The sequence below is a fragment of the Sminthopsis crassicaudata genome, chromosome 1 (genome assembly GCF_048593235.1).
Source record: "Sminthopsis crassicaudata isolate SCR6 chromosome 1, ASM4859323v1, whole genome shotgun sequence".
Taxonomy (NCBI): Eukaryota; Metazoa; Chordata; class Mammalia; order Dasyuromorphia; family Dasyuridae; genus Sminthopsis; species Sminthopsis crassicaudata.
In genome coordinates, this window is record NC_133617.1 from 703,578,121 (window position 1) to 703,650,209 (window position 72,089).

Sequence of the window (72,089 nt, forward strand, 5' to 3'; positions counted from 1 at the left end):
TAACAATTAGAGGAGTGGAAATTAGAGCAATCTTCTACCCCAAAATATCAAACTGTCAAAGCTGACCAAAGAGAAAAACAACAAATGTTGGAAGCACTGTGGGGGTTAGGGGGAAGGCACATTTCTGCAATGTGAAGCTATGAATTGTTCCAGCCCTTGAGTTTGGACCTATGGCCCCAAAATTACTTAAGCATCCCCTTTGCACCAGAAATATTGTCACTACGCACATGCACTAACAATTAGTAGCAACTTTTTTGTGTGCTAGCAAAGAACTGGAAACTAAGAAGACGGCCTTCAATTTGGAATGCTTTACAAAGTATAATCTATGAATTAAGGGGACATTATTATGCTCAAAGAAATCCTGAAATAAAACCTGGGAACACTTATATGAACTAATATAGAGCAAAATGAGAAAATCTTGAGAACAATTTATGACATAATAAAAAAACAAACTTTGAAAAACACAACTAAGATTGGTAAAATGACCAACCATGACTGCAAAGAACTGATGGAGAATGCTCCCCATTTTCTAATATATGGATGGTGGACTTAGTGTGTAGAATGAGACATTTTTCTGGACATGGCCAACATGTAAATTTGTTCAACTTGACTATACACATTTGTTTCAAGGGTTTTGCTTTTCTTTTGTGGGGGGAGGGGGGAAATAAATATTTGTTCATTGAAAAAAGATAAAATTTTAATTTAAAGATCTCAGTTTAAATCTTACTTTAAATGCTAGCCATGTAATTCTGGATGAGTCATGCAATCTGTCACACTTTCCCTGTCTCTAAAATATGATGAATAAGGAAAACTACAAGATTGTTGTGAAGCTCAAATATATGTGTGTGTGATATTATATATGTATATGTATGTGTGTATATATATATATATGCTTACATAATTATGTAATGTATGACTGTATTCATGCAATATATACCTATATATAAATATATATAATACATAAAATGTTTTACAAATCTTAAAGCATTATATAAATATTAGCTATTATAATTGCACAAATAGTAAATTACATTACGTATTAAGCACTCTTTTACTCCCCTCCTTTGGGGAGATCTAGCTTTAAGCCAAAATCTAAAGTTTAAAGACTTTGTCCTCAAGCCAGGTACTTTTCCCTTGAGAAGGCAGGCTACTGTAATGCCCAGGTTTAGAGCTGAGAAAGGGCTTCTTAATGGCAATGAAAGGGGAACAAAATACTACCATGCCTCAAGAAGCACTGGACTGCTGAGTTAACTGCAAACAAACTTGTTTAATGTAGCATTGATCAAAGGAGTTCCTACCGTTGGTGAGGAAGGAGTGAAGTCCAGAAGGTTGGGTTTTTAACTGGGAGGGACACTTTGGGGGAAAGGAGGGAGCCAGTCCTGTGACCTTCCCCAAAGTCTGGCACAGGAAGCCCAGGCCTTTTGCAAGAGGTTTTTCAACTCTTCTCCTACCCCCTATCCCTAGTACCACCATTTTCCTTTGGTCCCAAAGAGATTTCACTTTTGTCTCCTTGTTTTAATGTAAAGTTGCCAGAAGTTCCCATATGTGTGTGTATACATATATGTGCATATGCATAAAATGTAAAAGAATCAATTAGTGAGTCAAGAAGCACTCATTAAAACTCCTAAAGGGGTCAAGCCCTCTCAATGCTAGGTGCTGAGAGACACAGTCCTTGCTCACTCTCAACTTTTATTCTTGAATAATTATCATTTGGATAGGTTTGCAAAGTGCTTTACAAAATTAAAAATAGTATTTATTTGTTATTAATTTTCAGTACATTGAATTTTATTTTTAAAACTATTTCAATTAGTTAATATATACAATATGGTATAATTGGAGTTAACCATCAAATAATTTAATTAATTAAATTAGTGAGCTCATTTTATTCCCACATCCACTCTGGAAGATGGGTACTTTTATTTATCCCCATTTTACGGATGAGAAAAATAAGGCAGACAGAGGGTAAATGAAGTAACTTGTCCCACGTCACACGCAAGTTATGTTGGGTTTGAATTTATATAATTTTTAAAGTACATAGAACTGTCTCCAGCAGTTCTATGTACTTTAAAAACTATATTTATAAATATAATTTTCTTCCATAAATATAAATTTCTTCCATTGGAGCAAAACCCATGGGGAGGGTGGGGAAATGGAAGTCCATTAGATATAAAACTTTGGAAAATAGACAATCACTGGTGAACTCATGGCATATTAAAAAGAAAATCTTAATAGCAACATATGCTAATTTATTGTTTAATTTTTAATGTGTATATTTTAATTTAGTGAATATTTACAAGAAATTGTAAGTTTCACCTCCACTATACTACAAAAAAGGAAACTATCCCCATTTTACAGATGAGAAAAATAAGGCAAACCATTTAAAGGAAATGGTTTGTCCCGACATCCACAACTAATGTTCGTGGTCCATTTATAAGTGTACTTATTTGATGTATTGTGCTTATTTTTAATGAGTTTGTTGCTGATCGGTCCCACTCTTTGTTCTCCTATATGGGGGGTTTCCTTGATTTTCCTTCTCCAGCCCATTTTACAGACCAAGAAACTAAGGCAAAGAAAGTGACGTGATTCGCTGAGGTGAGGTCGTATATGAACCGAGGACCTCCAGGACCCGTGCTCTCCCCACCGCGCCACCAAGCGGGAGAGAAAGGGAAGGGAGCGGGGTGAAGGGCCCGCGCCGACAAGATCCTCCGGCCGCCAGGTGGCGGGGCAGGCCGAGGCTGCTTCTCTTCTCGGCCGCCGCCCCTCTCTCTGTCTCCCCGCCCCACTGCTGGCGGAGGAAGCCAGCCCCGCGCCTGCTCAGTGGGCGCACGTTTTCGTCTCCAGCCGGTCCCGGCCGCGGCTCCGGCCGCCCGCCAGTTCGCCCCATGCCATGTCGCCCCAGTCTGTCTCGGCGGTGACGTTCCGCCGGATCCTGGCGAACTTCCCCGAGAACCTGAGCCTGGCCTTCGCCTACGGCTCCGGGGTGTACCGCCAGGCGGGTCCCAACGGTGGTCGCGAGGTGAGCCGCACCGGCCCTGCCCCGCTGGGAGGACTCGGCGCGCGCCCTCCTGCTCCGAGCGAGGCTGGGGGAGCGGCCCTGCCAGCCCCGCTCCGCGCTCACGTGCGCCTGCCCCACGCTCCGGGGGGTCCTGGGCCGTCCGATCCCCCCCAGGGTCCCCCGCGGCCGAGGCGCGCGCTCCTCCCCGGGGTCCCAGCAAATACAGCCCCCTTAGGAGTAAAGGAACACGTTGGTTGTGCTGGGGGCGGGGGCGCCGGGGGAGTGAGGACCCTGCCCGCCTCAGCCTCCGAGGGGAACTTCCCTTATGGCCTTGGAAGGAAGGGGAACCCCCAGTATTACAAAATAGGTCGTCCTTACAAATGAGGAAGTCGGCCGTGGAGTGAAGGTGGCGCCTCCAAAGCCGCGAGACAGTGTCCCCGGCAGGATTTGAATCCAGGGCACGCTTCGGGTCCCTGGCAGGATTTGAATCCAGGGCCGCCCGAGCCCGCGAGGGTCTAGGACACCCCCGACCATGCTCATGTTTAACGCGCGCCCCTTCTTTCTCCTCCAACAGAACGTCATGCTGGACTTTGTGTTCACAGTAGATGACCCCGTAACGTGGCATTCAAAGAATTTGCAAAAAAACCGCCATCACTATTCATTCTTAAGATTTTTTGGCCCAAAAATTATCGCTAAAGTCCAGAATAACTATGGAGCGGGAATCTACTACAACACCATGATAAGGTGTGCTGACAAGGTGAGTGCCCCGGGCGCCCCTGCTGGGAGCTCTGGCTATCGGCCAATTCATCATAAAGTCTGAAATTGATCCTAGGCTCCGGTTGCGGTTTGGCCTGACTGAGGGCAGGGACTGCTTTGTCCTCCTGCCAGACTGAGAAGGTAATTGAAAGAAACAAAGCCTTTGTCTTCAGGACAAATCCGTCTTCCTTCTTCTTTGCAGGTGGGCTGGACAGCACCCAGGTCCCCGCAAAGCCAGAGGAGGCCTGCCTGGGCCTTTGCTATGTCAATGACCAATCCTGTGAGCAGAGGCAGCTGCGCTCTAGGACAGCTTGTGAGAGGAGGGGATTGAGCCCTAAGTAAGAGCGCCTCTGCTGGTGGCGGCCAACTGGAACAGAGAGTTAGCACCAGCGGGCCCCTGATCCAACCCCTTGTTATAAGCGATGAGGAAACCTAGACACAGAAAGGGGGTCCCATCGAGAGTAGATACAGAAGCAGAATTCGAACCCAGACCCTTTCTCAACCTAGCTCTCTTCTTTTTGCCACATTGCACTGATCGTCTCCCATGTGTAGGTGGCAAGTGTAAGGCTTGTGGTTAAGACAGAGGAAGCCTCAGTACTGTCCTTTCAGGAAAGTGGGTGTCCCCGGGGGAGCCAGGACACACCTAAACCAAGCCGGACAGACAGGAGCCAGTGGGAGCACAGGATGCAAGGGGTCAAGGGCACAGCAGCACATCTTTCAGTCGTAGCTGACGTTGACAGAGTGCTTTAAGATTTTCAGAACGTTTTGGACTTTTATTTCATTTGAACCCTGGGAAGATGCAGGTGTTACAAATATCCCCATTTTACAGAAGAGGAAGTTGAAGTGCAGAGTCATAAGGTGATGTTAGAAGTAGGATACCAAGGACTGAATGAATGAAAAGGCATTTTTTAAATGTTTGCTGTTCGTAAAACACAGGAGATAGAAAAGCAAAGCAGTCCTTCTGCCCTCGTGGAGCTCAGGCTCTAACAGGAGAGACAGAAGGTCTGCCTCAGACAGACAGCTGGAGCTGCAAGTCAGGGCTCTTTCACACTTGGCATCCTGCATTAAATTGAACTATTCACATAGAATACACTTCAGGGACTAAGAGGCCTCAAGATTGAGAAATTAGACCAAGATTTCAGCAGAGAGAGACTGGAATTCTTAGGGGTCTTTTTGACAATTGGAACATAAGGTGAACAAAAATGAGAAAAGAGCTGGGTACAAAGCCATCTGTTTGGCTTCAGAGCTTTTATAACGTTTTATAGAGGGACTCACTAGAGATAAAGTTCTTTTCTCTTAACTGTGAGGCAAGTATGATCTCCATTCTACACGTGAGAGGACTAGGCCTGAGAAGGTTAAATAATTTTTGCCCATTGCTGCACAGCTAAGCAGCAGAACTGTGACTGGAGGCCAGGATTTTCTAATCTAAAGCAGTGGTCCTCAAACTTTTTAAATAGAGGCCAGTTCACTGCCCCTCAGACTGTGGGAGGGCCGGACTCTAGTAAAAACAAAAGCTCACACTCTGTGTCTGCCCCTGAGCCTATGTGCCATAACCCAGCGGGCCACATAAATGTCCTCAGCGGGCGCATCTGGCCCACGGGCTGCAGTTTGAGAACCCCTGATCTAAATCCAGGATTTTGTATATTTTTTCTCCTGCCTCAAGTCTGCCTTCAAAGGCAGGAATCCTTACAGGGAAAGTGAAGAGGTTTGGTAGTCAGTGAAAGCAGAGTAGTCCCTGCTGAGCAAAGGCCACCACTAACGATATGAGAAGTAGTTCATCAGTGGGATTAAATGACTGCAGATAAATTAAATTCTAAAAGTCACTTCAGTGTAAAGAAATATTCTTGGTGTCTGCTGTTCCTCTTCGCCATCAGAATTTATTTTAAAAGTCCTTATTTGTTAGTCAACTTGTAACTATTAAAATGTATCTATAATAGTAAGACTTTAAGAACTGGGAGGCAGCTTAGAGATCATTTCATCCAGTGCCATAATTTTACAGATAAGAACCTTGTTTGAAGGGCATGCCCAAGGCTATGGAACTGCTTAATGGGAGAGACACAAGCAGCACCCAGATCGTAGGGCTCTCAACTTGAGATTCTTCCTTCTGCACCACCAGCTTGTTTGGAGGTGGGAGGATTGGGCTCAGCATTGTCAGGTCCTTTCTGGGTTTTTACAGATTGCCCTAAGTCTGTGATTTGAAAGAGAAATTGTGCGTTTTCAAAATGAAGAGGTCAGGTTCAATTTAGAAGATGACAAATAAGACTTTACAATTCCTTGGAAACAGCAGAAGCCAGTGGGAGGGCACTAAACCTGACTCAACTTCCAGCTCTCCTTTTGCTTCTGAGACCATGGACAAGCCCCTTTACCTCGTGGGCCTCAGCTCCCTCCTCTGTTAGGTGACGTCCTAAGCCCCTTGTATCTCTAGTCATCAATGTAGCTGCCATCTTGGTCAGAAGTGACTCCCACATAGCACTTCACCATCGCATAACAGTTGCCAACAGTTATGTCTGATTACTCTTGGTTTCTCATTATTTCCAGTGACCCATTGCAGGAGCCCTTCATTTACAGATCCCTTTAGCATTCCAGGATAATACTATAGAAGCCACTGAGTCACAGTAGTTAAACCAATGGTGGTTTCACAAGTGTCTCCAGCCTTACACCCTTGCAGAAAGCAATCATACCTCTATTTCCTGGTGATTTCCAGCACTAAGCAGAGACTGCTCTAGGTTGGCTTTCTGTAAATCCAGCAAGGCCATTCCCCTATCACCTCTCCTGCACTTCCCAGTGTCTGCTGTCTGCTTCTCCCACCATTGCTTAATATTGACAAGAAGCTAGGATGGTAAGGGGCCCACAGCCTGACCTGTGCTGAAGCCTGCACTGCTCTTTCTCTCACTCCCAAGGGGCTCCCTGGTTCCTGCTGCCCTTTAAGATTCCATGTTTCAGGGACACAAGCACTGGATTAGATCCAACCTTATCTATCTGTCGTTTCTCTTCTTTGGATCTCATTTTTTTCATCTGTAACATGAGTAGTTTTGATTAGATATTTTCAGTCTTGTGTTAAGTACTCCTCAGAATCATGTTTTTAAATACATAGAATTACAAAGAAAAACAATTATTAACATGGAGTTCACGGACCCCAGGTTGAGTGCCTAGACTAGAATGATCCACGTTTCCTTCCTGCTCTAAATCCTCAGATATGAGAAATGAGTATGTGTGTGTGTGTGTGTGTGTGTGTGTGTGTGTGTGTGTGTGCACGTGCCAATACAGATAAAGAATGAATCTATGATTTTGTTGGTATGCAGTCTCCTGTGTGAGGAAACTCCTACCAAAGTGAGCTGGCCTTTGCCAGAGGCCAGAAGTCTCGGAGATAAAGTGACAGGGTTTCATCACCAGTGTGTATTAGAGACAGAATTGGAACTCTCCGTTTTCCTGGCTTTGAATCTCCTCTTTCCGTTACATCAAAATGTCATGTGTCCAATTCTGGCTCCATCAATATCTTAATAGAAATTATTTTTGTATCTCCAGTATAGACCAGAGATAGTCTTGAAAAGCCAGCTTTCCAGTAGTTTTCGTATTTAGAAATTTATGAAAACATGAATACAATTTCAAAAATAAAAGTACATATTTTATGATCAACATAAACTATGGGCCAATCACATTATCTCCAGACCTTGGTTTTCTCATCTATAAAAGGGGGACACATGCTATGTGTCTCCCACATGGAACCAAAGAAGAAAGCTCTATATAAACTAGTTTATGATATGGTCTCTGAGCCTGTACTTTGACCATTTCCCTGTGTCCTTGGAACAGAGTGCTAAAAATGCCCTCAATCCGGCTGCTCCTTATGTTGGATATGCTGCTTTTATTCACTTCCACTACTCAATGGGTTAAAGAAGGTCCCTCCCTTAGATTGTGTTTCTCAGAATGTCATCTTCCCTTTTAGCCTTCCCCACTCCATGCCTGCCTGCCCACTGACCCAATACCCAATGAAGTATCCCACTCAACTAATCATTGAGAATGTAAGAATATCAGTGTGTCATTTGTCTCCAGTGTCAGTAAGCATGTGAGGAAGCTCATGACACACAAGAAGCCTCATTTTCCTCTGTGACTTTTGCATTTCAACCTCTATACTCGACTAGTGCCATTCTTTGTTAGTATCTCCACTGTCCCCCATTGGAGGTAGTAGAATCCTCTCTTAGTTAGGGTTCTCTCCCCAGACAAGTAGTCTCATTTGGGTTCTCCAGTGTCCAAATCTTTACAAACTAGCACCTCTCACTTCACGTGTACAGTAGGCTTATAATCATATTTATATAGACTTTAAAGTATATGAAACACTTTCCCCATAATAACTTGTCAGATGATTTCTGTCTATGACATAAAAGGGAAATCAATATTTGGGAAAAGGGCAATTAAAAGCTTATTTCTACTTTGTTGATGATTTATTTTCAAAGTATATATGCACAGAAAGCCTGTTTGTTTTCTTAATTAACATTATCTTCAACTTCCCTTTAATTTGAAAATATTTTCAGATAACAAACCCTAAAGAATACATCCATGTTTATATTCCTAGTACATATAATAATGAACCAGAAGAAATAGACTTCCTAATCAGAGGCGTGTGGCTATATTTTGGACTTAGGAAACCCAAGAAGAATGTTTTGGGTTATGAAGGTATAAGAATGCAACATGACAGTCTCTGAATATTTTTGGCTGAAAATAGGATTATATAAACTAGGAAGAATTACAGCCAGGGTTTATGCTCATTATCATTAAAATGAAGTTGGCCACAATTACCAGATGTTTTAGCATTGATAAAGGGAAAAGTTCATTCATTAGAAAAGTATTTAAAAATTCAGGGGTTTTGCAGAATATCTTTGAAAGTTTTAATGCATTGAGAATTGCTGTTGGCCACGCTTTGTAATCTGCGCTATCTGGCCTGAGCTATAAGACCATGTTCTAGGTCCAGCTTCATGACCCTCAGCAAATCACTGAATCTCCTTGGGCTTCCATGCCCACCGATCTAAAAAGTCTGATTGATTTGAGATTGGACTAGATCACCCACAAGCTCTAAGTAAACCAGCAGATGCTCCCAAAGGCTGCTCCTTTTACTGCTGATGCCTTCTGAGATGATTAGAATGAAGTCAGGCCTTATCTTGAAGAGTCACTTTGAGGGACCCAGGAAACTAACATGGATTCAATTTGTGCATTTTGTGTTTGAACAGGCTAATGGTATGTGTTGTTCTTTTTCCTCCTGCAGCTTATCAAATATGGAGTCATTAGCACTGAAATGCTAATTAAGGATTTGATTAATTGGAATACCTTATATGTTGCTGGACGCCTACAAAAGCCGGTGAGTGACTAAGCCGCTTTCTCCTGAAACATTAGCATTAGTTAATATAAATATAATTAGTAAATATAATATAGTTAGTATAAAACTTAGCAGTGAGATCCAGGTGACCCACCTAGCTTTGTCACACCTTTGTAAGTATTCTCTATTGGTTGAGAAAGGTGGGCTCTGTAATCAGTTCAGCAACCAATTCACAAAATATTTGTTAAGCATCAGCTTTGTGCCAGGCACTGCTAATTTCTGGAGATGAGTATACAAAAGAAGATTCCCTGCTCTTAGCATTTATTTATATGCTCACTTCGGTCCATCCTCTTCCCACCAGAATGTAGTTGCCAGAAAACCTGTTCCTCTGGGAGCACTGCATCACAAAGGGAGAAGGAGGGATGTATCGTCTCCTGAGATCATTTTGTTTCTTTTTGTCTCTATATCCTCGGTACTCAGCACTGACCATGACATAACAGGCACTTGGTAACTGCTTGTTGGATTGGATTAGATTGGATGTAAGGGACAGTGGCAGGGTTGTTATGGATGGTAAGCAAAGAAATAGGATAAAAGCTATAGGATGTTTTAAAGGCTAAGGAGAAAATATGGAGCTTGTGAAAATGGAAGGGACAGAAGACATTCCAAATGGTTAGGGGCCCTGACTTGGAAAACTGTTGTAATGCTGCTATAGTCCCCTGTCTGCCCTATGTATTCCATGAAAATGGCACACCTCTATCTCAGGGAAATCAGCAGATTTGCCACTGTAACTTATTGTTTGTGTCAATGGTTTCTATCATTTAGGTTCAATAACTTGTAAAGCACATTTAGGACTGAATAACAAGGATAGCCATGACTGATGAAGCAAGAAGGCCCCCCCTCCCCCGGGGAGGAGCTCCAACCACACAACTGCTGGTAGAGCAGGTGTAGCTGGGCTTCCTGGCACCCCTTGGGAGGCTCCCAGAGTGGAGGAGGTGGAGAAGACTGAGAAATTGACTGTATTTCAACTATTAGTGAGTGACCTGGGTTTTTTTCTCCTGTCTTCCTATGTGATGTAGTGCCCCCACGGGAACATTCATGAGCTTATTTGATATCTCTTGTGTTCTCCTGGATATCTCCTATGATCCTGTCTGGCCTGTGCTTCTCTCCAGTCACATCATAGGATCCATCCAAGAAGGGGCCTGAGCATTGACAATGTGTCCTACCTGAAGTTGCATATTCAATTCCACGGTTAAGCCCAGTTTCCAATTATTTTGGAAGATTGATCAGTAAGAGACATCTTCCTGTTACAAGCTCTTTGACGCATACATTAAAAATATAAATCCAAACTAGTAAAAGCAGCTAGTTTTTAGTAATAAAAATGAAGTGTAAAAGTAAGTATTCTGTCTTTTGAACGGAATTTATCTCTTTTCAAAGAAGAAAAGGATAGTAAGCAATCTCAAAAGTGTAGAAAAATAGCTGAGTCTCTGAATATGAGTTCTGTCCCTAGGTGGCGGTAGATGGGGCTCCAGCCAGCTGGCATCCTCCACCCAGAAGTGATTGACACCCTCCCACTCTGTCCTAGTGGAAGTAAAACCTGCTGAGGGCATGGCTGGTCGTGAAAGCAGAGGCTTGCTTGCAGTTCTTTGCCTCTGAAAGGAGGAGATTAAATTCGGTTGTTTTGGCGAACATGATTTCGCTCTCTTCAGGAGATTTTTGAGTTAGAGCCTGTTGAATAGTTAGGAGGGTTGGTAGCTTTTGAAAATGTAAAAAATAAAAAGGCATGTTTGGAGATCTGGTTGGACAGAATCAGATGTTTTCAAAAAAGAAAATTTGAATTGGATTTTGTTGCTTAAAACACCTTTTGTTCTTTGACTAGTTTCAAAGACAATTTTAACTTTTGCTTGGTCTTTCTTTGGCAAAGGTTCCTTATACTACCCTGAAATTTCTCTGCCTCCTCAGCTTTTTGTCAAGCAAAACTATATAAGCAAATTTAAATATTCAAAAAGATGTGTTGAATCTTTTTGTAAATCAATCCTTTACTAATGTGAAGAGTCCTCACCTAATTTGTCTGGTTTTTAAGTTTACTAAGGGAATTTCCATAATAGGAAATTCCCCTCCCCCTCCCAGATAATTTTCTTTGATGGATTAGGCTTCACTCAATTGTGATAAAAGAATTTTTTTTCAAGAACTATATATTTCATAGAATCAAAATTTGGGGGCTACAGAGAAGACTTTAGAAATCAACTAGTCTAATTATTCTAAGATACAGAGAAATAAAGGAGCATTGCCATTGAAGACTCCAACCCAGTCAACTTCACTCATTCCAGTTGTGTATCTCTGGAGTTCTCTTTTCCTTCTTTTACCTGATGCTATGTAGTTTTGGGGATTTTCCTTATTTAGGTAGAAAAGTCTCAGTAATAACTTTGGAGAGCACTAGCCCCAAGAATGGTAACAGATAGAAAGTGAAGGGACCAGGACTCTGGGTCCTGGTTCTGCCCCCATCCAACAATGGGACCTTAACCAAGTTACTTCTTTTCTCTCTTCCTCAAGTATTCCCATCTTTGAAATGAGAATATTGAGCAAGTGATCTCTGAGATCCCATCTAGTCCTAAAATTTTCCCTTACCTAAAGCTTTCCAGCCTTCACAGTGGGAATCTTCAGCAATTTTGCTCTTGGTCTAAATGGAAACGTCCTAAGCACTAAAATTGTTTGCTTAGTGGTTAAGGACTAGAACAGTCACTGGGGCTAGGGCTTCAGTGGTCTCAGTGTTGACAGCGTTTTTGCTCTTTGAGTTGAGCTCTTCAGGTAACAAAATTGAAGTGGAAACCACACGTGGATTTTCCCTTTTCCTGTATTCAAACATGCACACCCATCTTAGTTCCTTTTTTAAAAATAGCTCCAAGCATAGTAGTCCCACCTTCTCTCAAAGATTTGCTTTATGGCACTAGGGCTAACATTACCCAGGCAGTTCAGGTCAGGACATCTCTGGTGAGATACAAACAGCTATTCACAAATAGGAGCAAGTAGGGTTTTTCCCAGGCCTCTTGGGCATCGCCTCAAGAGGTCACTGGCTTTTCACTCTGAACACCACACAGCTGTGTTTGGAAGCCAAGTTTCTATTTCACCTAACATTGAAAAACTAGATCAACATAATGGCAGAGTCGTCTAAATTTGGCTCCTTAAGTACAGAGACTTTATTTTTCACAATCTTAGCCTATAAAAACATTTATAATTACCCCAATTCAAAAAAAAAAAAAAAAAAAAAAAAAAAAAACTTAGAGAACAAACTGATGGATTGTTGAATATCAACCAAAAAAAAAAATTTGTCTTCCCAAAAGTGCTACTTCATTTTGTTTATCTCAGGTTAACAAACTATCTCAGTGTCATTGAATTTGTAGAGGAAGCAAGCAAAAGAGAAATCAAGAAAGATAACATGCTTTGGTGAGAAATTAACAGGATTACAAATCCAGGGTCTGAGTTCTAGGATCTTCCTACCAGCCATGAGCTGTGTAGCTTAGGGCCAGCTTCCCCAGCACTGGATTCAAATGGGGCTCATCTGTAAGGTAAAGGGGTTAGGTTTTACCTATAAGGAACCCTCCAGCTCTAACTCTGTGAACCTGAACCTGATTTGGAAACAGGCTGTTATTCTGACTTTTCCAACTGATTCATGTGTCCTTAGGCAAATGGCACTTTGAGTCTGTGACTTGGTTTTGCTATTTGTTTAATGGTTGCTTTTAAATCCTTGTAATTGCATAAGTATCTATTAAAATTGTTTCATTGTGGCCTGGAGGTGACAGCATTTTTGCCAAGAAAACACAAGTTCTGGCAGGCCCCATTAAATTGGGAAAGCTTGAACATGAGCCTGGCAGTTGACTCTAGCTTGTGTCAGAGTCTCAGTTCAGCTAAAAGTTTAGAGAAGTTCTTCATAAGAAGGTCATCCTCCTTTGAGTTGAATTTTTTCAAACATACTAACTCCTGTAAACTATTTCTTAAGATATTGAGAGAAGTTGTAATTTAAATTAATGAAGGGAGCAGTGAAATCCCAAGTTCCCAAAGTTTGAAGTAATTACATGAAAGGCACAAAGAAAGGGCAAGGTAATATCATGATAATAATTGCTAACATATCAACTTTAAGGTTTATAAAGCACTTTACAAAATATTCTCACAACTTTAGGAGATAACTGTGTTATCATCATTTCATTCTGTGAGGAAATTGAGGCAGGCAGAGGTTAGGTTACTTGCCTAGGTCACACAGTTGTTTGAGTCAGAATTGGAACTCCAGATCCAGCATTATCCTCTCTACCAATTACCAATAGTTTATGATTGTGAAAGAATTTTTTTCTTTTCAAAAAAAATTTATAGACACATTTAAATTAAATTTTGTATCTGTGTTTTCTGCCTTCCCGTGTGAGACAAGTTCAAATAAAGTGAAGCTTTCTCCCCCATCCTTTCCTTTTTATTTATGTGGTCTTTTGCTTTTATAACCTCTTATGAAATTATAAATCCTATCCTCCCAACTCCAGTCCCTTCCTATTTTCTTCCCCCCTCAAAAACTTTTATCTCATTTCATTTCCTCTTTGATCCTTGTTGGCATTAAGGTTCTGAGTTAACTTTTGTTGCTTCTTCCTTATTAAAGTATAAACACTCCATCCTTATGTAGTCCCTTCTAATCTTGAAAACATTTTTTGGCCATTGTCTGAACTCCTTTGTTCACATTTCAAAGGTTTTACTCAGCTCTGATCTTTTATCAGAAATGTTAAAAATATATATATTGTAAGGTCCATATTCCCCTATAGGATTATTTTCACTTTTGCCCAGTAAGTTCTTCTTGGTGTAAGCCTATCTTTTGCCTTTTGAAATAGCTTATTCCAAGATCACCATTCCTTTTTTAGGGGTAGCTGCTAAATCCGTGTAATCCTAACTGGCTTGCCAGTATTTTAACTCATTCTAGCTGATCGCTGTATTTTTTATTTGATCTGAAAGGTCTGAATTTTGGCTATAACTTTCTGGGAGTTTTGTTTTGTGGTTTTTTTTTAAGTAGATGATTAAGGAATTGTTTCTATTCTACTTGCCCTCCTCTTCTGAAAGATCCTAGAAAGTTTTATTTTATGATTTCTTTAATCAAATCTAGATTTTTTTTTGTTGTTGTTGGCTTTTTGTTTTGTTTTGGCTCTCTGGTAGTCCAGTGTTTCTTAAATTGTCTATGTTTTCCATGTCAATCCAATATAAAGCACCTTATATTTTTTTCAATGTTGAAAAGTGAAAATCATTCTCATTAACATTGATATTAGGATCTTGTCTAATGATAGGATTGATCTATTGACCTTGAGTGGGGGGAATTTGACATCTTATCACAATCTTGGTCAGTTAATTGATTTTTCTTTACGGTAGCATTGGCAATCTTTAGCTTCAAAATGGAAAGTGTTTTTTTTAGAAAAATTAATTCAGTAAAAATTTTTAAATTGCTACTATATGCCATGCTAAATGCTGAGGATACAAAAAGATAGTCCTTGCCCTCAAGGAGTTTATAATCTAACAGAGGAGACTAGAAGCAAATAAACATATGCAAAGCAAGCTGTGTACTGGATAAAAAGGAAATAATTAACCGAAGAAAGGCACTGGAGTTAAGAGGGGTTGAGGAAAGCTTTCTGTAGAAGGTGAGATTTTTGTTGGGACTTAAAGGAAGAAGTGGGAACAGAGGAGGGAGAGCATTCCAGGCATGAGAATCAGCCGAGAGAATGCCTGGAGCCAGGGGATGGAGTGCCATTTATGAAGACAGCTTGTGGAAGAGGCTCCTCTCACTGAATGGAAAGAGTACATGTTGGGGTGTAAGAAGACAAAAAAGGCAAGAAAGGCTGGTCATGAAAGGCTTTCAAGGCTCATCAGAGCATTTTGTATTTGCAGTTACAGACAATAAGGAATTATTGGAGTTTATTGAGTGGGGAGATAACATGGAGGAGATATTTTGGAAAAATCACTTTGGTGGTTGAATGGAGGATGGATTGGAATGAGTAGAGTTGAGCCAGGCAGACCTGCCAGCAGACTACTGCAATAATCCAGGTGTAAGGTGATAAGGGCCTACATAAGAGTGGGGTTGGCGTCAGAGGAGAGAAGGGGATGATGCTGCGAAGGTGAAATTGACAGATTTTGGCAGTAGATTAGACATAGAAATTGAGAAATTGTGAGATAACTGGAGTCACTCCTAAATTGTGAATCCACAGGACTGGGATGATGGTGTTGCCCTCTGTAATAATAGAGGAGATAGGAAGGGTAGAGGGTTTATTGGAAGAGATAATGAATACAGTTTTGGACACATTGAGTTTAAGATGGACATCCTGTTTGAGATATTTGAAGGGCAGTTGGAAATTGGAGATTGGAGGTCAACAAAGAGATGGAGCAGGGAAGGCATATCTGGGAATCATTAGCATGGAGATGATTATTAAATCTATAGGAGCCAATGAGATCACCAAGGAAAGTAGTAGAGAGGGAGAAGAAAAGGGAATCCAGGACAGAATCCTGAGGGACATAGATGGTTTGAGGGTGTGATCTGGAGGAAGATTCAGCAAAGGAGACAAAGAAGGAACAGTCAGAGAGGTAGAAGAAGAACCAGGAAAGAGGGTGTCCTGGAAAAGTGGAGAGAAGAGAGGATCAAGGAGGGGAAGTGTCAGAGGCTGCAGAGAGGTCCAGGAGAATAAAGACTGAGCAAAAGTCATTGGATCTGGCAGCTAAGAGACAATGGGTCACTTTGGAGTGAGCACTTACAATGGAATGGCAGGAGCAGAAGCCAGACTATGAGGGGCTAAGAAAAGTGAGAGAAATGAAAGCAGAGCTCCTTCTATCCCCCTTCTTCTCCCCACCCCACCCATCTAGGCAGCCTTTTCAAATTTAGCAGGGATAGAAGGTCAAGGGAGGGTTTTTTAAAGTAACAACAGCACTTAGCACTTATTTGTTTGAACCTCACAACAGCCCTGGGAGGTTGGTGCTGTTATGATCCCAATTTTACAAATGAGGAAACTGAAAGAGATAGATTAGTGACTTGTCCATAATTACCCAGCTTTGAAGTGTCTGTGTGGCAGGATTTGCACTTGGGTCTCACTTCAGTCCATGCTGTCCAGTGAATTCAGAATTTTGGCCAATCCTATTCTGCTTTTTGTAAGAATGTAACTTGAGGGATGTCATACTGGTTATTTCTTACTGCTCTTTTAATATTTTATTTTGAATGCAAACACCAAAAAAAAATCATTCCCACGAAAATAATAGAATGCATAAAGAATACAATAAAGAAGAATAGAATGCACTGGTTGGCATACAAGTATAGCCAGGGAAGGGGGAGAGGGAACACAGATGATTTCAGGGGAAGAAAGAAACAAATTCTGGGTCCTGAAGATGGGGTGGAGAAAAGGAGAAACGCAACTGTATCCCATCTGCCTTTCTCCCCCTCAGGTGAGATTCTTGATCTTGAAGGAGAACGCCGTGCTCCGCGCAGCGCTCGAATCAAACCTGGAAAGTGCTGTCACCGCCGCTTTCCTCATGCTCCCAGAAAGCTTCTCGGAAGAAGACCTCTTTGTGCGGATTGCCGGTCTCTCCTACTCTGGTAAGTAGGGCCTGAGCCATACTTTGTGTCTTCTTTAAAGCAATGGAAATGTTTTTGAGTAAGATGAGACAATGCTTCAAGCTTTGCTAAAAACTCCAGTATAGATTGACTTTGTCCAGATGAGAATTAGTTTGCCATGCTAGCTTATGTTTTCCTGAAGTATTTTAGTTTTGAGTGATAGAAACACAGTATAATTATTGGACAAAAAAGAATAAACTCAAAACAAGTAGCCACTCATTTATTATCTATCATAACAGTGGAAAACTCTGACTTTTCTGCCCTCACCCAAGGCCTAAGCAGCCACTAATAGGGCAGTCACAAGGTAAGCTAAACATGAATATCTCTGAATGTAAAAGTATGAATGACTGCTGCTGAGAGCACGTCTCCGTGTATTCCCAAATCAAACATAATTAGGCTTTTAGATTGTAATGGGGTGGGTTTCCTAGTATGAATAGTGGAAGAGTTAATGTACAATTGAAGCATAAATACCAATTTTCGGTATTTCAATGATATGGCCTTTGAGTCTGGAAATGAAAGACTGCTGCTTAATGTTCACTGATGGTCAGCACTTTTAATAGGCTGCTTCATTTATTTGATTCAGAGAAGAGCTGAGCTTTCTTAATGACATTGGTTGGTAGCTGAGCTACACACATCTAAGCTTTTTCACTCTGCAGAAGTTTAGAGAAAGTGATTCCAATGCCTTCAAATATAAAATGTCTTCTACCTCTGCCTTCATTCACTCTTCCCCGGGGCATGAGTTATTTTGGTGTTGAATGTTGCTTTAAAAAAAAAATGTATTGTGAAATCTGAACTCTTTTTTTAATGAAAACGTTATGGTTATATATTGCAAACTAAAGAGGAGAGAACAAAAAGAATGCTTAGAATTCAGGCCTGTGAGATGGGCTGGAGGGTTTGGTCATCCCTTCCCTGATCTTTTCTTCCTATTCTCTTCACCCTCTTGCTGTACTGACCCTTCTTTCAGCCAGAGAAGTCAGGAATTGTTTTGGTTGGGAAGCTGTGGACCTAAAAATGCCCCCGAGCTTTGGGACACCCAGTCATGGGGTGTGGCCTTGGATTTGTGGATGCTCATCGGGGCTTTTTGCTTTTGCTATGACTAGGTGACTTCCGGATGCTGGTAGGAGAGGAGAAAGGGAAGGTGGTGAACATCGTGAAGCCCAACATCCCTCACTTCCGTGAGCTCTATAGTAAAATATTGATCAAGAACCCCCAAGTGGTGTACAAGCAGAACCAGGGCAGACTGGAGGTAATGTGTCTACATCTCTTTGTGTCAGTGTTTCAGGATTGACGTTGACGTTTAAGCTGGTGCTCCTTACTCAGGCAGATCACACCCCGTCTTTGACACACTCGATGGCCGTCAGGATTCACTGGGGCCCCAAAACATATCCCTTTTACTCAGCCTGGTCATAATGCTTTCCAGTTTGATAGAACTTAGCAGAACTTGAGAAGTCAAGCAATGTGATACCCATTTAAAAAAAAAAAAAGTGATACCCATAATTCATGTGAAATTATGCAAAACATTTTCATATTAACTGTGTTGCCAAAGGTGGGGGTGGGGCAAGAAAAATAAAGTCATTCTAAAAAGTCTGCTTTAGTCTTCATGCAGATTTCATCAGTTCTCTCCCTGCATGTAAATATGTAAATAGCATTTTCTATCTTGTAACAGCATAGTTCAAATGAAACTGATCTCACTGGTATGGGTACTCCTAGCCTTCTTATAGATAGTAATAAAATAATTAAATGTGTTTGTTTTTAAAGAAAATGGACTGCTGGTTAGCTAGTGAATCCCTATCATTAGAGATGTTCAGGGATTTATATCCATCTTTTCATGGATGATATAAAGAACTACTCTTCATTGCATTTTGAAGTTAGCCTCAATCACCATTTCTCAGATAGTTCTTGAATAAAAGAAGGATTTCTTTGAAGTTGTAATAGCAGATGAGCGTCTATAACAATTCTACCTGTTTTGCTGTCCATGTCATTTGTTGTGAATGTGTCCATTCAGGCAGTGTAGAAAACCCTTGGAAATTAGTTGAAATTCAACCCTGGCTGATTGATCTCTTGATTTCTGTTAGTTAAGAATCAGTTTTTATAAATATGTCTATTAATAAGTGACTCACAATTATTTAATGGTCTTTCTCAGCTTAGTGCAAGCAAATTAAGCATTATCCATTTATATTCACAGATATTATTGTGGCAGTGCAATTCATGGATAATTGAGTAAAACTTGGGGAATTTGGATAGTCAAAATAACCAAAGGATTATTAACCAAGGCTATGTAAGTGAAATTAGTAACTACAAATAGCTTTTGAATACAGAAGCCCAGATAATAGTACCTACCTTACAGGATTGTGTGGATAAAATGAACTATTTGTGAATCACTTTGCAAACTTTAAGGTGCTATAAGAATGCTAGTTATTATCTCTAATTTCAGTTTTACATGTGTTACACCACCAAAATATTTTGGGTTTTTTTATTTTGGTTTGGTTTGGTTTTCTGCTGAGGTAATTGGGGTCAAGTGACTTGCCCAGGGTCACACAGCTAGGAAGAGTTGAGGGCAGATTTGAACTCAGGTCCTGCTGACTTCAGAGCTGGTGTTCTAGCCACTACACTACCTAGTTGCGCCTCTACCACCAATTTTTTAAAAAACTTCCATGCTTCTAAGTTACAAAAGCATTTAAACACAAATAAAACTATAAATTCTTTAAAGCAAAATGTGAGGATCCTTAAACAGTGTTGCTAACTAAACTATAACCCATTGTCTTCTTCGTAAGAAGAGTACTATTAGTTCCTTTCTATCAATTCTTTATTTTTCTATGTGAAAAGATGACTTAAGTGGCCATATGTACTGTTAGAGGGAATGCTGCCTACGCCAGTAAGATCACAGATAAACTAAAGAGGGAGAATTCATAAAAGAGACCCAAGCACAGGGCGGGCCCGCAGGCTCTGCGCACCAGCTGTCTTGCTTCCCAAATCTCTCCTCTTGAGTAAACGTTCTCAAGCCCAGTACAGGCAAAAGCACATGTGGACTGGCGCTTAGGCAGTCCGGGCACTAGGCCCAGCTCTGCTCCTAACCAGTCATGCGTCTTTAGACAAAGCAGTCAGTGTCTCTGGACCTTTGCCTTCTCATCCAACAAATGAGGCCGACCAACTGACCATAAGCCTTCTGCCAACCCTGTCTTCAGTGGGTCCATGATTGCGTAAGAATAAGTTACATAACCATCCTCCTGGGGGGAAAATTCTGTCTCATTGTGATGTGAAACTGCTGCAGGGCTGCCACCACCACTGCGTGTATGAACTCCAGACAGACCTCGACCTCATTGTGACAGATTTCTCCTCCCTACCTCTTGAGTTTTCTCTGCCCACTGAGCACAGGGACCTGGCAAGACTGGAAAGGTTCAGATAGAGGCTTGGTGTTAAATAATGTGCCACTTGTCCTAGGACCACCCTAGCTTAGCTCAGAGAGGATGTAGGAGGATGACTGTTTTGGCCACAGCATCCCTTGTAGGTTTGGAGAGAGCCCATCCCATGAAATCCAGGCCTTCATGTATCAAAGTATTAAGTAGATCTGGTGTTGGTTCTTCGAGGATTCCTTCTTGTTAGGATTCTTACAAAGTACTTATGCATTGAGTTCACTCCTTTAAAGGAGTTCAAACCATTAAAGGAGTTTACACCTTTAAAGGAGCTCGCTCATTGGTCCTTTAAGGAGCTCCCACAAGCCCATTCTCTGGGAGGATATAAAAGCTCACTTTCAGAGAGTCTGGAGAGTCAAAGGGAAAACTTCAGGGAAGCTCGAGGAGATTCAGAGCCAGGATTCAGTAGATTCACAAGTCCAGGAGATTCACAAGTCTAAAGGAAAAGCCTGCTCATGGACTTCCTGGAGATTTACAACTAGGATTGAATTCTGGGAAACCCACAATCCCACATTCTTGGAAGCAGAGTCTGATTGGTTCCCATGTCTACCTTCGTGCTGGCTGGAGGCTTTGGATTCAGAGAGCTAGAGACTGAAGCTGGAGACATTCTGACAAGAGCTCATCGGGGAACCAAGGAAAGAGATAGGCCTCTATTAAAGCTAGCCGCACCCCAGGAAAAGATTCAGGACTTTGAAGGACACAATAGAGGATAAGGACTTTAACTCCTGGCTGCATTTTGGGATTATTGAATTGGAACTAAAGCCAAAGCTGTCTCCAGAAGCTCCCCAAGGGATCTGCTCCCAAACAACGACTACAATTTAGAGACGACAGAACTAACACCTTCTGGTGGCATGGAGGGGAGTTTCCTTTCCATAGGCCAGAGATGGGATGTGTGTCATATGCACCTATAGGCTCAGAGCATTAAAACCAGGAGGGACCTTGCAGATCTGAGAGTTCAAGCCCTTTACTCTGCACCTAGCAATACTGTAGCCCAGAATGAGGGAGAAGTTACTTTACAAGCAGTACCAAGCCCTGTCCGGCTCACCCTCTTACAACGGTATCTTAGAGTGTTTTCTGCTGAGGGGATGCTCAGGGAATGAGCGAAAGCAAATACTCATTTTTCAGTGCTTAGATTTTTGTCCTTTGAATGGTTCATATTGAAACTTATTTAAGCCAGATTTAATAGAAAGATTGCTTATTTAAGACAATTTTAATCAGGATTGATATTCTTAAATTTTAAACTCAGCAGTCTCTGTATTGAAGAATTGTTAAGACATATATAGTATAAATCTCTAATAAGACTAAAATTCAAATTATTTATATTTTTATTTTAACACTATTATATGTTATGAATTTGAACAAATAATAATCCATGTGTTCTGTTTCCCCTTATAGAATCCTTCTAAATATTTGTCAATGTCCATTGTTTTTATGGTATTTTTCTTTTTTAAGTTAATTGCTTGTAGTTATTGTGTGTGTGATAGTGTTCTGCTGGATTTTCTGTACATCTTTTTGCATCGATTTTTCATAGCTCTTTGTAGTCTTTCTATTCACCTCTTTTTGTAGCATAATAGTACTCCACTCTGTTAATATGCCATGATTTATTTAACCATTCCATAATCACTTCCATCTTTTCACTATTATACATAAAAATAACTGTGTTGATTTTCAACAAGGGCATAAAATTGAAGATTTTCACTAGCATTTGTCCTTTTTCTTTACTAACCCTATGATTTGATTCTATTTTATATGTGGAAAAGAAACAGTTTTAATTAGGACTCAGATAAATCTCTGTTATCAGTGGAGATTGCCACTTCAGGCCTGCCCATCCTCTCCAGGTTTGCCCCTTATGTTTCCATAAGTTGCAGGGTGATCTACTCAATATTTTTGATGGAGATTTTGCTCAATTTCTCTTAATTGAGCAAATTAATTTTCTTAATACTATAATGTAACATTGGTAAATTTGGGCTATGTAACAGTTGACCCTTGTTTTACTGTTTGAGTAGCTCATATTTCTAGTCAAACATTTCTCTCATAATATCTGTTACTCTGGTTTAATCAGTGAAATAAAAAATTCAGGAAGAATTAGAATATAATTATTTATCTTATATCTTTGAAGTCATGTCTCTTTGGAAACCTAGTTTTATTTATTCATTCAATAAATACTAAACACCTACTATTTATATGATCAGGTTATTCTCATTGATGTGGTAGTAATAAGTTAAACACTGTGAAGAGATTTATATGAACTGATACTGAGTGAAATGAGCAGAAACAGGAAATCTCTATACATGGTAACTACAAGATTATACTATGATCAATTCTGATGCACATAGCTTTTTTCAACAATGAGATGATTGAGGCCAGTTCCAATGATCTTGTGATAAAGAGAGTCATCTACACTCAGAGAGAGGACTGTGGGGACTGAGTGTGGATTATAACATTGTATTTTCACCCTTTTTGTTGTTTGTTTGCATTTTGTTTTCTTTCTCATTTTTTCTCTGTTTGATCTGATTTTTCTTGTGCAGCATGATAACTGTATAAATATGTATATTTATTTTGGATTTAATATATATTTTTACTATATTTAACATATATTGGATTACTTGCCATCTAAGAAAAGGTATGGGGAAAGGGAGGGAAATGTAGAACACAAGGTTTTACAAAGGTTAATGTTGAAAAATTATCCATGCATATGTTTCAAAAATAAAAAGCTTTAATAATAATTTTTAAAAATAAGTTTGGCACTGCCCATGTGCTACAGGAACTTGTGGTCTCTTCAGGAGCCTTACAGCCTAGTAAGTTTTGTGAAAGCTGAGAAGTGTAGTCATTGCTGTCCTGGCCTTTGCTCTGGTCTTTACCAAGCTGCACATGGTCATATTCCTCTTTGCTTTGAAACTGACCAGAGCTACTGTTCCATTTTGACCAGCCACCAGTGTTCCTTTCTGCCCTGGGACTGTGACCCAAAACTGTGTAGGGGCAATAGAATTGTCAGGGTTAGCTCTACCCTGTGCCAGCAAAGGGTTCCTTATAATCTCCCTTTGAGCATTTGTCAGATTCCCTCACTGAAACTGCTGCCACTGTCTGCCACCCACCGAGTGTATGAACTCCAGACAGACCTTGACTCCAGTGTTACAGATTTCTCCTATCTACCTCTGTAGTTTTCTAAGACTGGAAAAATATCGCACTCCAACTTTTTGTGGGTTTTGCCGCTCCAAAATTTGATTATTTTAAATTATTTTAAAGTTGTTTGGAGGGGAGTGCTGGGATAGTTTAGCTGGCTTGCTGTACCTAATTTGTCATCTTGTTTCCAACTCACCTGAAATATGGTATTTAAGAAAAGAAATTGAGTTACAAGTGCAAGATAAGCAAATCCATATGTCAGTTGTCTTAACCTTAAACCTAAAAAATAAAACAAAACCCAGCCTTTGAAAGCAAAATTTTTTTCTTCTATAGATATGAAACAATATGGAAAAACAACTTTATTCAAGGATCACATAATTCTCTATATTTCTGCCTGCTTTCTTTCAGAGGGGTGGTATTTGTATGTTTCACAGAATAGCTTCTATAGCTGTGGTTGATTACCTTCAAAACACTTCCCTGATCGACTTTTCCATTATTATTGTTATTGTTAACTCAGATAGATAAAAGCCCAGAAGCCCAATTCACTCAGCTAATGACTTTGCCAAAAACCCTGCAGCAAGAAATAAGTTATCTTATGGACACTCCGGGGAGAAACAGAGATGTAGAAGAAACTTTATTACAGGTGGCTCATGATCCTGATTGTGGGGATGTGGTACGGCAAGGTAGGTTTTTTTTAATCTGTTATCAAGAAAATGTTGACCCTGAAGAAGAAGACAGCTTATGAATTATATTTTTACTTGATCATCTAGAAGGGAAGCATTCTTATGAAATTATCTCTAAGGAAAGAAAGCACCAATAATTGGAAATTATTCTTCCACATATACATTTCTTCCTCAATTCTGCAAAGAAATGGAGGGAGATAATGTCTTAGGGCTTGTGATTGTTCCTAGAACATAATTTATTTTTATCAGGCAATCTGGGCTAGCAAATGGATACGTTTTTATAATAATAGATATATAACTTTGGCAAACTAATAGTATCTAAATTGTCAATAAAAATATCTAAGATTTCTACAGCACTTTATAAAATTATCTCATGAGAGCCTTACCCTAACTCTGTTAGGTGGAGCCTACTGTTCCCATTTTACAGATGAGGAAATTAAAACTGAGGGAGATAATTGATTAGCCAGGGTCATTTAGCTAGTAAGCCAAAGACAGGATTTGAGCCCAGGTTTTCCTACAGCCTTGAATGTATTTCATAAATTATGACATACTTCATATTAGCTTAATAGAGTAACAGTGTACGATAAGCTTTAGAAACCTGTTTTTTCCCCCAGGGTGTTCATTTTATTTCATAAGATAAGCTAGGAAAGAAACCAAAGCTGAAGATTTTCCTCTTTGGATAGATATCTTGTCATTCATAGTACTGGAAATAACGATTTAAATGCTATTGCCATTATCTCATGTATATTGTAACACATGAATGTTACCATAGTAAACATTGCCAAATTATTACAGTATATACTCAAATAAATGAGGACTTACTCCGAATTCATATTTTTTGAAACATTATTAAAAATCACTGAACAAATGGGTTTTTTGTGGGGTTGTTTTCCCGTTACATGACCCAGTTTGTAATTTAATAGTTGTTGTCTGCTTAAGTCAAGGAAAGGCTAAAAATATTGTTTTACCTTCAGGACTGTATGTTTGTCGAGGTTTTGTTATTTTGGGGGCAGGAACTGTTATTTGGCATCCAGCCCTGAAAGCATGTAACACATATTTGATAAAGATAATTGAATGAGAAGCCTTTAAACAGATATAAAATCTATATGACATCGAAACAGAAATCACTTTTGCTAATTTTATTGGGCTCAAGGCAAAATACCTACAAAATACAGTTCAGTCTTTAAAGCTTTTCAAATGACTAATATCTATATTTGATATTCTTCCTTGGTACAGGACTTTCAGGAATTGTGAGACCTTCTAGTGTAATGCAGAGCACCAAAGGAATCCTAACAGCAGGTAAGAAAGAACTTCTAGAGCCCTTGATTTCAGGGATAGCACAGTCATTGGTCAGATTCAGAGCATTACTCTTTTCTAAGACCTTTGCTAAATGCCTCATTAGTCATTCTTTGCACCAGTTGGGGAGAACCCAAAAAAAGAGGTCATCTTTGAGAAATTATAGTATCCCATGCCTCTGATCTGCTAGCCTGAGGAATCAAATGGTGAGAGGGGACATTTGAGCACCTGGCCTACCCATTACAAGTTTTACATAGCTTTCCAAAGAATTGATCTCCAAAGCAGGAGACATTCTAGGGCTCCAGAAAGTGTGTGATCAACTGGTCAGATGATGAGAAGTTCATAAGCATTTTTTAAGTGCCTTCTATGTACCAAACACTGTCCTAAGCAAAGAGGATACAAAGAAAGGGGGACAGGGAATCCTGTCACTGCTCTCAAAGAACTCACAAGAAATTTATGGGATCAGGGGGTAAAAGAATCAGCAGAGGGAGGGCATTAGTGTCAAATGGGGAAAGGTAAAGGTTTCCTGTGGAAGGTGGGATTTTATGTAAGACTTGAAGGAAGCCAGGAGGTGGAGGTGAGATGGGAGAGTATTCCAGCCATGGGAGACGGTCAGTCTGAATCAGGTGATAGTCTTAGGCAAGAACTCTCTGAGAGGCTGATATCACTGGGTTTCAGAGTACGCAAAGGGGGATGTAAGAGATCTGGAAAGAGAGCAGAGAGCCAGGTGGAAAAGGTGGGTTAAGAGGCAAACTGAAGGTTTTCTGTTTGATATATAAATAGGGCTAGGTGACATGGTTAGACATGTCCTTTAGGAGCATGGGTTCCTCCCTAAGAGACCCATCATATATTTCCCTCAGCACAAGTAACCATTTCTTTCAGCTGTTACGGCTTCTCAGTCCCATCAGCCTCCCCTGCTTGCTCCAGACATTGGCTCCTCAAGACAGTTAAAGCCCAAGGTCATAGCCTAGGCACAGGCTGCTCAACCTTAACACCCCCCTCTCTGTCCCCCAAATTCCAGGTCTGCATCACAGTTATAGCAGCTTCCCCTTGGATGCTGTACAGTAACCAGTGAGCAAGCTCCTTCCTTGTACCATCAGGGGAACAGAATAAGTCACATGGATAGGTTTTGATGGACATTGCCCACGTCATTACATTACCTCCTCACCCCTTTTTTGTACTTTCCCATTTTGGGTGAGGAGATCCTCCTCCTTCCACTTCTTCAGGTTTCTAGCCTTACTTCCACCTTGACTCATGTGACCCCTATGGCCAGTCAGCTGCCAAATCTTGTTTTTCTTCAGCTTCTCATACCCTCTCTATATGAACGTGGCCCCCACCCTCATTCTGTCCCTTTGCACCTCTCGGCTCAGCTGCTTCCGGTCTTCCCTATTTCATTCCATCCTCTGTATAATGGCCTCAAAAGCAGCATATGAGGAACTCCACAGATCACATAACAACTTGGTATTAATATATTTTTATCAATTTTGTTCCGTATTTGCCAATGACATTTTAGTCTGGCTTGGGCCACACTTGGGAGTATTGTGAGCCATGTTACAGGCTGAGCTTGACCTCTCTGCTCTATACACCTGCTAAGCTGATATTCCTAAAACTTAGATCTGACTGTGACAATTCATTTCCAGTGTCTCCCAAGTGACATTATGACAAAATATTGTTTCATCTTCATTTTCTCCTCTTTATTCTCTATTAAAATTATTAATACAGTATTACATGTGTATAGTTTAGAAAATAAGTAAATGTATCCACAGAGAGGTTCACAGTCAAATGACAGTGTGAGTGAGGGGCTGCTAGGTGGTGCAGTGGATAGGGCACCAGCCCTGAAGTCAGGAGGACGTGAGTTCAAATCTGGTCTCAGACACTTAACACTTCCTAGCTGTGTGACCCTGGGCAAGTCACTTAAACCCAGCCTCAGGGAAAAAAAAAAAATGATAGTCTGAGTGACCAAAAAAAGTTGGAAACTATTATGCTAAAATGTTCATTCTAAAATTCCTTTTTAAAAAATCTATTTTTGTAGTTTGCTATGATTCCCCTTTTCCCCCTGAGAGTGCAGTTAAATTTTGAGTATTCTAGGTTTTCCTCTTTCCCCATCCACTTTATTTTTTATACTGCCACATCCTTATGCATAGAATGCATATTCTGTACCACATGTGCTTATTCTAGTCCAGAAGTTATCAACCTAGGCTCCATTAACTTACTTCCTGTTTTTCTATTTTGATAATTATATTCCAATATAAATTATTTCTTTTGTAATCCTAACTTTTATGCATTTAAAAACATTCTGAGAAGTCTATAGACTTTACCCAACAAAGGGGTCCATAATACAAAGAGTATTACCAAAGTGGGCTCTTACATACCACATGACACATCCTGTGCTTTCATGTACAGAAGGTCATCCCTCCACCCATACAATTACTGCCTGTCCCTTAAAACGCAGTCCCTATGCCTTCTCTCTAAAGCTCTGTCTCCTTAGGCTGCATCCCTACCTTAGTCTCACAATAATACGTGTGAGCCCATCCACTCTGGGAGGACTTTGACTGTACATTTGCTCTCACCTCTCTCACCTACACTCCTGTAAAGCAAATACTTACTAATCTGGACTTGTTGAAGGGAAATAGAAGCAGCCATGACTAAGAGGCTGTTCTCTGAGCTTGGTCTTCTCGAACTTCGTCCTTTTATAGCTAAACAAAAGGGAAGCAAAGTTTTGTGAATAGTGAACACACTGCATCCCACTGCACCTGACATAGCCAGCACTGGAACCCAAGACGCCTTTTTTGTCCATTGTAGTAGCTACAGCATGCTTCCTCATGCTTAAGATGAGTAGCTGTTTATAAGGGGAGGTTTTTTATTTGGTTTTCTATATTTTCTGTTTGTCTGGGGGGATCTTTTGTTTGGTTTTTGAGGCAATCAGGGTTAAGTAACTTACCCAGAGTCATCCAGCTGGGAAGTGTTAAGTGTCCAAGAGTGGCTTTGAACTCAGATCCTCCAAAATTCAGGGCCAGTGCTCTATCCACGGCACCATTGAGCTGCCCCGTTGACTATATATTCTGAAACAGAAGTCAGACCACGTGGTTTGACAAAAGCTGAATCGTTTGCTAAGCCTCGTTATAGATTCTTTTCATGAAGTTAGGCTATGCCGAACCATCTAGAACTCTCCTCCACATTGTTTTTTTAATACCTCGTTAGAGCTGAATACTGCACTTGGTGCTGCCAGCACACAGTGAGCCGGTGGACTCACTCCTATTGCCATTGTAGCAGAGCTGTCTTTGCCAGCAGAGGGCAGCAGCCAGTGGGCACCTGCCAGAAACCTTGAGAGTGCCCAGGTGGGCTCTCGGATCATGGAGCCAGTGACCTCACCTTTTCCATGAAGAGGTTACATTGTTAGCATATCTCCAAACCACAGACATTTTCCCTAAATTTACTTGTAAAAGAGTTAGAGAAAATAAGAAAAGTCTCTAAAAAATCATTTCCACACATTCATTTTCTTTATCTTATCCTGTAGATGGATACTGTCTTTTTTCCAGTTTACATTTTCTGATGGATATTAGACAAGTACTGTCTCAATATACTATTTGAAGTTCATTCATTCTTCTTGACCCTTAAAAATTCCCTCTTTACACATCTGAATGATATTGATAAGCACTTTCATAGAGATCAAAAAGCTTGACTGTAATGAATTGGTGGTTTATTTATACCTTTTTCTTCCCTCCTTCTCTCCCCCCACCCCCCACCCAGTCACTCCCCTCTCCTCCACCTTCTGGCTTACCTGGCAACTTTCTTGGTAGGGAACTTTCCTCTTCCAATTTTCCCACCCTTGAAGTTATCCATGCAGCTGATTATCTTGCAACAAGTCTTTTCACTTTTTACTCATCCATTTTCAAGTGAATTAAGAAACCATGGAGCATCTGTTACTTTGTTTCTTTTTCTTTTGTGGACATTTTCAGTCCTTTTCCCTTATTTATTATAGTCTTTGAGTTTTAGAGCTAAAAGGGGCCTTAATTTATCCCTCTTATTTTAAATCTTTATCAATAAAATAATTTTCCTTTCATTTCTCTTGAAAACCAAAAGGGGGAAGGGACTTGCTTAAGATCATACAAATAATTAAGGAATTGAAAAAGGTTTATTTCCTCCCCATCTTCAGGCTTCCCTTAATTAACTTTCTTCCTCCTTAGGGCGGATGTAAGCAAGCTAAATAACTAGCTTAGGGAAAGAACATCGAAATTCAGAAAATCAAAATTCTCAACCTGGGAAGTGATACAATTCATCCCCCCAAAAAGAGAGTAGTGGAAGGTGGAAGAAACCATAAGCACATGGACTTGTAGAACAAGAAAGGACCTAGAAGGTCATAGAGTCCAAGATTTTCATGTTTAGATGAGGAAATAGTTCTCAACCTGCCTTGGTGCCTGTCAGAGCTGGACAGTGTTCTAAATCCTTCTGACTTTAGTCATCACTGTGCTTCTCCATTATTTTAATAATTATGTAATTTCCTAGGATATTTAGGATATATCCACATTCAAATGCAAGTTCAAAAATGTACTATAAAGATAAAACAGATGACTTCCAAATTATCTGTTCCAGTGCTTTCCATAGCCAGAGAGGGAAATGGTAGATAGTATGGAAGGTATCATTCCTATTTTATCCCTTCTATCACTGAAAGAAAGTGAATTGCAGGAAGACAGTTTGAGTCATAGAGTTTTGAGGCTAATTTTTGAGACCCTCTGAGAGCTTTTGCTTCAAGTATTGAGAGGATTGAGTCCAGAAAGTTAATGACTTGCCCACAGTCACTTCTAGCAGAAATGGGACTAGAGCCCTTCTTCTTCTCTCTCCCTTACCCCTCCTATCCCATCTCCATTCCCCCAGTTCACCAAGAGGGCTCCCTGCTTTGCCATTAGAGAGCTGGAATGAATCATGCTGTTAAATGATGCATAAAATTATAGAAAATCCAATTATCACTTATTGTTTGTTTGTTTGTTTTTTTAAACAAATTGGACCCCAGATTCAGAACTCCCGTCACAAAGATGTCTGAAGTGTCTTGTAACATGTATCGCAATATTTGGTGATGACCAATACTGTGCTCATTAAAGCATTCTGATACCTCTAGCATCTTGCTAATGGATGAGGTGGGTGGCAGGCAGGTTTTTCCCTCTCAGTGTAAGGACTGTTTCTCTCTCTCCCCACTAGATGGGATCCATTATAGCCCACCTGCATGTGTCTGTTCTTTGCCATCTGCCGGCATAAGAAGCTGCCCTCTGTCCTCTCCCAGCCAGGTTTCCTCAGTGAAAGCATGAGCTTCAGAATATGGCTTCTCTCTTCTTCTGGGCAGCTTTGGGAGAAGTTCCTGGATATTTTTTAGTCCAGAAAAAAGTACTCATATAAGGCGTGTTAAGGCTTGTACCGAACAGGTTTCTGGCATGCCCGAGTTGCTGTTTACCAGCTCTGCTTTGAAGGCAACAGAATGGCTCACTTATTAACCACAATTTGTGTTAGAAGCAAACAGGCAAGTGGACTGGCTGAAACTTTGCTGATTCCATATGACTGAATCCATTTCTTCTATTTATTTTGAGCATTACATATAAAAATAGCACAAGACAAGCTGGCATTATTAATAAAGACTAGAGAGATTTGCTTATCTTTTGGGTCTAATCCTTTGGGGTTTTGAGTGATTTACATATGATTTTTGTTTTGACTTGTTCCTTAGAAAAGATTTTCTTGATTGATATAGCTAGTTTGATTAGAAACTTAATTAGAAGAAACATCTGGTGTTTAATGTTATGAGAAAATATATTTTCCCTTCAGTCTATTTCTTTCATTTCTGACTTCATCATTAACCTGAGGGATTTTGAATTGATCCTTATGAATTACCAGGTGTTCATAGTTGATGAACCCACAAAAGTGAACTCTATGTGTTTAGTTACCAGAGTTTGAGTTTTAACAGTGTTGTCCTGGTGGTTGATCCTACATACTGTGTGCTAGGTACCAGAGTGACAAAAATGGGAAAATTATTATAAGATCCTTAGAAGAAATTAAACATCTGAGAAAGGGGATATAAATTTGGTTAGGAGCAATTAGAAGATTTCATGGAGGAAGTGACACTTGAAGAATTCAGCAATCTGAAGTAGAAAAAGGCAGGCATGTCTCAGACATGGTGAACAGTGTGTGCAAATACAAAGAAGTGGGAGAAAATAGTACATGGCTTAGTTTCACTGTATTTGAATTAAGTCTGGGCCCTTGAATGTCAGGTTAAGAAATTAAGCAGTGGAGAGTCCATACAGGCTTTTAAGCAGAGAAAGACAAGATCTGAATTATCTATATTGGAAAGACAAGCTTCACAGCAGTGAAAAAGCTGGATTGAAAAGGGAGCAAATATAAAAAGTGATGAGAATGTGAAATGAAGTTGATGGAGTACACCAGACCATGAATAAGGAAGTAGAAAGGGCCAAACCAAAGCAAGAGATATTCTGGAGATGATGTGAAGCTACCAACAGATTGAGATGTGGGGTGTCAGGAAGATTAAAAGTGTACTCAAATGCCCATAGAAACAAAATGGACTTTAGGAACCAACTAAGAGAGGCAGGACAGAACCTGAGCTCACAGTCAGTAGGCTTAGGTTCAATTCTGCCTGAGACACTAGCTGAGTGACCCTACCAAGTTACCTAATCTCTGTGATCCTCAGTCTTCATCTGCCAGAGGCATAAAACAATACCTTTGTACTGTTAGACTCAGATAAAATGGTGTGTACAAGGGCATAAGCACATTTTAAAGTGTTGGATGTGTGTTAGCTGTAGGTAAGATGTGTGGTATGATAGATTGAGTACCACTGGTGAAAGGGACCCCCGGATTTAGAAGTGGGGTTTTAACCTAGAATTGCAGCAGAGAACTGTCTAACAAAGTAATAATAAAAGTAGATTAGTGTTCTAAGCAAAGTCAGCCTGTTAGAGTCTAGCGTAGTCATAAAGAGCTAATTGACACAGCATTGTTAAATCACTGTGTGATGTAAGTCAAGGGAACAGAATTTGTATCCGTTTCAGTAACAGTAATAGAGGTAGCCTCCATCTGTGTGAGAATTAGAGTTTTTCATACTAGCATCTAAACCAATCCCCATACTTTTACAGATGAGGCAGTGAAGGCCCAAAGAGCATGAGACCTGTTCAAAGTCAAGTAGCTAGTAGGTGATCGAGCAGGAATTAGAATCCAGATCAGCTACCTGTGCAGCCCCTGTTCTTCTCAATGCATCCTACTATCTTATGTTCTTTAAAGAATATTTCCTACAAAACATAAGCCCCTTGAGGGCAGGATATATTTGTATACTTAGCATCTAGTACTGTCTGCTAAGTGTATTAAGTTGTCGTTGATTGATTACTGATTCTGGGATTTAAACTGAAGTATTATAAGATCTCCATTTTAAAAAGATGTCTCTTTTTAAGGAGGACATTGTACACAATAACAACCACATTTACAATAATCAACTGTGAATGACTTAGCTATTCTCAGCAATACTGTGATCCAAGACAATTCTAAAGGACTCATAGTAAAAAATGCTATTCATCTCCAGAGAAAGAACTGATGGATTCTGAGTGCATATTTAAGCATACTTTTTTAAAACTTTCTTTATTTCTCTTGGTGATTTTGGTGTTTTGTTTTGTTTTTAGTTTGTGTTTTTCCCTGCATGGCTAATATTGAAATGGTATTGTAAGACTGTAGTTGTGTAATTTAGATTGAGTTTTTTGCCTTTTTAAGAAAGAGAAAAGGGGAAAAAGGAGGAAAACTCAAAATTTTTAAAAACATATTAAAAATCATTTTACATATAAGTGAGAAAAAGTTAAATTTATGAAGAAATGCATGTTAAATGAAAAACATGTATACAGTAAGCAGAACAAATTCACATATTGGTCATATCCTCCTCCACAAAATATAATTTATTCTGGTAATTTGTAAAAATTACCCATGCATATGTTCTGTAAATAAAAAGCTATAATTCTATAATTTTTTAAATGAAAAAAAGATGTATAGATAACAAGAAAGGTAGGAGATTGAGAAAAGAAAGCTGCATATGTTATCAATTGCCTAACTACTTGTTTATCTTTCTAACAAGGAAGAGTCCAGTTGGTGAGGAAAGAGGGAGAATATATTTGGAGATGATTACCATAAAACAAGTCAGGCAAAAAATTTGTTTAAAAAAAGTTTCTTGAAGTAAATATGCCTTTCACTGAAATTAAAGACCATCATGATCTGTAAGATGATAATTTTTGGAGAGATAAGAAAACTAGTACATTGTAGATAAGAAATTTTTTTTTTCTGCTTAGAGGCTGCTATGTTATGGGAAGCAATGACAATGTTTTAAGGCAAGATATGGTAAAAATCTAGTATGATTCAGGAGGCTGATGAGATTTTAAACAGAAAAACACATTTGTGACTAACTTGTAGCATTTTCAGAAATGAAAATAAAGGTAAGATTTATCTGCTAAAAAAAAAAAAAAAAAAAGGTGCTTGTCTTTACAATAATTTTGTTGTTATCATATAAGTTGTTCTCCTTACTCCACTCTGCCTCTGATCACAAAAGCCCACATAGAGTTCTATTTTCACCTTGTTTAATGTGCCTGAGATCCAAAGAGGCAGTGACTAAATTTTCTAGAACTGAACTGGGTATATAATAGCCATGGCATCTTTTGTAGCTATGAAAGAACCAAGAACCTGAATTGGGTTTGAAAATTTGATTGGCTCAGATGGGAATGTAAAATCCTCTCCTGTAAGTTTCAGCCTTAGCGTATAAATAAGTGAGGTTTGCTGAGAGTGGTTACTTCACAGAGAACATTAAAAGGGATGTCCTGAGTCAGTGCAATATTGAGTCTTCATACTGGCTGTGAGAAGCCTTATAGTATTTCACTTGTCAAGGTCCATGACTGCTTATCTGTTTAGAGTTTATTTTGGAGGTAGTCCATTGGTAAGAATTATCACTCCATTTCCACTAAATAATCCTATTTTTTTTCTTTCTTTTTCTTTCAGGTGTGAGGAAATCGTTGCTTTATAGTTCACTGAAAGTGCAAAAAATGTGGATCGGACGGAAAAAGAGGAATTCCTAATGTTATTGCTTTTGTAAATGTTGTGTATAGTTGAATAAAGTGTCTGATCTTTTTGTCAAAACAGCATTAATTATTTTTACCTACTATTTAATTTCTTTGGAAACTTTGGGACAAATAGGAAAGGATTACATACATGTGGTTTGGAGTAGTTTTATGACAAGTAAGATTATTCTGTTCAGATAGATGTTTAACTGTGTGGATTCAGTTTTCATTAAGACTTGAACTGACATGTTTTCTAGGCTCATTAGTGTCAGAGATGAGTAAAGTGGCTCTCATTTGTGTGAAATATTTGGCTCCTGGATGATAGGTTTGGGAAGCTTTGCCTCTCTGCTCTGCCTCTCTTTGCTTCTCATAATCTTTTCTTCTTACTATCCTGCCTCCACACATTTTTTTTTTCCAGTCAGAGTTCTAAAGCATTAAATTGAAGTTTTACTGAGTTAAGGCTTTTATTTTTGATATCCTTTAAAATGCTCATGTGCTACCATCTTTGGGCCTCATAGTAGTGATGATCAAGTTCCATTTTGTTTTCTCCTTCTGGAGCCATATATTTTCTCTTGTCGTATACAAGTTGTTAAAAAACATGATGCCAGGCTAAAAACCTAGGGAAGCTGTGTCTCTAAAGCCAGATTGTCTCTTTCTTCCTCTGAATTAGCCATCAACTTTGTCCTAAAATCTCCATCCCTGCTGCCAATAACAGGATCAAGGTTCTTCTAATCTCATCATCAGTCTTTCTGTCCCACCTCCCAGCCACCCTGCTTCTTCAGTTCATCCGGACCGCTCTTAAATCAGTGGCTTCGTCCTGGGATTCTGCCTTCCAAACCTAGATGAGAGCTCCTCTTTAAGTCATCCTGACAAGTTCCCCTTCATCTCGCTGGTCCCATCTTACTCTGTATTTCCCTCTGGTATTCCTTAGCATACTACTTAAAACAAGTACCTAACAGATCTTCCTTTACTTAAAAGGACCATGAGTTCTTTGAAGCAGGTATTCCAAGAGATCCAGATTTCCATATCCTTCCGCACATCAGCAAATGATTTCATGTTGCTGTGCCCCAAATCCTTGTCACTTGCTGGCCAACTTTGTGCTCAGTTTCTCTGAACAAAACTGGTCCTCCTGAGATGGATGGGGAATCATCACTGGACTCCTCAAAGCCCTCCCAGCTCCCAGAACCTCCCGGGGTTAGCATACAATGGTTCACTTTGGAAAAGCACAGCAGCAGAAGCTCAATAATTAGAGTACAGCATTTTAAATCCTCAAGACTATTTAATCTGCCTTCATCTTTCAGGCAAGGAGAATCAGGCCCAGAAATTGATTTTCTAAGCACATGTGACTGGTTATTGAGAGAATTTGAACTTGAGCCCAGGAATCCTGACTCTTAGGTCTTTTTTCAGTTCATGATACTTTCCAATTATGATGCAACACAGCACAGCAAGCACTCATTAAGTACACAGTGTACAGGTGTTCAGTTTGGGTGTTTAACAGTTCACAAGACGTTTTAGGTGTTGCTGTAATCAATTGCTATTGGATCAAGAAGCTGACCAGGATCAATGATTAAAAATGACTACCCAAGCAAATCGATTAAACAGCCTCTGATTTACAACAAAGAGTAAAAAGTTTGCTCTTTTCCCCAATATATTGCAGCAGAAAGCAGAGTTTGGGAAGGGTTGGGAAGTGATGATTTAAAATGTTAAAAGAAGGCATTGGTCTTAGAATTTGAGTATTGGCTCTGCTATCTACCAGCTGTGAGGGGTTAAATCCTGTCACTTCTCTGACCCACACTAAGGGATTGTGGGAAAAGTGTAAACTCTGAAGGTCTCATTGTAAAGTTTTATTGCTGGTTTATAGAGAGAACTTCTAGCTTAGCCCTATGATCTGCATTTTGTAATATCACTTTTCATCCTTCCTGTTAAGTTGTGGGTAGGGGAACAGGGAAAGCTCTGTAGGATTGATTGAAGACTGTACACTTCATTTATAGCTGATACTTCTACTGTAGATTTTGATCAAGGGCTGATGAGCCATGGCCTCCCTCGGGAATCATGTAAATTCTGGCCCTCTGAAGTTATTTCTTGTCATGCATGTGTAGTTGAAACATCACTTAGTCAAGAGATCTCTGTTGAAGCTCCACAGCTATCACTCTTGGTTAACTTAATCCCCTCTCTGAACCTGCTCTAACTCTGCCCAAACTGGGCCAATAACAATTACCCAACCTACTTTGTCGTGAATTTGAATTTATTTAAGTTCTTTGTAGATTTTAGAGTAGCCTCTATAACTGTAGCACAAAAACAGCAAACACCCTGACCACATGCAGCCCACGCCACAAGAGTCCTAAGTGCCCAAATCAAATTAAAATTTAATTGGGAAATATTTAACAAAATAAATAAAACATGGATAAAAATACATTTTAAAACAAAAGGCAACATGCAGCCAACAGGGATCTTAGGGGGGGATAAGTGACCCCCCCCCCCATTTGAGCTTTACTGATACACAAGATCCAAAGTTAATGGCAATCATTGCTGGGAATTCTTTTGTGCCATTCATGGAAATGAATACTATTGTCTGACATTTGTAGGTTTTACATGAAAATCTTTGTCTATCTTTTGGGTCTTGTTTCATTTTGCATTTTTAGCCAGCAGCTCTCTGAAGGCAGGTGTTGGCCTTTATCAAAAAAAGTTCCCTACGTTATCATATTGCTAATTTATTTCTTTTTCATTATAGGGAAAGAGATGATTAATACCACAGAATCTAAGAATAATAAATGAGGACAATATGCTAGAAATGCCAGCTAATTATGTATTCTTGGGCAAGCCTCAGTTTCCTTATCTGTAATGTGTGGAGGGGAGGAATGATTTGAACAAGGCAAACTTTTAAGTTCATTTTTAGCTCTGAAATCCTGTGATGCATGCAGGATTTCAGGCAAGGGAAGTTTTGAAAAGACCATTTTGAACTAACAAAATGTATTCTGACTTGGGGGTAGCTTAGTGGTTAGTGCTCTGGACCTACAGCAAGAGAACCCATCTTCAGGAGTTCAAATCCAGCTTTACTAGCTGTGTGACCCTGAACAAGTCACTTAACCTCATGTTTACCTCAATTTCTTATCTATAAAATAAACTGGAGAAGAAAATGGCAAATCACACTGTGATTTGTGACCCAAATGGGGTCACAGAGTCAGATGTGACTGAAAAGTAAAAAACTGATTCAACAACATTCCAACTGATTCCTTTATCTCCCTTCTTAACTTTCACCATCTACCCAGACTTAATAAGAGAGCTGCTCTCTTGGAAAATGGGAATGTCCTGCTGTTGGTTCCACGACTGACTGAAGCATACGGTGGACACCTTCGTGGGTGGGGGATATTTGAACAGTCTGTGGCTCCTGCTGAATGACACCACGCTTGAAGCTATTAAGGGAACTGAATTACTTTAAGTTGAACTATATTCAGGAACCAACAAATCCATCTTAGTTTGTAGGATATCTCTTGGTTTGAAACAAACTTACATCCTGGATAAGGGTTTTATGTTTAATGATGTCAATGATGCGCATCATTCATTGATATTTTACAAATATTTTAAGACCAGAGCAAATCATTTTACTAGGAAGAGGGAAAAAAACCGTGTAGAAAGGATCCGAAGAATTTTCTAGTCTAATTTTACAGATAAGGAAACTGAGGACGCAGAGTAGAAGTGGTTGCATGAACTCACAAGGCCACAAAGCAACAAAATAGAATTTGTGGAAATGGATTGGTTAGAGACCAGTAACCACCTTGATTTGCTCAAGTTCCCTTAATGTCCAGAAGAGGCCAGGCTGACCTGGGAATCGGAATCAGCCAAGCAAGAGACAAACAGCCTTGGGCTGGGCCCAGCTCCTGGCAGTGTTCACATGTTGAACCCAGAATCCCCCCTGCTATGCTATAAAACCGATTCAGACCGGCTCAGGTCAACCCCCCGGGGTCTGAAAAACACCAGCCCAGAGACAACCTGATCAGACCACTAGTGCCCCCCCCACTTCCCTGGCTTGGACGTTTGCCTTTATAACCCCGGAAGCCTGCGTCCACCCCAACCTGGCTCCCATGCTTCGCGTCTTGTTGTCTGTCAGCTTCGGGAGGAACAAGAAACTACTGACAATCTAATAACTCTGTCTTCCTTAGACCCAACTTAGAAGGTTGTTACAACCCAGTTCTCCTGTCAGCCATCTGCCAGCTGCTCATTAAGGGCCATGCAGCTCCCATCTCTGCTCAACAAAGTCCCGTGGTCTAGAAGACTTTGTTTTACCTGGGTCCTGGCTTCTCCCTCTCTGTCTGTCTGTCTGTCTCTCTGTCTCTGTCTCTCTCTGTATCTCTTTCACCCTCTCTCTATTTCTCTCTCTGTCTCTCTCTCTCTCCCTCTCTTTCCCCCTTTTTAAGTGCCCAACCTCATCCCTGGAGGCCATGGAGCTTCACAGGAATTATCTTCCTTTTGGTAGGAATCCAATGAATGAGCCATGACTCACCGAGGGCTACGTGTGACTAACTCTGGTTCACATTAAAGGTACACCTTCCCACAGTAGTTCGCTTCATTGCCTGCCCCCTACAAACACACACACACATGCAAATTGCTCTATCTGGAGATGGGAGGAGGAAGAGAATCAGCAAATCATACATGAAACTACAAAATCAGAACTCGAAGAATTGTGCTGAATTAAACCCTTGCTCCTTAGAACCAGAGCTAAGTGAAGAAAGCTCCATCTAAAGGTTGGTGGCTGCCTGAGTCTGAGGGTTAAATGCTTAGCGTGGGGAGAGAACAAGCAGGTCCAGGCAGGAAGAGGTGTCTACACTTGTCAAGTTCAAGCATCTCAAAGCAGTTCCTCCGACACTGAAAGAAAAGGGCTCTGAACTCTGGATTTGGAGAGCTTGCTGGAGCAATGAGGGAAGGAGAATCAAAGAAGGGCAATTTCAGACAATCTCCTTATCTGTAAAATTAGACTAGAAAACTTCAGTTTCTATGAGATTTTTTTAGTAAAATGATTTGTTCTGGTCTTAAAATATTTGTAAAGGAAGGACCTTAAAGGTCATCTTGGCATTTGCAGCTAGTACATAGAGCATCTGTCCAGGAAGGCTCATTTTTGTGAATTCAAATCCAGCCTCAGACATTTCCTAGTTTGTGATTATGACTAATTTTAAGTCAATTATTTGTCTGCCTCAGTTTTCTCATCTGTAAAATGAACTAGAGAAAGAAATGGCAATCTCTTCCAGTACCCCTGCCAAGAAAACTCCAAATGGGGTGATGAAGAAAAACAACTGAACGACTGCCATGGTATGATAGAAAATGCTGGAATCGGAGTCAGGCACTAAGTTTAAATCTCACCTCTAATACTGATTACTGTTATGACATTAGGGAAGTAAATCTCTCCACCTCTCTGAATCTCTGCCTCCTCATCTGCCCAGGGTCACAGAGCCAGCTTAAATCTGAGGCAGATCTCCTTAACTCTGACATTGTCCCTCTTTCCACTGCGCTGTGCCTGTAACATTTCCGGACTTTCACAAAAGGAGTGACTGAAAGGTTCTGATAAAGCTGGGAGATGGGAAGCAAACCCCAGAAAAAGAATATCAAAGTGAACGGATTCAGGAAGTGGAAGCAAAAAACCAGGGCCATGGGCACAAAAACCCACAAGATAGGGGTATAGGTAGAGTAGATGTCAGACTGCATTGGAGAAAAATCATAAATATCAGCACTCTGGAGCAAAGTCTCATCCACCTAGCCCTAGTAACAGACTGCATAACACATGCACAATTATAATGCTAATCAATTACTTATCCACTCAAGTATTTTTTCTTTCTTATGATTTTCCCTTTTTGTTTAGATTCTTCTTTCACAACTACTAATTCCTACCAATATAGGAATATGTTTAACATGATTGTACATGTATAACCTGTATCAGATTGGTAGTTGTACTGGGGAGGGGGATGGAAGGAGGGAGGGAGAAAAAAGTGGAAATAAAAATCTTATAAAAGTAAATGTCAAAAGCAAATTTTTTAAAGAAAAAAATAAAAATAAATAGTGGCTAAAATATCTTTTGGGGCAGTTAACTAGGTGGTGCATTGGATAGAGCACTGGGCTTGAAATCAGAAATCTGGTCTCAGACACCAAATCTTTACTATTTACTATCTCAGTTTCCTCATCTATAAAATCACTTAGTGTTAAAAGGGACTTCTGAATATATGATTCTGTGATATTATAAAGTATGAACTCTTCCTCTGAAGGAAGAAAAGCTTTCAGCAGGGCAGGAAGGAAGCAAGAGGAAGAGGAAATCAGGTTTGGGGAGGTAGAGAGGATGAAACTTCAAGTTTCACCATTGAATGTCTCTTGATTTTACAAGATTTTCTCCAATTGAATGTCTCTTGATTTTACAAGATTTTCTCCAAGCAGTGGCCGAAATCAGGCTATAGTTTTTCCAACTCCTCCAAACCTTAGAGGCTCATATTGTTGAGTCTTCATAGTCCATTGGTCTAAGTTTATTACTTGATTTTGTGTCTTGTAGCATGGCTCCTTGAGTCCAATCCTGGTGACAAATGTCAACCTGAGTTAGGTCTAAGAAAAAAAGATTGTCAGTGGGTTTTTAGGCCCCTTGAAGCAGACAGACAAGACATGGAGCATGGAAGCAACCTCAAAATCTGAGCTCAGGTTGAGTTTAGGCATCAGAGATAAAAATCACAGGTCTAGGGGATGGGGGTAATCAAATTATGGTCTTATCAGGTTATCCTTGGGCAGGGCTGTTTTTCAGAACTGGGAGTTGACTTGAGCCAATCTAAATTGCTTCTGTTGTATAGAGGGGGAGTTCCAGGTTCAGCATGTGAATACTGCTAGGAATTTTGGATACTGAATATTTGTAAGGAATTTCTGATATACAGCACTTAAAGAATGTTTAGTTTGTCTCCTGATTCTGATTCCCAAGTCAGTCTTGCCTCTTCTACATAGTAAGGGAGCTTGAGCAAATCAAGGTGTTTAGTTTCACACAAGATAACAAGATTCATGTCTCACAAAATCATGGGGTTAGAACTGGAATTGATCTATGTACATGTGAGCAAACCGGGACTCAGAGGTTAGATTATGTCTAATTTCACACTGATTACAAAAACTGGGAATTGAACCCAACTTTGACTCTGCCTCCTAGGCCTTGTACGAAATTGTGAGGTTAACCAGGGATTTGCTCAATGCTGAGCTTCCTTTTTCTGTATCTTTTTATCTACTCTGCTGTGTCCAAGTGAAACAGTGCTTTAACCATCTCTCCTTCATCCTCTACTCTCTATAAAGATGTCATTTTCATCTTAATGTAAAAAAGGTCACTGTATTCTCTCTCCTGTAGAGTATTTCTATTCAATTTGCTTTTAAATATTCTTTCCAGTGGATTAAAAAATTATGTTTCTAGTGGAAGAAATTTCAGGTGTGCTTTCTCTGAAGTTTGTGTCTAGGAGTTCTCATGCAGGCCAGCCTTCGCCCAGTAGGTCTCCCCCCAAATTTTTGTCCTATTCAAGTAACAATAATACCTGAAATCCTGCATTAGGTTCATTTCTTTGGGTTATCTTCCTGATTTTTAAGATGCAGCTACTCCTGACAGGGATGATATATTTCAATCCTTGATACTTCTTTATGAATGAGTCTATCAGTTACTCTCTTCCCTAAAGAAAGGGGCAGATATAAAAGCAAAGAGAAGAAAACAGGGCAAATGACAGGTAGTTGTTTAATTTGAGCCTGGGAGTCAGAAATCAATCAATAAATATGCATTAAGCATACATTAAACACCTAGTGAGTTCCAGGGACTGTGCTAAGTGCTAGGGATACAAAGACAAAATATGAAACTATCCCTTCTCTCAATCAGTTTACTTTCCTTGGGAGAGACAACATGTACATGTGGAAGAGTGTTCCCCTTCCAGACTTAAAAATTTCTAGGATGAAGGGGCAAGTGACTGAGATGATGAGATATAAGGCTTATTTCCATTCAGACAGTGTTTACACCTGATAAAAGATGAGCTCCTTTCATATAAGAGTGGGTCATTTGGCACCTCGTAAAGGATATAAAACTTAGAGTAAACTTACTTGTGCTCTCATAAAGGATGAGAGCATTTGAATAGTTCCTTTGCATATGAAAAGACCAGGAAAACATCTTGAGGAACCTTGGAGAGAGACAATGACCTTGCCCTGGGGGCATAGACTGCTTCAGTGCTTTTTTCCCAGACACTCAAACTACATAAACCAACTGGAGAGCTTTAATGTTTTAAAAACTGAGGAACCTTATACCCCAAAGCTCTTTGGTAATTATCGGTCAAATGGGTATTGCCTTTTTATGACTTAGTCCACATAGATAATGCTTTGGGAAATGTGCAGGAGAGTCACCATAAATTAGGGGGAGGTTCCCAAATAGCTTTGTACCCAGAAGAGGAATGAAAGGGAAAGACCAAACCTTTCCTCCCCTGACCTCCTCAGTGAGAAGGGATATAAGTAATAAGAGCTAGAGGATAAAGGAACAGAACTAATTGGGAAGATTCTGATAAATCCTGAAGCTGATGATGTTGGGGATCTCAGCCGAGAGGAGTAAATTCAGAGGATTAAAGCATTTTATTAAAAAGCTATACTCGATGAGAAGCAAGTCTAACATGACAGGAAAGTAACATGCATGGTCACACATGTTCCCTATGTCTGCATCTGACTAGAATTTTATTGTATGTGCCCCCCATTAATAGTTATGTATGTGTAGGAGAATGTACGCTGTTTATTGGGGAAATATTTTGTATTTTCTATCTCTATCTCATCTCAGTAAATGCCTCTGCTTTGAACTGTGTCTACCAATTAATTCTTTTTCTTTTTTTTTAAATAATAGTTTTTATTTACCATATATTTGCATGGGCAGTTTTACAATGCTGACAATTGCCAAAACTTTTGTTCCAATTTTTCCCCTCCTTCCCCCCCCCCCCAGATGGCAGGTCGACCAATACATGTTAAATATGTTAGAGTATAAATTAAATACAATATATATGTATACATGTCCAGGTAGTTGTTTTGCTGTACAAAAAGAATCGGACTTTGAAATAGTGTACAAATAGCCTGTGAAGGAAATAAAAAATGCAGGCAGAAAAAAATAGAGGGATTGGGAATTCTATGTAGTGGTTCATAGTGATCTCCCAGAGTTCTTTTGCTGGGTGTAGCTGGTTCAGTTCATTACTGCTCTATTAGAACTGATTTGGTTCATCTCATTGGTGAAGATGGCCACGTCCGTCAGAACTGATCATCATACAGTATTGTGTATAAGGATCTCCTAGTTCTGCTCATCTCACCCAGCATCAGGTCCTGTAAGTCTCTCCAGGACTTTCTGAATTCATCCTGCTGGTCATTTCTTACAGAACAATAAAATTCCGTAACATTCACATACCATAGTTTATTCAGCCTTTCTCCAACTGATGTAACTACCTGTGCAAGTCACTTAGCCTCTGTTTACCTATGAATCAGCAAGCTAGTGAAGAAGGAAATAGTATACCATTCCAGTATCTTTACCAAGAAAAGCCATGGTTACTTATGCATATGCTCTGTAAATTAAAAGCTTTAATTTAAAAAAAAAAAAGAAAGAAAAAAATACCATGGACAGAGGTCCATGATGTCAGAAAGGATTGGACATGATTGAATGAATGAACCACAACATCCCATATATAACCTAGTTTGGTGATCACTTCTCTAGCCCTTTTTCCTCATTCATTTTTATTCTGGCTTCTAAGGTATTGGAGGGACATAGTTTGATGTTTTTTCATTCATTTACTAAAATTTTCACATTTCATTAATTGATAGCTATGATCCCCCACTTTTATTGATTAAATATTATTCAAAAATAATAGCTAACATTTACTACTATGTGCTAGGCACTGTACTAAGTGTTTTATAAACATCTCATGGGATCCTCATAACAACCTGGGGTGGGCTTGGGGATGGGAGTGGAGGTGAAGTAGGTGCTATTATTATCTCCCCCATTTTACAATTGAGGAAAATAAAGCAAATAAAGATTAAGTGACTTGCCCAAAAATCACTCAGCTAGTCACTGCCTGAGACCAATTCAGGACTTCCTAACTCCAGGCCCAGCACTCTATCCAATGCAGTCACTTAGCTATGGATTAAATATGTATTAAACAAACTGGAGAAAGTACAATTCCCCTTATTGTTTGTTCATTTTTCCTTTACCTCATGATTGTAGGTATAAGGAAATGAAACATAAAGGAGTTGCTGAGATACCACTACACACCTGTCATATTGGCTAAGATGACAGGAAAAAATAATGCTGAATGTTGGAGGAGATGTGGGAAAACTGGGACACTGATGCATTGTTGGCAGAGTTGTGAACAGATCCAACTATTCTGGAGAGCAGTTTGGAACTATGCTCAAAAAGTTATCAAACAGTGCATACTCTTTGATCCAGCAGTGTTTCTATTGAGATAATATCCTAAAGGGATCTTAAAGGAGGGAAAGGCCAAAATGTTTGTGGCAGCTCTTTTTATAATGGCTAAAAACTGGAAATGGAATGAATGCCCATCAATTGGAGAATGGCTGAATAAATTGTGGTATAGAAATGTTATAGGATATTATTGTTCTGTAAGAAACGACCAGCAGGATGATTTCAGAGAGGCCTGGAGAGACTTACATGAACTGATGCTGAGTGAAATGAGCAGGACCAGAGATTGTTGTATACTTCAACAACAATACTATGTGATGATCAATTCTGGTGGACGTGGATCTCTTCAACAATGAGAGGATCCAAATAAGTTCCAATTTATCTATAATGAACAGAACCAGCTACACCCAGTGAAAGAACACTGGGAAATGAGCTTGGACCACAATATAGCATTTCCACTCTTTCTGTTATTATTTACTTGCATTTTTGTTTTTTCTTCTTAGGTTATTTTTACCTTCTTTCTAAATTCAATCTTTCTTATACAGCAAGCTAACTGTATAAATATGTAAACATATATTGTATTTAACATATACTTTAACATATTTAACATGTATGGGACTACCTGCCATCTGGGAGAGGGGTAGACAGAAGGAGGGAAGAAGTTGGAACAGTAGGTTTTGCAAGGGTCAATGTTGAAAAAATTACCCATGCATTTGTATATTAAAATCTATAATAAAAAAAGAAACATGAAGAATTGGCTATGACTGAAAAGTGATTGAACAATAACTGTAGAAGATGAGCTGGAAAGAAGAGAGATGCTTAAGTTATGGAGACTACTTAGGAGTTCACTGCAGTAGTCTAGGCAAGAGGTGACTTGAGTGGTGGCTATTGGACTAGAGAGAACAGATATGAAAGTAGAAATATCAAGATTTGACAACTGAATAGAAATATGAGGGGAGAAAGCAAGAATTTGAGATTGAAAAATTAGTACTGTCATCTATAGAAATAGGGAAACTTGAAAGAGAGTTAGATTTGGAGGAAGGGAAAGATAATCAGTTCTGTTTGTGATATTTTGGGTTTGAGACATTTCCTGGCTACACAGTCTGAATAGGCAGATGGTAATGTAGGAGCTCTCCTAAAGCTCAGGAGAGAGAAATGGCAGGTATCTGTGCTGTGGACAGAGCACTGGACCTGGAATTAGGAAGATCTGAATTGAAATCCAGCCTCAGAAACTTAATAACAGTGTGACTCTGGGCAAATCACTCATAACCTCCATTTGCCTTAGTTTTCTCATATGTGAAATGTAGATAATAATAACATTTACTTGCCAAGATTGTTGTGAGGATCAAATGAAATTATATTTGTAAAACACATAGTATAGTGCCTGACACATAGTAAGTGTTAACTATTATTATTGTCTTTAAGTTATCTATATAACTCTTCTTAATTAATATTTTATTTTTCCCTTCCAAATCTCTCCCTCCCTCTTCTCTTTGTTGAGAAGGCAAACAATTTGACATAGGTCACACATGTGTAGTCATGCAAAACAAATTTTCATGTAAATCATTCTGTGAAAAAAAAAAACAATAAAAATGAAAAAATAAAGAAAAAAGTACCTTTGATCTGCATTCACGTCCCACTAGTTCTTTCTCTGAAGCACCTTTTGTTAAGTTAAAGGGAATTGTTTTGCTGAGAATAACTAAGTTATTTGTAGTAGATTATCATACAATATTACTGTTACTGTGTACAAAGTTCCTTTGGCTTTGCTCTTTTCACTTTGCATCAGTTCATTTAAGTCTTTCCATGTTTTTTCCTGAGACCATCCTGTTCACCATTTATTATAATACAATGCTGTTATTGTATTATAATAAATATATTATATAATATAGACATAAAAAGAAAAAAATATCATCACCATCATATATGATAAGTTATTCAGCCATTCCTCAATTAATGGGCATCCTCTCAATTTTCAATTCTTTGCCACTACTAAAAGAACTGCAATAAATATTTTGTACATATAGGTCCTTTTCCTTTTTTTTTTTTCTTTTTTTTAAATTTTCTCTCTTTGGGATACAGACTTGGTAGGGATATTTCTTGGTCAAAGAGTGTGAATGATTCCTATAGCCTTTTGTGCACAGTTCCAAATAGCTCACCAGAATGACTGAATCAATACACAATGTCACCAACAGTTACCTGTATCACTTTTGACTCAAAGCCATTTTGCCTAAGACTCTTCTCATTGGTAAAGATTGAGTATCTGAATAAAGGTTGAAGGTGTGAAGAGGTTGAAAGAGAAGAGAGAACTTGGCTTTAAACTTGGAGAGAAAGGGTGTTTGGGAGTAGAGATCCCTGAGGGTTGGAAAGGGCTCTAAAAGAGCCAGGAGTGAATTCCTCGGATAGCAACTTCTGGAATAGGGACACAATTGAGGCACCAAAAAAGCAATCAGAGAGATAGTGACCCTCAAACCTACGGAGAAGAAAGTTTTCAGAAGGAGAAGGTGATCACCAAGTACCAAATGCAACCCCCCCAAGAAAGGTTGCTTTCTGTTCTGCCTCTGACACATATTCGGGTGTGACTGTGGTCAAGTGACTTAACTCAGTGCTCTAAGGCTATTTACTTTCTAAGAATATAAATTGTAGGACAGGTGGTGATCTGCAGTGTGAATGGAATTTCCTCATCAGGACTTCCCTACCTGCATGAAGACAAATTATACGTCTATTTTAAGGCCGTCTTATTTCATAGGAACAGAAACTCAAGAGTTATTGAGGCAATTTAGAGACCTTCAAGTCCGATTCTCTCACTTTAAAGTAGGGAAAACTGAGGCCTGGGGCAGTTACACAATTTCCCTAATGCCTTCTGAGCTTCCTAATATGGTCTTTGTAGTTTTCACTTTCCCAACCCTCCCCCAACCATATTTCCAACTGTTAAAAACCCCTTCCAAGGAGCAGTTAGCATGCAAATAAGCGTTCTTTTAAAGGGGTTGGTTGTTTTGCATTTATTTTCAAATCTTCCCCTAAGACCTCTACTCGCAGGTGACTGGGTGCTGCTATCAAAACCCTCCCAGCTGGCCAGCCAAATCTGCCCACTTTGCTCCTGCTATGGGGCCTGCAATTAAGCAGGGCTGCACAAAAGCGACCATTGTTCCTTCTCTGCCGGGAAAGTTGAGGCGGAGGAGGGGCTGGACAATAAATTCATTAAGCCGGCATTCTGGCTTTTTTTTAAATGAAAAGCCATAGACGCCATGGAATACAGAAGGGGTGAACCTGATTCGAAGGTTTAAATCCTGAGGTCCAAGTTGAGCTGTCTGAATCTCTGGGTAGTTCATGCTGAACATGCCCTGGGGCGCTGAGGGGTGACTGGGGTGTGCTATTTCCTTAAAGGACTTTCCAGGAGATTTTCTGAGAGCAGTGACGGAGTGTGCAGGAGACTGTCCTTCCAGAGACATTATTTCTAACAGTGTCAGTTGAACACACTCTAATTTATATCATAAAATAAAAAACCCTCTCACCATTTTTTAAAATAAAAATCACAGCTTCCAAGAGGGAAGATGTTTTATTACTTTTGCTACCTTACAGCTATCAGATTTTTTTTTTTTTTTTTAAAGATGCAGGATTTAAATTAGCAAAGGAACCATGTGGAATGGGGAAAAGAAACAAATTTTTTTAAAATGATAAATTATACCTAAAAGCCACCAAATTGAGAACCTATCCTGAGCTGTTTTTTCCCCCAATGTTCTTACTGCTATCATGTGTTTTTACATCAATTTTATTTCTGAATATATTCTCCCCACCCATGGAGCAATTCCTTCTAATAAAAATATAAAGAAGACTTGGGAATGAAGCATTTTCAGCAAAAGAGTTTGAGCTGGTGGGACTTGAACTCCCAAAGGTTTTCAGTGATTTGAGCCAGCTCAAGCCTTGCCTGAAGAATTGTTATAGTACTCTGACAGTATACGCTACGCTCCACATCCATAGTTCCCCACCTCTCCTACAAAGGAGGGAGGTACTTTATTTTCACCTCTTTCTGGGATTCACTGTGTATTTTTGACAGATGTTTTGTCTTCTGATTGCTCCCTCCAGCTGGCAACAAGAGAAGTCTGTCTTGGTATCATAGCATGTGGAAGAGGAGCCTGTCATTTACTTTAGGAAGGCAGTTCAGTTGGGACCAGTCAGTCACCAGTGAGGGGGTCATTAGGCTTTGAAAACGCTCTGTTTTTCTCTGATGGCTTTCCTTTGATCTGTGATTGGTTGGTGTCAGAACAGGATGTAGGCTGGTTGCCTCTAAGTTATCCTGCTTTGGGGGAGGGCAGACAATTGCATACATTACAGAGAAGAGAGCAAGCTTTGTCTTGAAACCTCCCTAGTGAATTGGCTGGGGGAAAAAAAGCTTTCCTTGATGGGAGGAACTCGTCGGGCCAGAATGACTACATTTGATGTGTCCTAGAATTATGATGAATAAACGTGGGTGAGTTTTGTGTTAAACTTGGGAATCTGAAGAGTTTTCTTTAGCTTATTTTGGATAAACAGGCTAGGAGGAAGATTTTACTTCATCCCAGTCAGCTAGAAAATTTATCAGTTTAATTTATATTAATATATGGTAAAGGTTGGGTATTGAATTCAAACCAAGCCAGTTCGCACTTGGGAAATATTAATGGTTGCTGATCAAATGGACTTTCCCATCTGAGATCCCTAATCTCACCCATGATGAAAGGGATCGGAAAGTTCTGAGATGAGGCAATACAACATCACATATTCCCCAACACTAAGAACAAAATTTGGAGTAAAAGCTCAATTTACTAATTCTGAATGATTTAAAATAATCATTATTCGGATTCAGTTCTAGTGAAGTTATTTTTTAAAGGCAGCCCCTGGTGTCAGTTTCTATTACCAATTTTTTTTTTTTTTTTAGCAAGCCTGATTCCTCTGAGAGGCATAAAGCATATGACATCATGGTGACATATCCTGTAACTCATCAACTTCGTTTTGATAGCTGTTAGAAGCTGTTCTTGGTCTCTGATGTTTTCATCTTTGCATGGTTTATGATTCTGTTAATTCCCAAGGGGTGGGTGACAAACTTGTCTCATTGCTCTTTTTAACACTTCGTGTCACTTTCTGAGGGAAAAAGAAAAAAAAATTTCCATTATTTATTGCAGTGCCCTGGAAGAGGGTTTTCCTTTCTCTTTGAACGCCTGGCTTATGAATCCCAGCTGCCCTCAGCATTTTCTTTGATTCTTTTCTTCAGTGAAGGAGAGAAGATAAAGGACAATGCTGGGTACGCACTGTACAGGTGCCCGACCAAAGAGTACAATGTATATCTCTATTTGTAGCTCACGACCTAGAACTTCAGCTTTGAGTTTAGACAAACCAAATTCATTCAATGGAAGACTTCTCACAAATTGTTCTCTTTGGCTTGTTTGCACGCATCCTGTTGGACCATATGAGGAAAAAAAAAAAAGACAAAATGAAAAACAAAAGAACATTGAATCAAAACAATATGTCTGAGTATGTTGAAGCCACTGAAATGGCATTAAGCAGGAGCATTTTCATCCCTTATGACAAATAAATGTCCTTCATCCAGAGATCTCCTCCCACTTAATCCCCCATCCTTTTCTGGGTTCCCATTGCAAGAGGAGAGGGACATAGTCTATAAAACCGACAGCACTTCCTATTCCATTTCATCTCAGCTATCTGCGGGCACTGGCTATTACCTCCAATGGAATCATTTGATTCCCTTGCTGCTTCTCCGGCCCCATACTCCAGTCATGCTACTCTATTATTCTTTCACTGCTCTCTCCCCATCTTGCCCTGAAACTCTGTCTGACCCTTTAAACATCCATGTACTCAAAGCACACTTAACCAGGTCAGAATTTGGACTGACTTTTAACACCCTGCAGTCAAGCTCAAGCCAGACTTATAGGAGTAGTAGTATGTACTTATGTAGTTCAAAGGTAGCACAGAGGATTCATGCAGGGACATACTTTCCCTATACCTCTTTGACATGACTAGACTGATAAGTGACAGGATAGGGCATTTCACAAAATGCCACTCTGATAAACTGAAGTATAATTGACCAGAATAGCTTACTTCACAAGGAGAAAAGTCTAAATTAGTTTCAATTTCAAAGTGTTGAGAATTTTAAGAATAGAAACACCTAAAAGTGATTCTCTAACTCTGCAATAGATATATGAGATGCTTTCCTATTTGTCTGCAGTCTTGAAGGCTTTTCAGGATGCTCCAATGAGGATTATAGTCTGAGTGAATTGTTCTTGGCCCAGGGAAGGGGAAACCATATTAGTGTATTATCAGAAGGTGAAATGCAATGAGTGCCTATTAAGCTACTTTTGGGATTTCTGGCTTAAGGAAGAAGAGGATTGTACTAAGAAGTAGTGCTAGGAAGATAAGTTTAGGGCTTTAGAAAACACTCAGGACCTTTGCTTGGCTTTAAGTCCTCTTTTTCCATTAGCTCAGTCTCCAGGGTTAGAAAGGGAATTGGAAACTGAGTCCTGAAAGGCAGATACTCATTCTTGCTACACAAAAGAAAGAGAGCAAATGTGCTTATATAAAGACACAGGTTTTTTGGAGGTTTCTAAGCTCTGGACAATAAAAGCCATGAATGGAATCAAGCCAAGGATAAATCCCATTCCAGTCCTTTGACTTTATCCCAATTTAGCTCCTCTTAGTGATAGCCCAGAAATAATCAACCAAAACAAGAACAGACCAGATGAGCACTTGGCTGCCTTGTATGTAGCACATTGGATGGGGTATGAGTATGGCGCAAGGAAAGATAGTTTTTAATATTCTTTTTATAAATGCATATGTTGGCAATGCTAGCAGACTCCAGTCTCCATGATTTGCAAGAAGCTGTTTTAGTATATTAAGTCACAAAGGCTCCAATAAGTGGTACCTGCAAGAGATAGGAACTTAAGCCCCTATTTAGAGGATAGGAACATCTAATTGGCACTTCCTTTTCACCTGACTTTTGCTTTTGAGGCAGTAAGGTCAAAGAGAAGAACAAAATCAAGTTATAGATTATAGGGATAGCAAGATGGTACAGTGTCCCTGAGTTCAAATGACCTCAGATACTTATTAGCTGGGTGACCCTGGGTAAATCACTTAACCCCAAGTGCCTTCCCAGAAAAAATTAATTAAAGGCTAGAACCATTGACTAGATAGTTGTATATCTTTTCTAATTTATGGTACATTTTTCTTGAGTGGGATTCACAAGACACTCCTTGGAAGATGAAAGGAGAAGAATCATTATCACCAAATATCATAATGGGAATGACCTTGTAGAGCCATGTTATAGGAGTTAGAGCTTTAGAATTTCATAGTCATCTAGTCCTACAACTTTCATCTTAGTCCTATACCCTGAGATTCAGAGAGATACAATTACTTACCCAAGGTCACACAGATAATGAATATTAGACCTTTGGATTCCAAATACCACACACCTATCTGATGCTGTCACTTTATAGATGAGGAAATGAAAGTTCTGAGAACAGAAGTGACTTGTCTTTAACAAATAAATGACAGTAAGGAATAGAGCAGAAGTCACCAGCCTCCCAAGCTACTGTTCTTTCCTTTATACCTTGCTGAGTTAGATAATTAAAAAAGCTTCTGAGGGCAATATCTTTCCCTCCAGACTTTCTTTTGAATTTTCAAAAATAAATTAAATGCTAGTAATAGAAATGGTTTTGGGCTATGACTGCTATGTTCTCCATATGTTTTGGAGATATTATCTGTCATTCATTTAGTGAATTTATTTATTTCTAAAGAAATAGGATCTTAGTAAAATAAATCAGGGCAAAAAGCCACCTGCAATTATCCAATTATCATCAAAGGGTACACAAGCCTATTGAAAGTATGGGTCCAATCAGTTGGAATATTTTTAAGCCCCTGGCATTTTAATAGAAATATTAAGATCTGATGATTCTCAGGGACACCTAATTAAACTATTGCAGCAGAAACTATAATAAGCCACCTTCACCTAAAAGCTAAAGTGAAATCATTCACCCATAGCAGGGAGGGAAACAAAGTCAAAGGTCACATGAGACTAAAGAAATACCCCTGGCCCTAGAACTAGAGGACTTAGATCCAATATTTATCACCCCTATGGTCTTAGATAAAACCATCTAATATGGCACTCAGTTTTTTCATCTGTCTTCATGAACTTGTTTTAGACAGGGGTTTTTGTTATTGTTTGGTTTGGTTTTGTTTTTGGGTGATTGAAAGAGGTTATCAGATAGAAAATTTAACTTTTCAAATTAAGACTAGGAACCATACAATTCCAAAAGATTTGGGATGGAAAGTGACATCCACTTCCAGGGAAAGAACTGGAGATTGAATGTGGATCAAAATATAGTAGTTCTACCATTTTTGTTATTGTTGTTGTTTGCTTTTTTTTTTTTTTTTCTTTTCTCATGCTTTTTCCCCCTCTTCTGATTTTTCTTGCACAGCATGAAGAATATGGAAACACATTTAGAAGAACTGCACATATTTAACCTATATCAGATTGCTTGCTGTCTTGGGGAGAGGAGGAAAGAGGAGAGGGGAAAAAATTTGGAACACAAGATGAATGTTGGAAACTATCTTTGCTTGCTTGTATTTGTGAAAATAAAAAGCTATTAAAATAAAATTTAAAAAAGACTAGGAACCATAAAATTTTATTCCATAAGTGAAATTGACTGTGATAGTTAATAAATTCATGACACTAAATTGGGTAGTACTTTCCCAGTGGAAATTACAACCCTTCTATACTTTCTCATTTTGTGCTCTTCTCAATGAGCAATATTTACTAAGTATCTGCTGTTTCAGGTTCTTAGGCTACAAAAACAACAATTCCTACTGTCATCAAGGTTATATATTAAAGAGGTGGAGTAGGGACTAAGTCAATAATTGTTTGCTAAGTGTCTACTTTGTGTCAGGTATTGTCATAAGTGTTAAGGATGCAAACAAAGGCAAAAGACAATCCCTAAAGGTAATATTATGCAATGTGATGGTGGTCATTTTGTGGGTTAGTGTATTGTGCACTACACGAAGGCTAATCTGTGGCTATCTTTCATATTACACAGTTGGACTTAGAATCTTTTTCTAGTTATCCCTGGCCTTCCCAACTTTTTGCAAGCACATTGTCATTGGTAATTAATTAATTAAATAAGATTATGGGTCTGATCTCCATCTCTCATAAAAAAAGACAATAAGCCATAGAGAAAAAGAATGCTGGACTTGGATTCAGGAAGAATTGTGTACAAATCCCACTGCTGATTGGTTAAGTCATTTAGTCTCTCTCAACCTCAGTTTCCTCATTTGTAAAAATTAGAGTTGGACTTAAATGAGGGTTGGCATCTAAGGCATCCCTAAAAATGTGATTTTTATCCTATCATCTTAAGAGGATAATGATATCTGTAGCACCCTACCTCACAGGGCTATTATGAGACTCAAATGGAATAATGTATTTGTAAAATACTTTGAAGACTTTAAAGTATTATTTAAATGCCACTTGTTTTTATTGTTATGTATTGTAATATATAGTTATATTGTATATTATTAGATTGCTTTCTCACTTAGGTTATTATTGTTCTGTATTGTTAGATTTAGCTTCCCCCTATTGCTGAAAAGAACTTGCTGCTTGATGAGGTAAAACATATTTTATTAATGCCACTTTTTAAAGTAAGGGCAGCCTATGTGCCCAGGCTTGCACAAGAAAAGGAATAAACTATAATACTAACCTGTTAATGGGCTTGATCTTAGCAAAAGGCCTAGAGATTCAGGATTCAGGGGTGGACTGAGAGTGGATCATCAAAATTGCCCATTTAGCTCATGAATCACACAATCCTGCTTGCTCTGACATGATCTGTGTCTATCAAACATACTGTAATGGAGCTATTTATTCTGGAATGATTTAGGCTGGTAAATATAACAAAAAACTTCCTCAGGCAATTAGGTCAATGGGCAAGGCATCTATTTGTTATCTTCGCTGTTACTTAAGAAAGCCATCTTGGTTGGATGAGTTCTAAGGATCAGTCTTGGGAATGTGAAGTCTGCCTAAGATCTGCCTGACTAGAACAGCAGTAGAACCCAGAGAGTGACTGTGCAAAAGAAGGATATCACCCTAGTCCAAAGGACTTGACTTCTGTCTTATCTTTTGATCCTCAATACATTGGTGCTATATCTATTGCATGTGGACTGCTCTTCTTGTCAAGGAGAACTCAGAGCCCCCATAATAATTTTAGGGGTTGACTTGTCTCTGGAATTTGCTCCCACAAGAGCCAAGCTTCTCATGTTACTTTTTTTTGATGACTTTGTAAAAAGAACAAAACAAGAAAAAACACAGAATGAAGGGAGAACCTATGCCATTTGCAGCCTCCTTTCTCCATTCCACCATCCAGTCCATCCTCTCCCAATCATCTGTAGAAGCATCAGAAAATCATCTTAGCCTACCGTTTTCCACTTCATACTTTCCACTGGAGCCAGCTCCTCCAACATAAAAACTGCATTTTCACCCTCTCCCCTTGAGACAGGAAGACAAATCTTAATTAAGTGGTATGTCCTACCATCCCATATCCAAGATTGGAAGGCTGCCATGTAGGTCTAGGGAGACTAGGACTCTTGCCTCTTCTCTTGTCTTCTCAACTTGGCTCCAGATGGGATGAAATACTTAAATAATGCAGACAAAGAGCACACAGAGAAGTGGACTGGTCCTCAGTGATAAGGGCCCATAGAGCTTTCTCTGTAAACAGTATTTTAGAGTCAAAAGGAAAAGCTGTTGCTTTTGTATTTGTATTTGCTTTTGTATTTGTAACAACAAATCTATTGCTTTGGAGTTAGAAGAAGTGGATTCAAATCCAGACTGTCCCTGAATACCAGGGTAACCCTTGGCAAACCTTTTCATTTCTCTGGGCCTCAGTTTCTTAATCTATAACTTGGTGGTAGAGAGGAGGAATTGTCCTTCTAGTCCTAAATCTATGATATTAAGCTCCATTTTTAAAAATGTACCAAATAAACCCTCTGAACTTTTCTGTTTATCAATGATATATACTTCTCTTTTTAAATTTTGACTTTTTTCTAAATTACATATAAACACAATTTTTTAAACATTTGTTTTTAAAGTTTTTGAGTTCCAAATTCTCTATCTCCCTCCACCTCTCCTTCTCCTTGAGAAGGCAAGCAACTTGATAGAGATTACATATGTGTATTCATGCCAGACAAATAGCATATATTTCAATGGTGCATCTCACTTCTAATACCAGATTTACTGCTCAGGTTCAAGAACATATTTGACAAAGTTCACAATGTATAATTCAACTACATTTTTATTTATCAATGGTCAAATGGCATATAAATGTTCAAGGGGTAAGACAAAAGTTGAGGCAGGTGATTCCAGGAAAAATTGTACTAGGGTGATTTTGGTGGGGATATGGTCCTCTAGGATTGTACTTCAGGTCCAAGGATACACCAGCCAATCAGAACTTATAAGTGACCCTAGGATGGGTCCACACTCTGAAGTGACCCATCCAGTCAAGATAATGAGCTTTTTCTATCCAGGAGTTAATGACCTTCATATAAGTTCCAGACAGTATGTGGAATCCTTACCAAACAGCCACTTTACAAAATCTTACACAAGTAGGCAACTTTTCACAAAAATATACTATAGGAGATCACAACTTTATAACCACGACTGACTGAAAATGTAGAGAATAAAAGAATCCACAGTGCTTATTATTTGTTGTTCACTATGCATGACCCCATTATTTGGGGTTTTCTTGGCAAAGATACTGAAATGGTTTGCCATTTCTTTCTCCAATTCATTTTACAGATGAGGAAACAGGCAGACAGAATTAAATAACTTGCCCAGGGTCACACAGATAGTAAATGTCTTCTTGACTCTAAGCCCAGCGCTCTATTCACTGTACCATCTTATTATTTACTTTTTAAAATGTACTTTACTGTGAACCACCACATAGAATCCCCAATCCCTCTATTTTTGTCTGCCTGCATTTTTTATTTCCTTCACAGGTAAATTGTATACTATTTCAAAGTTCAATTATTTTGGGCAGCAAAATAACCATATGGACATGTATACATATATTGTATTTAACATATACTTTAACATATTTAACATGTATTGGTTAACCTGCCATCTGGGGGAGGGAATGGGGGGAAGGAGGGGAAAAATTGGAGCAAAAGGTTTTGTAATTGTCAATGCTGAAAAATTACCCATGCATATATCTGGTAAATAGAAAGCTATAATAAAAAAAATAAAATTTACTTCACAATTTATTTTTATTTATTTACTTTTTTAAAAAGCATTTGATCTGATTGAGCAAAGTGATTTTATTCCAACAAGATATTTCTTATAAAATATTAAAGTCATACAAAATTTCTTAAAAGATGTAGCAAAACACTAATATCCCACCCAGGGAGGAGTAGCTGTAGTGGTCTAATTCTAACCCATTTTAGTCCTCAAGTAGTTTAGATGTGATACCAAAATAAAATGAAATGCTTGATAATCATTCAGCAATCAACAAAAGGGAAGTTTACTTAGCTGGAACTGTCATCAAGTGAACAAGCATTTATTAAGTGTCTATTGTATCTCCAGTTTATCCTGTCTAGATCTTATTAGTACATAGTTGTTTTCATCATGGTCTCTCCCATTAGACTATGAGATTCTTGAAAGTAGGGACTGGCTTTTGACTCAAATTTTTTAGTACTTACTACAGTACCTGTCACATAGTGGGTGGGTACTTTGTTGACAAAGTGCTACAGATACAAAGAAAAATAAAAAGTATAAATAAAACAATCCCTACTCTCTAGTAGCTTACTGTTTAATGAGAGAAACAATACACCAAGATCTATGTATAAAACAAGCTATATGCAGAATTTTTTAGAAATTATCTCAGAGGGAAGGCACTAAAAATAAGGAGGACTGGAAAAGATAGAATTTTAGTTGAGACTTAAAGGAAGTCCAGAAAGGCAGGAGACAAAAATAAGAAAAAAGAGAGATCTAAGCATAAGAAATAGTCAGTGAAAGTGAACAGAGTCAAGAGATAGAGTACTTTGTGCTGGAACAGTAAGGAAGTCTGTATAACTGGTATGAGAAGACTAGAGAGTTAGGAGGGAAAAGGTTATAAAAGGCTCTAAAGACAACAGAAGATCTTGCATTTTATCATGAGGTAATAGGGAGCTTATCAAATTGGAGTGATGACATGGACAGACCTGGGCCTTCTGAAGATCAGGATGAATGAAGGATGAGCTGGTATGGGGAAAGACTTGAGATAAGAGATCATCCAGTTTGCCATTGCACTAGCTCCTACACAGAGTGATGCGGACTTGCAGAGAAAGGTTACAAGGAAACAACATTCCACTAGGTTATATGTAGGTGTCCCACCACCTCCCTCCCCTCCAAAAGGAAATAAATGTCTTTAGGCATTTCCTTAGTCATCTGGGCAAGTATATTCTTTCAAAAAGTCACCAAGCCTGAAGAATCCCATCTTTATTTATGGATTATCTTTTGATGCTCTCAGGGAAACAAGAAGCCACAGCAACATGATCTGAATTCACCAGGAAAGTGTCTGAGGCTTAGTCCCTTGAGAAAGTCAAAACTGAAGATCAGTCTCCTTGACTTTTTTTTTTAATTAATTTTTATAATTATAACATTTTTATTTGACAGTACATATGCATAGGTAATTTTTTTAACAACAATTTAATTAATATATTAATTATATATTAATTAATTTAATTAATATATTAATTATATATTAATTATATTAACAATATAATTAATTTTTATAATTATAACATTTTTATTTGACAGTACATATGCATAGGTAATTTTTTTTTTTTTTACAACATTATCCCTTGTACTCCCTTCTGTTCTGAATTTTTCCCCTCTTTCCCTCCACCCCCTCCCCTAGATGGCAGGCATTCCCATACATATGAAATATGTTATAGTATATCCTAGGTACAATATATATGTGCAGAACCGAATTTTGTTGTTGTTGTTGTTGTTGCAAAGGAAGAATTGTATTCGGAAGGTAAAAATAATCTGGGAAGAAAAACAAACAAACAAAAATGCTCACAGTTTATACTAATTTCCCAGTGTTCCTTTTCTGGATGTAGCTGATTCTGTCCATCATTGATCAATTGGAATTGGATTAGCTCTTCCCTATGTTGAAGATATCCACTTCCATCAGAATACATCCTCATACAGAATCATTGTTGAAGTGTATAATGATCTTCTGGTTCTGCTCATTTCACTTAGCATCAGTTGATGTCTCTCCAAGCCTCTCTGTATTTCTCCTGTTGGTCATTTCTTACAGAACAATAATATTCCGTAACATTCATATACCATAATTTACCCAACCATTCTCCAATTGATGGACATCTGTTCATTTTCCAGTTTCTAGCCACTATGAAAAGAGCTGCCACAAACATTTTGGCACATACAGGACCCTTTCCCTTCTTTAGTATTTCCTTGGGATGTAAGCCCAGTAGTAGCACTGCTGGGTCAAAGGGTATGCACAGTTTGATAACTTTTTGGGCATAATTCCAGATTGCTCTCCAGAATGGTTGGATTCTTTCACAACTCCACCAACAATGCATCAGTGTCCCAGTTTTCCCACAGCCCCTCCAACATTCATCGTTATTTGTTCCTGTCATCTTAGCCAATCTGACAGGTGTATAGTGGTATCTCAGAGTTGTCTTAATTTGCATTTCTCTGATCAATAGTGATTTGGAACACTTTCATATGAGTGGAAATAGTTTTAATTTCATCATCTGAAAATTGTCTGTTCATATCCTTTGACCTTTTATCAATTGGAGAATGGCTTCATTTTTTATAAATTAAAGTCAATTCTCTGTATATTTTGGAGATGAGGCCTTTATCAGAACCTTTATCTGTAAAAATGTTTTCCCAATTTGTTACTTCCCTTCTAATCTTGTTTGTATTTGTTTTGTTTGTGCAGAAACTTTTTAATTTGGTGTAATCAACATTTTCTATTTTGTGATCAATAATGGTCTCTAGTTCTCCTTTGGACACAAATTCCTTCCTCCTCCACAAGTCTGAGAGGTAAAGTATCCTATGTTCCTCTAATTTATTTATGATTTCATTCTTTATGCTTAAATCTTGGACCCATTTTGATCTTATCTTAGTATGTGGTGTTAAATGTGGGTCCATGTCTAGTTTCTGCCATCTCCTTGATTTTTATTAAAAGAACTAGCTTAAGGTGTAATGGGGGTGGTAGAGGAGGACGTTGGTGTATCACACATCCTGGAAAAGCATTTGATGCTATTATGGAGGATGTTCAACACAAAATCCAAATGTAAGGATTCTCTCTAGATTATGAATTGCTCCAGATGCCTATCAATGTTTGCAGATAACATTTTTACTAATCGCTCCAAGCTCTGGAATATTGCAGAACCTCCAAAACAGAATCTATAAGCACTCAAGGTTTGCCTTAGCTAGATACAAAAATATACTTGATTTCTCTTATGACCTATTAAAGGAGAGAGAAGAGAGTAATAGTCTCATCTATAAAATATAGCCATTGCCCTAGATGTTTCTAAGGTCTTTTACAAAGCTATAGAGAAAATGTGAGGCTTGTGTTACAGACACACACATACACACAAACACATCTCAAATAAACATATATTTCACATACACACACATGCTACTGAGGCTCCAGGTAAATAGAAATTTTCATGTGATCCCTCTATGTTTTCTTGAGCCTAGAGCAACACTGTAATCTCCTTGTAAAAGGATTTTCCAGAAGGTTCCCATTTGTCTGCCATTTGTCCTAGCTCTCCTGTCAGATGCTGGAAGAACCATTACCACAATTAAGGGGAAGCAGCAGCTGCAGCATCCTTTGGGACAAGCCTTGGCAGAGACATTCTCCAAAATCCTATTCTTACAAATTTTAAAATGCTATAAAAACCTATTATTGTTATGTATTATTATTTATTGCATCATTATTAATATTGCTTATTAATAATATTAATTCTGGACCAGATTTGTTTTCTATCTTGTTGATTTTATTAGTATTCTTCATTGATCTACTTCAGGTTATAAGGGAAAGGACTAAGCATTTATTAAGCACCTACTACGTACCAGGTACTATACGAAATACTTTACTAATATCACCTTTGTATTATTCTGGACGTTGGCCCTGCCAAAGGCAAACCCAGACTTGTATCCTTGTTCTCATCTCCTTTACTCCAGTAGATTCTTGCTATATTTATAGTTTCTTCCTTCTTTCCCACTTCTCTCTCAATTTCTGTTGCCTCTTTCCCTGCTGCTTACAAACAGGTCCAAAGTTTTCCATCAAACAAAAACAATTAAAAAACCACCCTTCTCCCAAGCTTCCCTCTCACAGCCAAATTCACAGAAATAATCATTGGCTCTTCTTACTTTCGTTCTTTAATACTTCTCTTTTAACCCCATCTAGTCTGAGGGCACACCCCACTTTTACCCACCAGCACTGAAATTGCTCTTTCCAAGGTTAGTTACTAATGATGGCCAAACTGCTGAATCTGAAACCTCATCCCCTGGACTTCTCTCCAGCTTTTCACACTATTATCAACCTTTTTCTCTTGAATATTCATTCTCCCATGGCTTCCTGGAGTCACCCCCTGACCAGTCTTTCTTTGATAGTTCATTACTTATCTCTTGATCTCCAAGCAAAAGTTTCTGTCTAAGGCTGTGCAATGGGCCATCTTCTCTATATTTCTTCCCTTAATGATAGCATTAGCTCCCAAGAGTTCAATGACCACATCTATGCAGACAGTTTCTAAATCTTCCAATCCAACTGATTTCCAAACTTCATTTCCAACTACCTGCTGGACATTTCCTCCAGTTATCCTGTAGGCATTTCCAACTCAACTTGGGCAGAGTTGAGTTCCTTTTCCCAAAATCTGTCCCTTCTCCAGCCTTTCCTGTTTCTATTGAGGATCATTTGCTTCGGCTCTGTTGTTCAGGGCTGAAGAACATGGCAGACTTCCATTTCAAAACACTCATGTCCTTCATTTCAGCCCTGAGCCAGCACAAGGCTGGAAACAACCAGGCTCCAAATTGCTCTCAGCTTCTGGGATTCAAACAAAAACCAGTTAGATACATGCAATGTATGTTATAGCTTATTCCCTTCCAAGCCATAAGCACCATATTGGACAAATCCTATGCCTGAAGTATTCCAGAGCTAAGTAATACCAGCTCTTGTTGACTGCTAAAATAGTGTGAGCATTTACATCTCAGAACTGTAAAAAGCCTTCAAATTAGGGTATGATTTTTTGTTTTATTGATTGTCTAGAGTCCAGGGATTCTCAAACTACAGCCTGAGGGCCAGATGCTGCCCGCTGGGTTATGGCAAATGGGCTGAGGGACGGAGACAGAGTGTGAGTTTTTGTTTTTACTATAGTCCGGCCTCCCAACAGTTTGAGGGACAGTGAACTGGCCCCTATTTAAAAAGTTTGAAGATCACTGGCTAGACTTAAGAAGGTAATAGAGAAAATGCTAACATAGTAATTCAGATTAAATGCAAAAGTTATGGTAAATACATTATTTTTCAGACTGCTGGTTATTAAATCCCTACCCTTGTCTTATCTAAGTTTTGTGTCTTCCCCAGGGACTTGCACATGCTCCTTAGATAGTAGACTCTTGTGATAGTCTAGAAAAACCCTGCGTTTTCTGAGTCTATTTTTCTTATAATAGACTGCCTCTGTTTAACACCATGAATAGAGTGTTGGGCCTAGAGTCAAATGCAGCCTCAGAAAATTATGAGCTGTGTGATCTTGGTCAAGTCACTTCAGTTGAAATCTAGCCTCAGAAATCTAGCTTGTTCACCTAATCTCAAACTCAGTTTCTCTCTCTATAAATGAGCATAATATTAGCACCTATTGTGCTAAGGAGGAAATTATACATACATATACACAGTGGTATATGTATGTGTGTGTATGTATATATTGTATATACATACACACACATACCTCTGTGTAAATATAAATATATGTTTATATATATACATACACCCATATGTGTATATATAAATATACATATATATGCATATATACATACACACATATACCTATATACCTATGTATATATAAATATATGTATACATATGCATACATGTAAAGGGCTAGAACTGAGCAGATACACTTAATGTAAGGTAATCTAGCACTTAAGGCTAATTACCAATTGGACAATTCTCTATTAACATATGCTTGGAGGATGACCCTACTCAACTCAGTGCTGGCTCGATCTGTGGATGTGGACAAAGAAGGGGAAGGGAGATCAGAGGATGGAGTAGGACAAGCGGGATCATTCTTTAGTGGTGGAGAGAGAGAAAGGAGGTGTGGAGATTCCTATATCTAATCCCTTGACGGGGACCCCAAAAGACCAAGAATAAAAACTTTTGCTTATCCTGACTCTAGCTGATTCTAAGATATCCCGGGTACTAACATGGTCACAACATACATCTATATATATATATATATATACATATACATATATACATACATACACACCCCTATATGTGTATATGTAAATGTAAATATATGTATATACTTACATATATGTATATATGTGTGTGTGTGTAAAGCCCTTTGAAAATCTTTGAATGCTATTTAGAGAGCATGTTGGCTATCCCTACCTTGAAGACTGATAAAAGTAGAGTGCCTGACTCAGTTGGACTTAGGGATGCTATAGGTCCGGGGCTCTCCAGGGTTAATAAAATAATAACCACAAGAAAAAGGAAACAGGGTCTGCAGCTAGTTAGAACTCAGCCTCCAGACATAGGGGATTTATCATTCTGCTTCCCAGGTGCACCACTAGCCTTTCCAAGCCTTCCTTTCTCATCAGTAAACTGCTCCAGGTGACAGAAATGTGTAAATCATAGTAATATTCCCCATATATTTCTCTTCCCTGTCTTCAAGGGATTCTGAAGGGAAGTCCTCAACTAAAATTTTGGCCATGTTGGTGGTGAGTCATTTATTATATCAACCTAGCCCTTTGCAATCTGACCCCAACTTAACCTTCTAATTTCATGGCTGCCACTTTTCATGGTCTGGCACAAAGGGCATGTGGAGTGGGAGAACGTGGATATGAATCTCATCTTTGCTGATTTCTGTCTCTGTGACCATCAGCAACTTACTTGCCTTCTTTCTGGACCTGATTTCCTCATCTCTAAAATGAAAGGTTTGTTGTTCTGTTGTATGTAACTCTTCATGACTACACTAAGGTTTTCTTGGCAAAGATATTGGAGTGATTTATTATTTCCTTGTCCATTTTACAGATTAGGAAACAGAGTTCTAAGATTACCCAGCTACTAAATCTGAGACCACATTTGAACTCAGGTCCTTCTTGTTAAGGACCATGCCTAAGTGTGAAGGGGCAGGTCGTTTCTCCAAAAGCCTCCACAGCTATGAATCATAACATACTTGAAGGAATTGCAAGTCAGTCTTTACTGACGCAGATGTTGCTTGTGAACTGGGAATAAAATAAATTGGAGGCAGAGGGAAGAGGAGAGAGAGGTCAGAGAATGCAACTGCCTCTCAATCTCCTTGTATCATCATCATCCTCTCACGTGAAGGGATCCATTCTGCTGATCTGAGTTGGATCTCCAGCAGCCACTGGCAGGTGGCTCTCATAATATCCAGCAATCCCTAGCAGGTTGCTCCCGTATCTCAACACCTTCTGACTTTAGGTCCTGAACTCTATCTGTTGCATCACCAGGCTGCCTATCTACATTCTGATCACCCATTAAGGGTCAACTCTAGTCTCACCTCCTGGGGAAACCATTGCTTAATGGCCCCTGGCTGAATAAATCATTTCTTCCTCTGAACTCTCTCAGCTTTGTGTCCCTTATGGCAAAATGATGACATCTACCTAGAGATCTTGAACATTATATTACTTAAGTCTTTTAGGATTCTTTGGTCATTTATCAACTTTTGGAACATTTTCTTGTCTTCCTCTCCTTTAATTAGATTGTAGCATCTTTAGGGCAAGATTTAGGTTTTGTATGAGATACTGTCTACAATACCTTTTAATTTTGATACCATTTCACTCTGCTTTAAGTTACCATTAGGAACTTTCACCACTTCAAAAAAAATTTTTAAATGTGTGTATGTGTGTGTGTGTGTGTGTGTGTGTGAATAGTCCTTTGGGATTGGTAATCTGATCCAAACTGGAAAAGGGAGACCTTTGTTCTTGGCTCAGGCCTGCCATAAGGAAGAGGCAATAACTCACATTTACAGAGCATTTGGCATAAGCTTTGGGGAACCTCACAACAACTTTGTGGAACATGGGACAACAGATAAAACAGCAGTCCTTGAATAAAAACAGTCTGGGGTCCACTGTATGACCTAAGTCAAGTCAATTCACTTCTCTAAGTTTCTTCATATGTGAACAAGGAAATAATTCTGTTTCGCATTTGTTTAGTTCTTCCAAGTGCTTTAGGAAACACATAGCTATTAAAATTCTCATTTTACAGAAGAAGAAAGGCAGGTTCAACAAGTAAATGACAAAGCCATTACTAGAACCAAACCTAATACCTTCTATTTCTCCAGGGTACTGCTTAGATAGTGTATACAAAAGCCCTTTGCAAAGTCCTAGGTAAACATGAGTCATTAATCGCTACAGTTCCTACTAAATTCATTAGTAGTTATGTCATTATTAGCAACAGAGAACACATTTACCTGTTGGTAGGCTAGTAAGGAATGAAAGGGGACTAGGTGACTCAATGGAAACAGGAAGATTTGAGTTCAAATGTGGCCTCAGACACTTAATAGCTATGTTTACTCTTAAGCTACTGGAGAAGGAAATGGCAACCCACTAGGGTAAAAAAAAAAAAAACAAGCTCCATGGACAGCATTGGAGTGCTATGATCCAGAAAAGGGTCATGAAGAGTGTGGGTATGATAACTAGATAACTAGACTAGGTAAACTACTATATATGTAGTATAGATAACAACTATATATATATATATATATATATATATATATATATAAACTATATAAAGTCATCTTCTTTTCAAGGGAAAAGATAAAAAAACCAAGGATTTAGACTAGATAACAACAATATGGCAGCGTTATGGATACAGTCTGAGTCCTGGAATTGTGAAGTTCAAGTCCAGCCTCAGACAAGTACTAGCTGTACTAAACTTAGCTTTTTGTTTGCCTCAATGTAAGGATCAAATGAGCTAAACATTTTGTTAAACACTTAGCACAGTGCCTGGCACATAATGGGAGCTTACCAAAATGCTTGTTTTCTAGTTTGCCTTGCCTTTCTGACAAGAGTAGAGATAATTCCTTCAGACAGGTGCGCAAGTACCCCACTTATCCTTGACAAAAGAGGGGGTATCTCAGAAGGACTCAGGATACCCCTCATAATCTCTTCTGTGGCTTCAGGTCTGCTGTCACTGTGTTTGCAGAAGGCTTAGTATCCAAGAAGGACCATCTCTGCCTGTGGACAGCTTCCCATATTTCAGGATTGAACTCAAATGTCACCTCCTCTCCGAAGTCTTCCCTGATTCTACTCCCTTCCTTTATCCCTCATCTGAAAGTGATTTCTCTTCCATTGGTTTGGAAATACTTTTGACTTCTCTTAGGAACTTCTATGTAATAGAAGTTTGTACATAAAGTTTATTGGTGTATGTGAGCTGGTAGCATGAGGCAATAACCAGCTTTGTTTTCAGGAAGATTGGGTCAAATCCCAGTTTTCCCACATATAGTATTGACTAGTTCTGTGCCCATGGAAAAGTCACAGTGCCCCAGGCACTAATGATTGTAAGTTGCAAGTGAATTGCCATTGGTATCCTCTGGAGGTGGTTTCCACCTGGGGAATTCCCTGCCCTGATGAAATCACAAATCCAGATTGAAGGGGGAAAAAAGCTTTTGTCCTACTAGATTACAGATTCCCTTTGGGTAAATTCAGTCTGATTCATTTTTGTATAGCCTCCCCTCACCCAGTACTCTTGGTGGGTGCTTAGTTAATTTCTGTTGAATGAATAAATCACTGATCCCAAGGTCCATATTCTACCAGTTGGTTTTTTTTTAATGACCCTTAAGAGAGTGGACAAAGGAGGCTCTTTGTAAATTAGCTATGAAACTTGAAAAACCCCTCTTTGTTTTGGTACCAAGCATCTTCCCCTCCTTCCTTCTCCAAAAAAGACTTAAATTTTGTCCGTCTTTCTTTGTTCATAATCAAATCCCAAAGGCATCAGGCCCTTGTTTTAAATGGTCTAAAAACGAGAAAAAGAGTATTTTTATTTGCCAATATTCCCATATTTGTCATCGTACGCAGAGCATATGAGATGGGAAGCATTTGTCCAATTTCCCAATAACTCTGCTAAAAAGACATTGTCTGTGAATGCTTGACTTTACATATGGCTACAATTAACTTTGAAGAGAACCTGCCTTCTGAGGAATTATTTTGGATTCAACTTATTATAAAATTGTTACTCATCCAGTTCTTGTTGTACATTCTTACCTCTGAAAGTGTTTCCTTGCAGGAACAGAACAAGGCATGCTTTCTAGGGCAATTGCTTTATTTGCAAAGATGCCTGAAGGCTAGAAATCAGAGTCCTTTTTTTCTTTCTTATTTTACTCTTACCAGACATAGGTGGTAGAAAGAGCAGAAAGGCAGCTTAGCTCTTGGCTTCCCCCTATCACTATCATCATTTTATCCTATCTCTTGTTCATACCTGTTGCTTGCAGATTGCCTCCTCCATTAAATTGTGAGCTCTTTGAGAGTCAGCCATAGCTTTGTATTTCTTTATATCCCAGTTAATAGGGTGCCCTGCACATCATAGGTTCTTAATATATACTTGTTGGCTTGATGACTAAAAATCTCAATGTTCTATGTAATTCTCTAAGACTACAAATTGCAAAAATGGTGCTGACCACACCAAAGAAATCATAGATATAGTCTCTATTTTTTTTTTTCTTTCATCTATTACTTTAGAATTAGATATTTGAAAATTTGAGCTTTGGCCAAATGGAGAAATTGCCCAGAAAAATTGTTCAGGACAAGCTATATCTTCAGCATTTGTAGTAAGTACATGCTTGAGGGTTTATAATCACTAAATTTTAGAGATGGAATGAAGAATAGTCTACAGGAGAGGAAAAGGCACTGGGAATTTTTTTTTTTCCTTCAGAAGTAAAGGCTTTCCAGCTGGCTGCTTCTAGATTAGATAAATTTGTTCCCTCAGAAATAATCCAAAAAGCTTTATCCTGGTTGTTTGTTTGGCATATTCCTTTGCTGCTTCTAGTGTGTTACTATCTGGAGACAGAGGTTGGAGCCAAAAAAGGAATGTCAGGATTTGTAGCATTCTCTAGGAGGTGATATAGCCCTACAGATTCTACACTTCAGAGAACAGTAACATATGGCTATTTTTTTGGCACATTCCCTGATTCAAACCATCTTGATGTGATGAGGTGGTTTATTAAAACCAAGAGGAAATTCCCCCTCCATCAGTGAAAATGGAATCCTCGGTTTTTATCTTTTTTTTTGAAGATTCATTTATCCTGGATGTGATTTGTACCAAAGTGATCACCTCTAAAATAGCTAAGGCAGAGAATTAAAATGTAGGACAAAGCCAAGTTTGCTGTGTCTTGTTTTAAGGAAAATCTGTCATATGAAGACAAATCAATCTTTGGAACAGTGGTTAGACTTTTTTTCTCTATGGGCTTTGAGGTCTGGAGTGATTGTTCAAATCATAAATCTGGCCTGATTTAAGGGAACTCACTCAGAATGATGCTGACATTCAGAAAAATATCTAACAATTTGAACCCTTGGTAAGTTTCAAATAGTTCATCCACAAACCTTGGAACAATGCCTTGAATGATAATTGATAATCCCCTAATTCAACAAGGAATGTGAGGCTTAGGTTACTGCCATTCAAAATGGTCCCCCTTTCTCCTTCTCCATTTACTTGGACACTCTCCATAATGTCCAATAGAAGATGAAATCCCTAGCTTGGGTTGGAGCCATAGCACCAGGTTTCTGTAGGTTGATGGTGCTACTTTAAATGAGCCTCATATTTTACTATGTTCTGTTCCTTTAATGTCTGAAATCTGTTCCCCACTTATCATGAGCTGTTAACTAGAAACAAGACTGGTCCAGTCTTTTCCTTGGATTAGCAAGCAGGTTCTATAGCCACCAGAAGGGAAAAATATTGCCTCTTCTAATTCATATTTTTAAAAATTAGAAGAGTCATAGTCATAAACTTCTTAGTATTGTCTGGATCTTTAGAGATCATATAGTCATACTCGTTTTTGAAGATGAAGAAACAGATACAAGGGAGGAAGTGAGTTAATGGAAGAACAGGGAATATAATTCTCTGATTCCAATGCTCTTTGTACAGCAAAAGGAGATGGAAAGGAGATTCCTTCATTCTCCCCAATGCCAAGGAATGGTAAAGTTCAAGTTGTGATCTCATTGGAGAAGAAAGAGAGGCACTGGTTGAGCTGGTACAGCCCTCTCTGATAGGCTTCAGGAGTTAGAGGTAAAGAAATGGAAATGTAAAATTCAACATTTGTTTTAAAGAAAACTTACTTCATAAGTATGGGGTGAATTCTGATTAGTTCCTTAGCAAAAGATAGTGAGACATCATAATAAAGTTAGAAGGGCAAAGAAGAAAATTTCTTTCAGATACCATTTAGATCTTTAGATAGGGGGAAGGGTCATAACCAAAAAAAAAAAAAAAAAAAAAAAATAGAAAGGATCTCAGAAGATAAAATGTACAGTTTTGATTATGTACAGTTGGAAAGAGTTTTGCATAAACAAAACTAATGCAGCTAAAATTAAAAGGGCAGGGCAAACGGGGGAAATTTTTGTTATAAGTTTCTCTGGTATAGGAGTCATTTCCAAGATATATGGGAACTAATTCAAGTTTCTAAGAGTAAAAATGATGCCCCATATGATGAATGTCAAAGGAAATGAACAGGCATGCTTCAGAGGGAGAAATTCATGCTATAAGTAGCCATATGAAAAATGCCCCAAATCATTAAAAATAAAAGGAAATTAAATGAAGTTAAATTAAAACAACTCTGAGGTAATACCTCATACCAATTAGAGTGGCAAAGTTAATTAAAAAAAAATGACAGCTACTGAACGGGCTGTGAGAAAACAAGTAAATTAATATACCGTTTAAGGAATTGTGAATTGGCTCAGTGACTTGGGAAAACAATTTGGAACCATTCCCCCAAAATTACTAAATTGTGTATACCCTTTGCCCCACTATATAAATCTATAGTGTGTATCAATGAGATCAAAGAAAGAGCAAAAGGACCTCTATGTCATAAAAGATTTACAATAGCTCTTTTTGTATTGGCAAAGGAATACAAATGATTTCAAATGGTTAATGTGGGAGTTTGCCTTACTTGACTATGCATAATTTTTACAAGGATTTTCTTTTTCTTTTTTCTTTTTAATGATGAATGGTGAAAATATGGGAAGGGGAGAAATATATCTTTGTTAATTGAAAAAATTAATTTAAAAAGATATGTGGGCTCTGGGGGATTGGAAGTTATATATGTCATCAGTATGACATAATACTTTGGATGTATTTAAAAATATTTAAAAAGACACAGAATCTACCTTCAGAAAGAGGACCCTAATATTTTCTGCCTATTAGATCACATGTGTAGATCTAGGGTCCTGTGCTCAATTCTGAGACAATATTTTAGGCAAGATATAGACAAACTAGAAGATAATGACCCCACTGGTGAGAGGAGAACATAGTTTATGAAGATTAGTTGAGGGAATTGGGAATGTTTAGTGGGAAGCAGGAGAAGAGATAGATACTATGGATGTCTTCAAGTGTTTAAAGGCCTGTCATGAGGACAAGTAATTAAATTTGTTTTGCTTGGGCCCTGTGAGCTCTTTGAGAGCTGGGACTGTGGGGGATTTGGAAACTTGGGTTGAGTTTTGTTCAGTATTTTTTTCCTTTCTTTGTATTCCCAAAGGTTAGCACAGTGTCTGGTAGGAAAATGGTTTGACTCAATGACAACGGGTAGCAGAGATAAATTTTGTTTTCACAAAAAGGAAAAAATCCTAACCATTAAAGTGGTCCCCCGATTGAATGTGCCACCTTGGAAGCTGGTCTATTCCCCATTTACTTTTTGAGTAAGAGCTGAATGACCACTAATTGAGGAATAATCTTAAACAGTTGGCTGCTGAGGTCCTTTCCAGCTCTGAGATTCTCTTCAGTAACCAAGACTTCCTCATGTAGTAACAGCCTCCTAATGGTTCTCCCTGCATCCAGTATCTTGATTCTCCAGGCTGCCACTTTCTCTAAAATGAAAACCCTTTAAAACTTAATGTTCCCCTTTTCTCCAGAACTGATTATTGCTCTACCTTTATTATTATTCCCCATTCACCAATTTATACAGAATGAATGGAAACATTTTAAAAGCACTAGTTAGGTGCTAGGCTTAGGAATTTGGCCAAGTGAACATTTCAGGATGCCGATCTACTTTGGTTTGTGTTTATCTGCCCTCTAGTGCATCGTTTTCTGAGAAAGAACCATTTGAAGGACATTGGGTTCAGAGAAAGGCCAAGAAGTCTCAAACTGATAGACAACAGTTAATATCTAGAACACAGAAACCACTGGGAAATCAAAGAAATTATAAGGAAAAAAATAGAAAGGCAAAAACTTATATTCTTATTCCATAGGGATTCCTGAAATAGGTAGAATCACAAAAATCAACTAAGAGGACAACGCTGTGACATATCAATGTAAAGGGAGGTGCTAGAATTAATAGTTGAAAGATCAAATTCTTGTCACATGCTTGCCAGACACTTCTATCTTGGGAAGACATTCAAGATTGTTCTAAACAGAACAGGAAACTGAAGAGGGATAATGGGCCCTCTGAGAACCTCTGGACTATACTAATATGCAAATTACCTGGCACCATACAAACTATACATATTTAATTTGGATTTATTGGGCAAATAATGAAATAACTGCCTTTTCCTTTTCTGATGCTGCCAAGTAACAATTTCAGGTTTCTGTCACTTTTTAAAATTTTTTTTTAAATACTCTATAACAGAATTGGATTTCAACAAATGGAGAATGAAGAGCATTATTATTCCTATTGGTAACCCTAGGAATCTTAGTAGTACTAAAAGACTGAGAAATGCTCTTTCATGAGATTATTAGAGACAAAGGGAGGGAAAGAGGCAGATAGCTTGGAAGAGAATCAGGTGTTTCAACAATCCAAAGGAAAGAGGGAGAAGGGTAAATGGCCAGCTTTCCAGGCCAGACACACTTCCCCCTCTTTTCTTTTAGCTGCTCAAGTCCCTGATTCTCTTCCAAGCTATCTGTTTCTTTCCCTAATACTCCTGTGCAGGAAGTTTCTCAGTCTATTATTGCTACTACTAAGACTCCTAAGATTATTGATTGGAAAAAAT

General features: G+C 38.8%; 2 protein-coding genes and 1 long non-coding RNA gene across 4 annotated transcripts in view; 2 read left to right on the plus strand and 1 right to left on the minus strand.

The window, feature by feature from the left end:
- The first annotated feature begins 2,776 nt into the window (after nt 1–2,776).
- On the plus strand, nt 2,777–34,342 carry TAMM41 (TAM41 mitochondrial translocator assembly and maintenance homolog). Of its 2 annotated transcripts, none has more exons than XR_012484968.1 (8): nt 2,777–3,016; nt 3,570–3,752; nt 9,009–9,101; nt 16,503–16,653; nt 17,772–17,917; nt 23,729–23,890; nt 25,127–25,189; nt 34,205–34,342. XR_012484968.1 is itself a non-coding variant. In XM_074283893.1 (8 exons), exons 1-8 carry the CDS (start codon nt 2,888–2,890, stop codon nt 34,279–34,281), a joined length of 1,008 nt encoding a protein of 335 aa, XP_074139994.1. In that variant the 5' UTR covers nt 2,777–2,887; the 3' UTR covers nt 34,282–34,342. The 2 variants fall into 2 exon arrangements, 1 of the variants encoding a protein (XP_074139994.1); XM_074283893.1 differs by having other exon boundaries at nt 23,725–23,890.
- LOC141551815 (uncharacterized) lies at nt 25,185–30,616 on the minus strand. Its single transcript, XR_012484970.1, has 3 exons — nt 30,404–30,616; nt 28,128–28,248; nt 25,185–25,890 (listed from the first exon to the last, which is right to left on the minus strand). It is a non-coding gene; the product is annotated as an uncharacterized LOC141551815 (long non-coding RNA).
- Nucleotides 34,343–49,013: 14,671 nt separating the features above from the next.
- The window catches only part of VGLL4 (vestigial like family member 4), a 201,168-nt gene continuing 178,092 nt past the window's right edge, over nt 49,014–72,089 (plus strand). Inside the window, exon 1 of the mRNA XM_074283898.1 lies at nt 49,014–49,151. Within this exon, the coding sequence (XP_074139999.1) occupies nt 49,120–49,151 (32 nt within the window). The 5' untranslated portion in view covers nt 49,014–49,119. The remainder of the gene's footprint in view (nt 49,152–72,089) is intronic.

Coding starts and splice junctions, on each gene's coding strand:
- TAMM41 (XM_074283893.1), top strand. CDS start 2,888: ATGTCGCCCCAGTCTGTCTCGGCGGTGACGTTCCGCCGGATCCTGGCG. Junction 17,918..23,724: donor AGAACCAGGGCAGACTGGAG/GTAATGTGTCTA, acceptor TTGTTAACTCAG/ATAGATAAAAGCCCAGAAGC. Junction 23,891..25,126: donor TGGGGATGTGGTACGGCAAG/GTAGGTTTTTTT, acceptor TCCTTGGTACAG/GACTTTCAGGAATTGTGAGA.